At 39.8% G+C, this 60948-nt stretch overlaps 1 protein-coding gene across 4 annotated transcripts; it reads left to right on the forward strand.

Moving 5' to 3' along the window:
• The first annotated feature begins 48719 nt into the window (after positions 1-48719).
• Positions 48720-59477, forward strand: LOC121967104. Of its 4 annotated transcripts, none has more exons than XM_042517133.1 (9): positions 48722-49214; positions 49300-49475; positions 50001-50135; positions 51070-51156; positions 54016-54150; positions 54230-54319; positions 55282-55431; positions 56533-58157; positions 58245-59477. In XM_042517133.1, exons 3-9 carry the CDS (start codon positions 50049-50051, stop codon positions 59164-59166), a joined length of 3096 nt encoding a protein of 1031 aa, XP_042373067.1. In that variant the 5' UTR covers positions 48722-49214; positions 49300-49475; positions 50001-50048; the 3' UTR covers positions 59167-59477. The 4 variants fall into 4 exon arrangements, with proteins under 4 accessions (XP_042373068.1, XP_042373067.1, XP_042373066.1 ...); XM_042517132.1 differs by having other exon boundaries at positions 49300-49351; XM_042517134.1 differs by lacking the exon at positions 55282-55431 and having other exon boundaries at positions 48720-49214; positions 49300-50135.
• Positions 59478-60948: the final 1471 nt, after the last annotated feature.

Here is a 60948-nt window from a genome sequence, read left to right on the forward strand (position 1 = left end):
AATCAATTAAGCTGAGAATTCTTCTACTGCTGGTCTTGCTGCTCGACGTTCAGTGCGACGCCAACAAAGCTCCGACACTACGCTCCATTCTTTTCCCTTCTTGTCGGTATTTGTTTTCAGTTTTCATTAGCATTCACTGTACGGTTCTTTTGTAATCATCATTTCGAATTGCTAGTGATTGCCCAACGAAAGTGGTCAAGGACCACGGGCCTTCGAGTAGGAGTCGTCACAGGCTCCGAACGAAGTAAAACATTTGTGTCTATTTTACTTTTCCGCTGCGTTTACACTCTAAATTTTCAAAGCGATATTCACCCCCCCCCCTTTATCGAATCTAACGGTCCTACAGGGTCGTCGTGTCGGGTTCATTTTTGACACCCCTATTGGAAGGTGCCTCCAGCGAGGCGCAATGGATAAAAGGTTATCCACTACTGACGGCGCAATTTGCCTGGTCGAAGGCGCCTTCCATGGCTGGTTGAAGGCGCCTCTAGCAGCTCCATAACTCCATTTTGGCTCTTCTATTGCTCTGATCGCCTGGGCGATTTGGGCCAATCGAAATAGGGCTCACCTGAACCCAATTTCCGGCCTTCTCCTCGAGCAAACTTCCGCTTCGACTTCTCATCCCTTGAACATTGGGCACATCCTTCTTGTCCACCTGTGTATTTTTCCACAGCACCTCATCTCTCAGATGCACCGAGCCCGTCGGCTCCCTTTCCATGTCATCCTTCTCGCTAGCTGCGTCTTTCACTCAACTTCTTGTATTCCTAAGCTCCTGTACACTTAGACACAAGGGTTAAACACTAACAGGACCTAACCTGACTTGGTTGATCACATCAAAATTACCATGGGGTATCAATAATCTCCCCCTTTTTGATATGGTCAAACCCAAGTTAAGTTAGGGTAAAGCATAAATAAAAAATAGTTATAAAAATTTTCCAAGTAAAATTTTACAAGAACAGTTATAAAAATTTTGCAAGTAAAATTTTACAAGTACAAAAATTAAAATTTATAATTTGTTGTACTACTCTTCCCCTAGACTTAATCTCTTACTACTCCTCCTTTAGATCACATTAAAAACGGGGTACTTTTAAAAGTCTAAGAGTAAAAAAGAAAAAAAAAATCTAATTGTTAAAAATGTTGGACTCCGCAGGTGTTTTGATGTGATCAACCAAGTTGGTTAGGTCATGCTTTGTGTTTGACCCCTGTATCTGAGTATGCAGGAGCTTAGGAGTGCAGGAAGTCGAGAGGAAGATGCAGCTAGCGAGAAGAACGACACGGGAAGGGAGCCGACGGGCTCGGTGTGTCCGAAGGACGAGAGAGCTACGGAAGAGTACACCGGTGGGCGAGAAGAACATGCATGACGTTCGAGGGATGTTAAGCCGGGAGGAAGGCTGCTCGAGGAGAAGGCCGAAAATTGGATTCGGGTGAACCCTATTTCGGTTGGCCAGAATCACCCAAAAGAACGGGACTTCGGAAGACGAAGTAAAGAAGCAAGCAAGCTGGAAAAAGCTGCCAGCCAGCTTAGAGGCGCCTCCATCAGGCTTGGAGGCGCCTCCAACTTGAAGGCGCCTTCAATGCCTGTTGGAGGCGCCTCGGACCTGGCAGAAGTGAACGTTGGGCTATTGGATAAAGTTTTATCCACTCTCTCGATGGAGGCGCCTTGGACCCCTATTGGAGGCGCCTCGGACATCCGAGATAGGATTTCCAGAGGCTATATAAAGGCCTCTGGAACTAGGAATTAGACATCAATTGTTCCATCAACTCTGTAATCAATTCCTAGCAATAGTTCTGAGCTGTTAGAGTGTAAAAGGCTTCTCCGCCTTCAGAGAAGGAGATTCTTCTAGTTTGCGCTTTTCATCGCCCTGGATTAATAACTTTCTTGGTTGTAACCAGGTTAACTCCCGAGTCTCTAGCTTTATTGTTTTAATTTTATTATTATTGCTATTGCACTTTCGAGTTGAAAAATCTGAGGATGGTAGTTTTAATTTGTGCAGGCAATTCACCCCCCTCTTGCCGGCCTCCGCTGCACCTACAAAAAAGATAAGAATTAATTAAAAAACACATTTAATTAATTTTTTAACAAAAAATTAAGGCATTTTTCTAACTTCTAAATGCTTAACAGTTAGTCAACTAAATACTTATTTCAATAATTAGCTTCCAGGTTGTGGCGAAACACTAGGTCTTTTTTGATATTGGAACAACAACCACTTTCTAAATAAAGCCTCTTAAAGAAATTAAATATTTAATTTTCTTTGAAAGCCTTAAGTCAAAAAGCAATTAATCTAAATATGATTTTGGGATCCAAAATAGATTCCTTCCAACTGGGTTAACTAGGAATCTCTTACGTACGTATTTCTTTAAAAAATTTCTAATTTGGTCCTTATGGTATTTAAGGTACCAATTCAATCCATTATATTTTCTACTATGTTAAATATTTGAGCATGTGTGATTTTTCAAAGTTTCTATCTCTTTATGCAATTTTTTATTCTCAATTTTAACTTTATTAAAGTCTTCTAATCGACAAGATTCATCTAGTATTGATTTTAATTCCTTAACTTATTTTTCTAATTCATAATAACTTTTTGTTAATAATTTAATAAATCAAAATAATTTGTCAGGAAGAAAAGATCGTACCTGACTTACCTCATTGATCCTGTGATCCGAAGCTCCTCCTGAAGTACTGTTTTCTTCCGATGTCGCTCCCCCTTCATCGATCCTTTCGATGCTCATTTCAGACGGGCTTGCTTCATCTCCTTCTTCTTTGTGACTTTCCACTAGCGCAAGTCCGGCGATGATTTCAATTTCTGATTCGGATGACTTTTTGTCCCACGTCACCTTCATATTTGTGTACTTGTTCGCTTGGGTTGACTTCTTGTTCTTGTTCTTGCTCTTATCCTTGTCCTTCAATTTAAGGCAGTTATTTTTCACATGCCCTTCTTCATTGCAGTGGTAGCATCTTATCCTTCTTTTTCTACCCTCCACTTGATTAAATCTTTTAGTTTTAAATAAATTTTTAAATTTACATACCATCAATATTGTTTCACTATCATCGAGTGAACATTCTGAATCTTGTTCGTCCGCCTTTGCCTTCAAGGCAATGTTATACTCTTTCTTCGGATCTGCACATATCATTTCATGGACTTCAAAAGTTGAAAATAATTCTTCTAAAGTAGTTGAATCTAGATCCTTGGATATATAATAAGCATCTACTAATGATGCTTATTCAGTATTTCTAGGGAATACGTTAAGAGCGTACCTTAGCGAATCTCAGTTACTTATCTTTTCTCCGAGATTCGTGAGCCCAGTGATGAGCTCCTTGATCCTTGAGTGAAGGTGTGCAACGGTTTCACCTACTTCTAGTTTAATGTTGCTGATATGGTTTCTGAGCATATCCCATCTCACGAGTTTCACCTCCGAGGTTCCTTCGTGTAGTTCTAGAAATTTCTCCGAGAGCTCTTTTGCAGACTCATAGGCCCCGATCTGGTTAACTTCTTGTGAAGGTAAGACGCTTAGCAAATGGAACTTTACTTTGCCGTTTGCTACGAAATCAGTCTGCTCCTTTTTGGTCCAGTGGTATTTTTCTTTGCCTTCGGGTGCTACAAAACCAAATTCCATTATTAAAAGCAAATCAAAATCAATTTTGGAAAATACTTCCATCTTCTTCTTCCAATTGGCTAAATCCCCCTCAAACTTCGATGGGTAGATGCTTGATCCGGCTATCTCGTATGCTTCGTTCGAGGGTTAGTCCTTCTGAAGCGAACTTGGTTCTGATACCACTTGTTGGTCCAAGGTAGGCCGGAGGGAGGGGAGGTGAAATGACTATTAAGAAAAACCTTCCTCGACTTTTAACTCAGATTAAAAAAATAGAATAAATGAACAACAAAAAAAATGAGGCCAAAAGAGTTACTTGGTTATAACTGGAGAGATTGTTAATCCAAGGGAAGTAAAAGCACTAAAGATCTCCTTCTTTGAAGGCGAAGAAGCCTTTTACACTCGTTGGAAGCTTAGAAAGTAACTAGGAAATGATACAACAATTGTTACCTATTTTCTAGGTCCAGGGGTCTTTTTATAGTTCCTGAAAAATCTTATCCGTGGCTAGAAAGCGCCTTCCACAAAGATGGAAGGCGCCTTCCACAGAGCTGGAAGACGCCTCTAGCAAGGCACAGTGGATAAAAGTTTATCCATTACCAACGGTGCAATCTACTTGGTCGAAGACACCTTCCATGGCTGGTTGAAAGCACCTTCAGCCTAAAGGTCACAGAGGCGCCTTCAACTCCTGTTGAAGGCGCCTCCAGCAACTCCATAACTCCATTTTAGCTTTTCCACTGCTCTGATCACTTGGGTGATTTCGGCCAATCGAAATAGGGCGCACCCGAACTCAATTTCCGACCTTCTCCTTGAGCATGCTTCTGCTCCGGCTTCTCGTCTCTCGAACATCGTGCACACCCTTCTCGTCCACCTGTGTACTCTTCCGCAGTACCTCGTCCCTCGGATGCACAGAGCTCGTCGACTCCCTTCTCGTGTCATCCTTCTCTCTAGCTAAGTCTTTCGCTCGACTTCTTGTGTTCCTAAGCTCCTGTACACTTAGACACAAGGGTTAAACACTAATAGGACCTAACCTGACTTGGTTGATCACATCAAAACTACCATGGGATACTAATAGTTAATGCTCCAATGACCAAGAAGGTCTAGTGCCTCACCGCAACCTGAAAGCCAATTACTAAATTGAATGTTTAATTAACTTACTGTGAAACATTTAACTAATGCTTTAAATTTTTGTTAGAAAAAATTAATTCTAATCATTAAAATTTGTTTAAGTTTTTTTTAAAAAGATTAATCTGAATAATCTTTTAAAATTTTTATGAACTAGTGATCAAAATATAAATTTTTTTAAAACTTTTAAAGTTTTTATGAACTTTCTGTGAAATTCTTTTTCCCGACCCTTACTAAAGTTTTTAAAGTTTTTTTTAATCAAAATTTTTTAAACTTAACTTTTCATATTTTTGTGTTTTTCTCTTAAGACATTTTAGACCTTCCAAGTAATATGTTTAACGTACCCTACTTTTAATGTGATCAAAAGGGGGAGTAGTAAAGATTAAGTGTAGAGGGAGGGTAGTACAATTTTATTTTTTTGTACTTAATTTAATTTTTGTACTTGCAATTTATGCAAAAACTATAACTGCTATTTGTTTATCATTGACTCTAACTTAACTTGGGTTTAATCACATCAAAAAGAGGGAAATTGCTAGTACCCCAAGGTAGTTTTGATGTGATAAACCAAGTCAGGATTGTGTTGTTGATTTTTAACCCTGTGTCTAAGTGTACAGGAACTTAGGAGCATAGGAAGTCGAGCGAAAGATGCAGCTAGCGAGTAGGACGGCACGGGAGAGAGCCGACGGGCCCGGTGCGTCCGAGGGATGAGGTGTTGCGGAAGAGTACGCGGGCGAACGAGAAGGAGGCGCGCGACGTTTCCGAGAGACGAGAAGCCAGAGTGGAAGATTGCTCGAAGGTCAGATGTTAGGTTTGGGTGAGCCCTATTCTGGAAGGGCGAGATCACCCAAGTGAAGTCAGAGCTATAGCGGAAGACCTGAACCTAAGCAAGCGGAGCCGGAGCAAGAACCCGGACCAAACAAGTTAACAAGCTGTTAACTTGGGTCCAGGTGCCCGGACTTGGTGTGGGTGCCCAAACCAGGATTATTATTCGGATTGCGTCAAATGCAATCCGTTGCGACGAGGATAGAGTTTTATGCCCCTCTAGGCACCTGGAACCATTCTAGACGCCCCGACCAGAGCTATAAATATAGCCCTGGTCCCAGAAGGCTATATAAAACACTTGTAAACAATTTCTTTTGTCTAGCTTCGTATTTTTAGTACTTCAACTGTTGTAAAGAGGCTTCTCCACCTAAAAGAGAGTTTAATATGCTTTTCATCTTCCTTAGATTAACAACCTCCCTAGTTGTAACCAAGTAAATTTGTTGTGCCTCTTCTTTTTAGTTTCTTAATTTTTTTGTTTATGCAAGTGTTAATTTTAATTAAGTTATAAAAGTTCGAGGAAGGTTCTTTTCCTTTGCAGGGGTATTCACCCCCCTCTAGCCTATCGCCAATGGTCCTAACAAGTGGTATCAGAGCCAGGATGCCTCAGAAGGACTAACCATCGATTGAAGCAACGAAAACATGGCTGGTGCAAGCATTCATCCATCAAAAATCAAGGGAGACTTCGTGCAATGGAAACGTCGGATGTGTTGGTGCAACCTTAGGTCAAGGTTGACCTGACTCGAGTTGTATTTTGATGTTTGACGAGAATAGAAAAGTTGTATCTTGATGTTTGACAAGAATACAAACTTGGGAGATTGTGGGTGCAACCTTTGGTCAAGGTTGACCTGGTTGACCCGACTTGAGTTGACCTGATTCGGAAAAGTCCAAGTATGGAGACTTGGCACGGAAAAGTCCAAGCAGGGAGCTTGGCACGGGAAAAGTCCAAGTATGGAGACGTGGCACGGGAAAAGTCCAAGTATGGAGACTTGGCACGGAAAAGTCCAAGCAGGGAGCTTGGCACGGGAAAAGTCCAAGTATGGAGGCTTGGCACGGGAGAAGTCCAAGTATGGAAGCTTGGCATGACGAAGTCGGAGAGGGCTCGGCAGCTCGTTCTCCGGACTAGGTCAGAGAGGGCTCAGTAGCTCGTTCTCTGGACCGGACGAAGTCGGAGAGGGCTCGGTAGCTTGTTCTCCGGACTAGGTCAGAGAGGGCTCGGTAGCTCGTTCTCTGGACCGGACGAAGTCGGAGAGGGCTCGGTAGCTCGTTCTCCGGACTAGATCAGAGAGGGTTCGGTAGCTCGTTCTCTGGACTGGACGAAGTCGGAGAGGGCTCGGTAGCTCGTTCTCCGGACTAGGTCAGAGAGGGCTCGGGAGCTCGTTCTCTGGACCGGACGAAGTCGGAGAGGGCTCGGTAGCTCGTTCTCCGGACTAGGTCAGAGAGGGCTCGGGAGCTCGTTCTCTGGACCGGATGGAGTCGGAGAGGGCTCGGTAGCTCGTTCTCTGGACCGAACGTGGAAGTCAGAGAGGGCTCGGTAGCTCGTTCTCCGGACTAGGTCAGAGATGGCTCGGTAGCTCGTTCTCTAGACCGGGAAGGCTTTAGGATTTAGGGCTGGGAAGCTCTAAGGCATTGGATCGGTCTGGTGACCGATCCAGTGATACTCTGATTGTCTGGATCGGTCTGGTGACCGATCAGTAACCAAACAGAATGTTTCTGTGGGTTAACTGATCGGTCTGTAGACCGATCAGGAAGCGATAGACTTCAGAGAGCGATAGGAGGGGATCGGTCTATGGACCGATCCACCTATAGTCTGATCGGTCCACAGACCGATCAGACTTCGAAGCCAACTCTCTGTGAGAGTTGGTTGATCGGTCTGGGGACCGATCAGCCTAGGGCCCGATCAGGAGTCTCCCAGACCGATCAGGTTGGAGCCTGATCGGTCCAGGCCTAGCCGTTGCGACACAACGGCTAGATTTCTGTGTTGCTCTTTGTCTTCTTCACAGGTGCAGCAGGTGCAGGATATATATTGAGGTCGAGGGCCCCTACAGTAACTATCTTTCTTGTTCCTCACTCTTGCGATCTGAGCTTTGCTGAGCTCTGTGTTTCTGAAGCTTCGTGTGAGCTTCCCTCGGCTAGTTTGCTAATCAGTTGCTGCTGGCATCGTGAAGTTGTTGCTTCATCGAACTCCAGTCGACAAGAAGGCAAGCAAAGTGTTGTTATATTCATATTCTTCTTGTTTTCTTGCTCTATCTTGTACTCCTTTATTGCTGTTGCAAAAGAGTTTGTGGCGAGGTTTCTCCACCCAGAAGGAGTTGTTGTTAGCCGGTTTTCTGGGGTCTCATCCACCGACGGATTGATAGGCTTCGTCCACCTTACGGACACGCCGAGGAGTAGGAGTATCATCTCCGAACCTCGTTACATCATCGTGTTTGAGGTTTGATCTTCTCCACTTTCGTTTCTACATTGTATTTCCGCTGCGCTAACCTAAATTGTAGGAAGAAACGATAATTTGAGGTCGGCTATTCACACCCCCCCTCTCTAGCCGCTATCCGAAGGTCCTAACAAGTGGTATCAGAGCAAGGTTGCTCTTCGTCGGATTAACACCCGGGGGAGCACAAGCTAGAGAATGGATCGACTTGGAGAAGACATCACGATTCCACCCTTCTACGATCGCGACGACTTCACGTATTGGAAGGTAAGAATGAAGTATTTTCTTATGACTAACCTAGTAAATTGGAATTGTGTACAAGTAGGTTTTATTCCTCTGGTGGATAAAGAAGGAGAACCTCTTGAGAAGAAGAAGTGGACGAAGGAACAAATCCACCGATCCATGATCAACGACGAGATAACGAAAATCTTTGAATTTTCATTACCTAATGATGTCTTGCGTAAGATAGGTGGATACAACGATGCCAAGGAGTTGTGGAACAACTTGGCTAAGTTCCATGAGGAGAGCTCCAATTCAAGTCATGAAGAGGAGTCAAGTGAGCCAAGTAGCTCACATCATGGAGGTATGAAATTAGAAGTTGAGGGCTACTCAACATCTAAGGAAGAAGAGGAGGAGAGTTCTTCATCAAGATTGGTGCAAGAAGAAGCCTCTACCTCTGGAAGGGATGAAGAAGAGAGCGTATATCCATCCTCAACCCTAGGTAACTCAAGCAACTTAATTTCAAATAAATTACATATAATGTGCTTTGAGTGTAGGGAATATGGGCATTACAAGAGTAAATGTCCAAAGAGGATTAGGAAGACTCCACCGGCGCCAAAGGTCAAGGAAGCCGGAGTCCCGACACGCAAGGGCAAGGAGCACGTGGTGTGCTTCCAATGCAAGCAAAGGGGACATTATAGGAGCCAATGTCCGAGGGGGAGGCAACCTCACAAGGACAAGGGATGCACATCGATAGGGGGAGCTAAGGCAAACCCTAATGTACCTTTTAAGGCACATTATTGCAATTCTAATAAGAAACATGCTAGTAGCTTTATTGCAATTGCCAATGATGATAAGCATGATAACCATAGAAACCGATACATGTGCTTAGGTGCCAAACATGTTAGTCTAGGTAAGGATAATACTAGAAATGCCAACCCTAGAATTAACTCATCTAAGGTTAAGGAAAACCTAGATAGGAATCCCAAAACAACTAGACATATGCCTAGGAATACCTCAAAGAAAAATGACAAATTAAAACTTGAGGTATTAGAGAAGGAAAATCAAGTCTTGAGGTCAAGACTTGACACCTTAGAAAAGACTCTTAAGAATTTGGAGAAGTCAACTCTAGGGTCTAGGGGTCAAAAGCAAAAGCCCAAGGACATGAGAGGTTTGAGTCACAAACCTAAGTCTCAAGTGGTCAAGCCCACTTACCATAATGTTCCATTCGATTATGGAACAAGACCTAGGGCTAGGAAGACCATCACCAAGGTCACAAGGGGAGTCACCCCTAGAGTTGATCTTGATGAGTCCCAAATGACCAAGGCTTTAAAGCCTAAGAGGGTCATTAGGAGGGTTGCTAGGGAAGTCATCCCTAGTGAATATTTAGTGAACCCAATGAGCTCAAATAGGTTTTGGGTTCCTAGGAGCGTGATTTCATCACGCTAGATGGTTTAGGGTGTGCCCACCTTATCTGGATAGGTAGTTAACCTAATCATGGCAAAAGGTGGCATTTTAGGAAGTTTCAAGGTATAACCAAGCCTTGAAAATGAAATTAAAAATTATTCCTAAGGTGATTAGGATGTGTCAACCGCATTTGAGGAGTTTTCTAGGATCAATCTAATTGGCACATAGTGATCTAAAAATCTTTAATATATGATTTTAGGTCTATTACACTTAGGAATATAGAATTTGTGGCAAAATGATCAAAATTATCAAAAATGGCAACTAAGGCTAGAATTAGGTATTTTTTATACCTTTATATGTTATTTGCCATATATTGTTTGCCATATGCCATGTCATGACATCATATTTATTTTATTATCATTTGAATGTCATGATAATGCTTAGGTTAGTTATATGTCATGCCTTATTTAAGTTTCATACTTTATGACATGACATCATGACATTGGCACATGTTTTCACTTATGATATTATTTTATGCCATGTCATCATCTCTTGCATTTATGATCAATTAAATTGATTTAAGGATAAAAACTCAATTTGATATGGAAATTAAATTGTTGTCTAGAAAATGCATGAGAACTTAGCTTAAGATGACCTAAACCCATATCTCACATCAAAATTGACTTGGATGTGTTTGATACACCTTAGATGTGTGTGAGATATTAGGATTATGAGTTAGGATCAAGGTGCATAGCTCTTGTACCTAGATGAGCCTAATTCTAAATTGAGGATCATAGGGAAAGCTTGTGTACAAGTCATGTACATTTAACCCTAAGATTGTGATCCTAAATTGAATGGTTTAAAATCATTTCAAAATTGATTTGAAAAACCTTGATGAAACTTTTCTAGTGATAGCATTCATCATTGAGCAAGTTGATACAAAGATAGATTAATCTTGAACTATTTCAAAGTCTTTCGAACTTTGTATCAAGATTTAAAAATGGAAGTTATTTTCATAGAAAACTATTTTCCCATGATAATATATGTTATGAGGAATGTATCCTAAAATTTTTACAATTTTTGGAATTTTCTGTGATTTTTTTTAGGGGTTTCTGAATTTCGGGAGAAAAATCAGAAATTCCTATCAGAGCTTTGTGGACCGATCAGAGGGGATGCTGATCAGTCCAGAGAGGTCTGGATCGGTCACTGGACCGATCCAGGGAAGTGTGGATCAGTCTGGTGACCGATCCAGTAAAGGGCTGAGCGTGCCAAAATGCTGATTTTCGACTGATTGTCTGAAATTTCAGTTGGAAGTTGGTATTTTAGATTTCTAAAGGGTTGAAACTCTCCAAGACATTGTTGGTGCAATGGTCAAGGAGGAGTTGACCTTTAGGGGGAGTTTTACCTAATGGTCAAGGGGGAGTTGACTTTTAGGGGGAGTTTTTACTCGATTTCTGAAGATGAGTGATATGGGATTATCACTAAGTTGATTGTTGATTTTAGTATCAAGGGGGAAATTAAGGGTTTCAATGAAAGGTATGGGACTTTCATTAGAAAGAAACTCTTGATCTTGATTCACTCTTTTTGATGTGTGTCAAAAAGGGGGAGAATGTTTGGAGAATGTCTAGAGAATGTTCAAGGAAGAACATTGGAGTTTGGGGAGAAGAACTATTGAAAAACCTAAGTTAGGTTATCGGGTTAACCTAACTTGATTATGGTTTTTGTCAAACAACAAAAAGGGGGAGATTGTTGGTGCGACCTTAGGTCAAGGTTGACCTGGTTGACCTGACTCGAGTTGACCTGACTCGAGTTGTATTTTGATGTTTGACGAGAATAGAAAAGTTGTATCTTGATGTTTGACAAGAATACAAACTTGGGAGATTGTGGGTGCAACCTTTGGTCAAGGTTGACCTGGTTGACCCGACTTGAGTTGACCTGATTTGGAAAAGTCCAAGTATGGAGACTTGGCACGGAGAAGTCCAAGTATGGAGACTTCGCACGGAAAAGTCCAAGCAGGGAGCTTGGCACGGGAAAAGTCCAAGTATGGAGACGTGGCACGGGAAAAGTCCAAGTATGGAGACTTGGCACGGAAAAGTCCAAGCGGGAAGCTTGGCACGGGAAAAGTCCAAGTATGGAGGCTTGGCATGGGAGAAGTCCAAGTATGGAAGCTTGGCATGACGAAGTTGGAGAGGGCTCGGCAGCTCGTTCTCCGGACTAGGTCAGAGAGGGCTCGGTAGCTCGTTCTCTGGACCGGACGAAGTCGGAGAGGGCTCGGTAGCTCGTTCTCCGGACTAGGTCAGAGAGGGCTCGGTAGCTCGTTCTCTGGACCGGACGAAGTCGGAGAGGGCTCGGTAGCTCGTTCTCCGTACTAGGTCGGAGAGGGCTCGGGAGCTCGTTCTCTGGACCGGATGGAGTCGGAGAGGGCTCGGTAGCTCGTTCTCCGGACTAGGTCAGAGAGGGCTCGGTAGCTCGTTCTCTGGACCGAACGTGGAAGTCGGAGAGGGCTCGGTAGCTCGTTCTCCGGACTAGGTCAGAGAGGGCTCGGTAGCTCGTTCTCTAGACCGGGAAGGCTTTAGGGTTTAGGGCTGGGAAGCTCTAAGGCATTGGATCGGTCTGGTGTCCGATCCAGTGATAATCTGATTGTCTGGATCGGTCTGGTGACCGATCAGTAACCAAACAGAATGTTTCTGTGGGTTAACTGATCGGTCTGTAGACCGATCAGGAAGCGATGGACTTTAGAGAGCGATAGGAGGGGATCGGTCTGTGGACCGATCCACCTATAGTCTGATCGGTTCACAGACCGATCAGACTTCGAAGCCAACTCTCTGTGAGAGTTAGTTGATCGGTCTGGGGACCGATCAGCCTAGGGCCTGATCGGTCCACAGACCGATCAGGAGTCTCCCAGACCGATCAGGTTGGAGCCTGATCGGTCCAGGCCTAGCCATTGCGACACAACGGCTAGATTTCTGTGTTGCTCTTTGTCTTCTTCACAGGTGCAGCAGGTGCAGGATATATATCGAGGTCGAGGACCTCTACAGTAACTATCCTTCTTGTTCCTCACTCTTGCGATCTGAGCTTTGCTGAGCTCTGTGTTTCTGAAGCTTCGTGTGAGCTTCCCTCGGCTGGTTTGCTGATCAGTTGCTGCTGGCATCGTGAAGTTGTTGCTTCATCAAACTCCAGTCGACAAGAAGGCAAGCAAAGTGTTGTTACATTCATATTCTTCTTGTTTTCTTGCTCTATCTTGTACTCCTTTATTGCTGTTGCAAAAGAGTTTGTGGCGAGGTTTCTCCACCCAGAAGGAGTTGTTGTTAGCCGGTTTTCCGGGGTCTCATCCACCGACGGATTGATAGGCTTCGTCCACCTTACGGACACGCCGAGGAGTAGGAGTATCATCTCCGAACCTCGTTACATCATCGTGTTTGAGGTTTGATCTTCTCCACTTTCGTTTCTACATTGTATTTCTGCTGCGCTAACCTAAATTGTAGGAAGAAATGATAATTTGAGGTCGGCTATTCACACCCCCCCCCTCTCTAGCCACTATCCGAAGGTCCTAACAAGATGGAGGTATTTTTTAAAACGAATTTTGAGATTCTAATAATCATGAAATATGGTTTTATAGCTCCCAAGGACTAACATAGAGATGGAAAGGAAGAGTGTTTATGGACGAAGAAAGAACAAGTCGATTTCGTGGCGAATGGTAAAGCAGAGTTCCATCTGCTGAGTGTTCTTCTGCCTCAAGAGGTCAATTGAATCGGCAGCTATGACTCCGCTAAATAGCTTTGGGAGAAGTTCCTGGAACTCCATGAAGACACTTCAGAAGCAAAGTTTGCAAGACGAGACATCCTCCGAACCCAGGTAACAAACCTGTGGATGAACAATGGAGAAAAGGTAGTGCAACTCCAAGCACGGATCAAAGTGTTGGAACCCCAAGGTTGTTTTGGTGTGATCAACAAGTTAAGTTAGGTCCTGTGTGTTTCTAACCTTGTGTCTAAGTGTGCAGGAGTTTAGGAGCACAGGTACTCGAGCGGAAGACACAGCTAGCGAGAAGGACGGCATGCGGTGCGTCCGAGGGACGAGGTGCTGCGGAAGAGTACCCTGGTGGACGAGAAGGAAGCGTGCGGTGGTTCCGAGGGGCGAAAGCCGGAGCGGAAGATTGCTCGGGGAACAAGAGACGCAGCTAGCGAGAAGGTCGGCACGGGGTGCGACTGAGGGACGAAGACTGCGGATGACTACGCTGGTGGACGAGAAGGATACACGCAGTGATTCCGAGGGACGAGAAGCCGGAGCGGAAGGCTGCTCGAGAAGACCGGAAGTTGGGTTCGGGTGAACCCTTTTCCGGATGGCAGAGATCACCCAAGCGAGCGGATCCGGAGGAGAAGAACAGGACCGAGGCGGGACTGAACCAGAGAAAAGGTCCCGGACGAAAAAGTCAACATCATTGACTTTGGGCTCCAGGGCGCCCGGAGCTGCCCGGGGCGCCCGGAGCTGCCCGGGGCGCTCGGAATGGCTCCGAGCGCCCGGACTAGGATAGTTGACCAGATCGCGTCAAACGCGATATGAACGCTGGGGATAAAGTTTTATCCCCCCCAGGGCGCCCGAAACCCCTTCGGGGCGCCCGGAACCCCTTCAGGGCGCCCCGACCAAGACTATAAATATAGCCTTGGTCCAGAAGCTTTTCAACTAACTCCTGTAATTCATTTCCAACGCTTGTGCACTTTAGTTTAGAGTTAAGCTTCTGTTTCTGCGCTTTATTGTTGTACGAGGCTTCTCCGCCTGAAGGAGATTGATAGTGGGCTTTATCTTCCTTGGATTAACAACCACATCGGTTGTAACCAAGTAAATACTAGTGCCTCATCTTTTTAATGTTTGATTTACTTTCTGCTTATTATTTATGCAAGTGTTAACTTAAAGAGTTCGAGGAAGGTTGTTTGTTTTATTTTGCAGGACTATCCAACAACCCCCTTCCAGCAGGCCGCAACGGTCCTACACAAAGAACTCATCACTCAGCTCAACAATCTCGGAGAATCGATAGCGATTATAGATTCAATCTGGTATGCGCTCAACGTCTTCCCAAGAACTCTAGAATGATCATCCTTAGTATATGCATACTACATCTCTAAGGACTTCGAGGTAAGTACACTAGAGAATTTATTTTCTAGTTTTGAACTTCACAAAATTCGATGTGCATATTCTAAAGAAATTGAAAAGTCGAACAATAATCTTGCCTTGAAGGCCAAGAAGGAAGACCTTGACTCCGAAGCGTCGATCAACAAAGATGAAGTAACGCTACTAGTAAGAAAGTTTAATAAATTTATTAAAACCAATAAATTTAAATCGCAGGTGAGAAAGCATTATCGGAAATAAAGGAAGGTCCAATGCTACAACTGCAACGAAGAAGGACATATCAAGGATGACTGCCAAAAATTGAAGAACAAGGACAACGAAAAGAACAAGAAGCTAGCTCGGCCCAAACATAATCTAAAAGTCACATGGGATGAATCGTCGTCCTCCGAATCCGAAATCGAAGTCGACGCCAGACTAGTCCTAATGGTAGACCATCAAAAGGAAGACGAAACTAGCTCAGAGATGAGCATTGACGAAGGGGCAGGATCATCATAGGAAAGCTACGATGAAGGGAGAGCATCAGAATATGAGGTAAGTCATGTACGTGTCTTATCTCCTGAAAAGTCGTTCAAATTTATTAAGATTTTTTCCAAGGATTTAGTAAAATTAGAAAAAAAAAATATATACTTGAAAAGATAATTAGCAAATGCATGCCCCTTAGATTTGTTTGATAATTTAAAATTAGAAAATGACAAATTGAAAACAGAAATAGAACATTAGAAAAAAATCGTGCATGCTTAAATACTCAAAATATTAGGAGATATAATAGTTTAAACTGGTATTTTAAATACCATAAGGATCAAATTAGGAAAATATCACATAAATACATTCCCTAAGAAATTCTTGATAAATCCAGTAGGTAGGAACCTGTACTGGGTTCCAAAATCATATTTATGTTAACTATTTTTCTGGACTTAGGGCTTTCAGAAAGAAAATTAAATGTTAAATTCTTTAAGAGACTTTGTCTAGAAGTAGTTAATGTTGGTCCAAGGTAGGCCGAAGGGAGGAGAGGTGAACTGACTGTTAAGAAAAACCTTCCTAAACTTTTAACTCAGATTAAAAAAATAGAATAAATGAACAACAACAAAAATGAGGGTAAAAGAGTTACTTGATTACAACTGGGGAGGTTGTTAATCCAAGACAAGCAAACGTACTAAAGATCTCCTTTTTTGAAGGTGGAGAAGCCTCTTATACTCGTTGGAAGCTCAGAAAGTAGCTAGAAAATGAATACAATAGTTGTTACATATTTTCTAGGTCCAGGGGTCTTTTTATAACCCCTGAAAAATCTTATCTGTGGTTGGAAGGAGCCTTCCACAGAGTTGGAAGGTGCCTCCAGCTAGGCGCAGTGGATAAAAGGTTATCCACTACCAACGACGCAATTTGCCTGGTCGAAGGCACCTTCCATGGGCTGGAAGGCACCTTCCATGGCTGGTTGAAGGCGCCTCTAGCAGCTCCATAACTCCATTTTGGCTCTTCCGTTGCTTCGATCGCCTGGGTCATTTCGACCAATCGAAATAGGGCTCACCTGAACCCAATTTCCGGTCTTCTCCTTGAGCAGGCTTCCGCTTCGGCTTCTTATCCCTCAAACATTGGGCACATCCTTCTCGTCCACCTGTGTACACTTCCGCAGCACCTCATCCCTCAGATGTACCGAGCCCGTCGGCTCTCTTCCCATGTCATCCTTCTCGCTAGCTGCGTCTTTCGCTCAACTTCTTGTATTCCTAAGCTCCTGTACACTTAGACACAAGGGTTAAACACTAACAGGACCTAATTTGACTTAGTTGATCACATCAAAATTACCACGGGATACCAACAATCTCTCCCTTTTTGATGTGATCAAACCCAAGTTAAGTTAGGGTAAAGCATAAATAAAAAATAGTTATAAAAATTTTACAAGAAATTTTTTACAAAAACAGTTATAAAAATTTTGCAAGTAAAATTTTACAAGTACAAAAATTAAAATTTATAATTTGTTGTACTACTCTCCCCCTAGACTTAACTCTCACTACTCCCCCTTTAGATCACATTAAAAACGGGGTACTTTTAAAAGTCTAAGAGTAAAAAAGAAAAAAAAGTTCTAATTGTTAAAAAGATAAGAATTAATTAAAAAACATATTTAATTAATTTTTTATCAAAAAATTAAGGTATTTTTATAACTTCTAAATGCTTAACAATTAGTCAATTAAATACTTATTTCAATAATTAGCTTTCAAGTTGTGGCGAAGCACTAGGTCTTCTTTAATATTGGAACAATAATCACTTTCTAGATAAAGTCTCTTAAAGAAATTAAATATTTTTTTTTTTGAAAGCCTTAAGTCAAAAAGCAATTAATCTAAATATGATTTTGGGATCCAAAATAGATTTCTTCCAATTAGGTTAACTAGGAATCTCTTAGGTACGTATTTCTTTGAAAATTTTCTAATTTGACCCTTATGGTATTTAAGGTACCAATTCAATCCACTATATTTTCTACTATGTTGAATATTTGAGCATGCGTGATTTTTCAAAGTTTCTATTGTTGGTGCAACCTTAGGTCAAGGTTGACCTGGTTGACCCGACTCGAGTTGACCTGACTCGAGTTGTATTTTGATGTTTGACGAGAATAGAAAAGTTATATCTTGATGTTTGACAAGAATACAAACTTGGGAGATTGTGGGTGCAACCTTCGGTCAAGGTTGACCTGGTTGACCCGACTTGAGTTGACTTGATTCGAAAAAGTCCAAGTATGGAGACTTGGCACGGAAAAGTCCAAGCAGGGAGCTTGGCACGGGAAAAGTCCAAGTATGAAGATTTGGCACGGAAAAGTCCAAGCAGGGAGCTTGGCACGGGAGAAGTCCAAGTATGGAAGCTTGGCATGGGAAGTCGGAGAGGGCTCGGCAGCTCGTTCTCCGGACTATGTCAGAGAGGGCTCGGGAGCTCGTTCTCTGGACCGGATGAAGTCGGAGAGGGCTCGGTAGCTCGTTCTCCGGACTAGGTCAGAGAGGGCTTGGTAGCTCGTTCTCTGGAGCAGATGAAGTCGGAGAGGGCTCGGTAGCTCGTTCTCCAGACTATGTCAGAGAGGGCTCGGTAGCTCGTTCTCTGGACCGGACGTGGAAGTCAGAGAGGGCTCGGTAGCTCGTTCTCCAGACTAGGTCAGAGAGGGCTCGGTAGCTCATTCTCTGGACCAGACATGGAAGTCGGAGAGGGCTTGGTAGCTCGTTTCTCCAGACTAGGTCAGAGAGGGCTCGGTAGCTCGTTCTCTAGACCGGGAAGGCTTTAGGATTTAGGGCTGGAAAGCTCTAAGGCATTAGATCGGTCTGGTGACCGATCAGTGATACTCAGGTTTATCTGATCGGTCTGGTGACCAATCAGTAACCAAACAGTGGTTTGCTGTAGGTTATCTGATCGGTCCACAGACCGATCAGAAAACGATCGTAGTTATCGATCGTTGCCCGATCGGTCCACGACCGATCGGGCTTTAAAGCCAACCTCAGAGATGGCTGACCGGTGCGGGACCGATCGACCTAGGGCCCGATCGGCCGTCGATCGATCGAGCCGCATCGATCGTGGTGGAGCCCGATCGGTCAGCCTGGCCGCGACACAACGGTTAGATTGTGTTGCTCTTTGTCTTCTTCACAGAGTGAGGATATATATCGAGGTTGAGGGCCTCTACAGGAACAGTTCTTGCTCTTCCTCCTTACTGCGATTTGAGCTTTGCTGAGCTCCTCTTTGCTGAAGCTTCGTGTGAGCTTCCCTCGACTGGTTGATCAGCTGCTGTTGGCATCATCCGTGAAGTTGCTGCTTCATCAACAGACTCCAGTCGACAAGAAGAAGGCAAGCAAACTTGGTAGAGTGTATTTACATTCATATTATCCATTGTTTCTTGCTTTATTTCTTGTACTCCTTTATTGCTGTTGCAAAAGAGATTGTGGCGAGGTTTCTCCACCCAGAAGGAGTTCTTATTAGCCGATTTTCCGGGGTCTCATCCACCGACGAATTGATAGGATTCGTCCACCTTACGGACACGCCGAGGAGTAGGAGTATCATCTCCGAACCTCGTTATATCGTCGCGTTTGAGGTTTGATCTTCTCCATTTTCGTTTCTACTTTTTATTTCCGCTGCGCTAACTCAAATTGTAGGAAGAAACGTGAATTTAGGGTCGGCTATTCACACCCCCCCTCTCTAGCCGCCATCCGAAGGTCCTAACATCTATCTCTTTATGTAATTTTTTATTCTCAATTTTAACTTTATCAAAGTCTTCTAATCGACAAGATTCAGCTAGTATTGATTTTAATTCCTTGACTTATTTTTCTAATTCCAGTAATTTTTTGTTAATAATTTAATAAAACAAAATAATTTGTCAGGATGAAGAGATCGTACCTAACTTACCTCATTGATCCTGTGATACGAAGCTCCTCCTGAAGTACTGCTTTCTTCTGATGTCGCTCCCCCTTCATCAATGCTTTCGATGCTCATTTCAGACGAGCTTGCTTCATCTCCTTCTTCTTGGTAACTTTCCACTAGCGCAAGTCCGACTATGACTTCAATTTCTGATTCAAACGACTTTTTGTCCCACGTCGCCTTCATATTTTTGTACTTGTTCGCTTGGGTCGACTTCTTGTTCTTGCTCTTATCCTTGTCTTTCAATTTAGGGCAGTTATTTTTCACATGCCCTTCTTCATTGCAGTGGTAGCATCTTAACCTTCTTTTTCTACCTTGCACTTGATTAAATCTTTTAGTTTTAAATAACTTTTTAAATTTACATACCATCAATGTTGTTTCACTATCGTCGAGTGAAGATTCTGAATCTTGTTCATCCGCCTTTGCCTTTAAGGCAATGTTATACTCCTTCTTCGAATCTGCACATCTCGTTTCATGGACTTCAACAGTTGAAAATAATTCTTCTAAAGTAGTTGAATCTAGATCCTTGGATATATAATAAACATCTACTAATGATGCCCATTCAGTATTTCTAGGGAATACGTTAAGAGCGTACCTTAGCGAATCTCAGTTACTTACCTTTTCTCCAAGATTTGTGAGTCCAGTGATGAGCTCCTTGATCCTTGAGTGAAGGTGTGCAACGGTTTCACCTACTTCTAGTTTGATGTTGCTGATATGGTTTCTGAGCAGATCTCGTCTCGCGAGTTTCTCCTCCGAGGTTTCTTTGTGTAATTCTAGAAATTTCTCCCAGAGCTCTTTTGCAGACTTGTAGGCCCCGATCCGGTTGACTTCTTGTGGAGGTAAGATGCTTAGCAGATGAAACTCTGCTTTGCCATTTACCACGAAATCGGCCTGCTCATTTTTAGTCCAGTGGTATTTTTCTTTGCCTTCGGGTGCAATAAAACCAAATTCCATTATTAAAAGAAAATCAAAATCAATTTTGAAAAATACTTCCATCTTCTTCTTCCAGTTGGCTAAATCCCCCTCGAACTTCGGTGGGTAGATGCTTGATCCGGCCATCTCGTGTGCTTTGTTCGGCGGTTAGTCCTCCTGAAGCGAACTTGGCTCTGATACCACTTGTTGGTCCAAGGTAGACCGGAGGGAGGGGAGGTGAACTGACTATTCAGAAAAACCTTCCTCGACTTTTAACTCAGATTAAAAAAATAGAATAAATGAACAACAAAAAAAAAAAGAGGCCAAAATAGTTACTTGATTATAACTGGGGAGATTGTTAATCCAAGGCAAGTAAAAGTACTAAAGATCTCCTTCTTCGAAGGCAGAGAAGCCTCTTACACTCGTTGGAAGCTCAGAAAGTAGCTAGGAAATGATACAACAGTTGTTACCTATTTTCTAGGTCCAGGGGTGTTTTTATAGTTCCTGAAAAATCTTATCCGTGGCTAGAAAGCACCTTCCACAAAGCTAGAAGGCACCTTCTACAGAGCTGGAAGACGCCTTCCACAGAGCTGGAAGACGCCTCTAGCAAGGCGCAGTGGATAAAAGTTTATCCACTGCCAACGGTGCAATCTACCTGGTCGAAGACACCTTCCATGGGCTAGAAGATGCCTTCCATGGCTGGTTGAAGGCACCTTCAGCCTAAAGGTCACAGAGGTGCCTTCAACTCCTGTTGAAGGCGCCTCCAGCAACTCCATAACTCCATTTCAGCTCTTCCACTGCTCTGATCACTTGGGTGATTTCGGCCAATTGAAATAGGGCACACCCGAACTCAATTTCCGACCTTCTCCTTGAGCATGCTTCTGCTCCGGCTTCTCGTCTCTCGAACATCGTGCACATCCTTCTCGTCTACCTGTGTACTCTTCCGCAGCACCTCATCCCTCGGATACACAGAGTTCGTCGACTCCCTTCTCGTGCCATCCTTCTCTCTAGCTACGTCTTCCGCTCGACTTCTTGTGTTCCTAAGCTCCTGTACACTTAGACACAAAGGTTAAACACTAATAGGACCTAACCTGACTTGGTTGATCACATCAAAACTACCATGGGATACTAACAGTTAATGCTCCAATGACCAAGAAGGCCTAGTGCATCGCCGCAGTCTAAAAGCCAATTACTGAATTGAATGTTTAATTAACTTACTGTGAAGCATTTACCTAATGCTTTAAATTTTTGTTAGAAAAAATTAATTCTAATCATTAAAATTTATTTAAGTTTTTTTTGAAAAGGTTAATCTAAATAATCTTTTAAAATTTTTATGAACTAGTGATCAAAATATAATTTTTTAAAAACTTTTAAAGTTTTTATGAACTTTCTGTGAAATTTTTTTTCCCGACCCTTGCTAAAGTTTTTAAAGTTTTTTTTAATCAAAATTTTTGAAACTTAACTTTTTATATTTTTTTATTTTTCTCTTAAGAATTTTTAGACCTTCTAAGTAATATGTTTAACGTATTCCACTTTTAATGTGATCAAAAGAGGAAGTAGTAAAGATTAAGTGTAGGGGGGGGGGGGGGGGGGGGAGTACAATTTTATTTTTTGCACTTAATTTCATTTTTGTACTTTTTTGTACTTAATTTAACTTTTGAACTTGCAATTTTTGCAAAAACTATAACTGCTATTTGTTTATCATTTACCCTAACTTAACTTGGGTTTGATCACATCAAAAAGGGAGAAATTGCTAGTACCCCAAGGTAGTTTTGATATGATCAACCAAATCAGGTTAGGTCATGTTAGTTTTTAACTCTGTGTCTAAGTGTGCAAGAACTTAGGAGCATAGGAAGTCAAACCAAAGACGCAACTAGCAAGAAGGACGACATGGGAGAGAGCCGATGGGCACGGTGCGTCCGAGGGATGAGGTGCTGTGGAAGAGTAGACGAGCGGACGAGAAAGAGGCGTGCGACATTTCCGAGGGATGAGAAGCCAGAGCGGAAGATTGCTCGAAGGCCGGAAGTTGGGTTCGGATGAACCCTATTCCGGAAGGCCGAGATCACCCAAGTGGAGCCGAAGCCGAAGCCGGAGCGGAAGATTCGGACTTAAGCGAGCGGAGCCTGAGCAAGAACCCGGACCAAACAAGTTAACAAGATATTAACTTGGGTCCGGGAGCCTGGACCAAGATTTTTATCTGGATCGTGTCACACGCGATCCATTGCAACGGGGATAGAGTTTTATCCCCCTCTAGGAGCCTGAAACCCTTCCAGACATCCTGACCAGGGCTATAAATACAATTATGGTCCCAAAAGCCTATATAGAACACTTGTAAATGATTTCTTTTGTCTAGCTTCATATTTTTAGTACTTCAACTGCTGTAAAGAGGCTTCTCCGCCTGAAGAAGAGTTTAGTGCATTTTTCATCTTCCTTGGATTAACAACTTCCCCGGTTGTAACCAAGTAAATCTGTTATACCTCTTCTTTTTAGTTTTTTAATTTTTTGTTTATGCAAGTGTTAATGTTAATTATGTTATAAAAGTTCGAGGAAGGTTCTTTTTCTTTACAGGGCTATTCACCCCCCTCTAGCCGACTGCCAAGGGTCCTAAGATAAACGTCTGAAATCAATCCCAACTCCAGTCCCTTGAAGAAACCACCTCTCAAACCATGACCACTGACAAAAGGAGCCACCTATCTAGACTCCACTATTAGATTGCAATAATTGCAAACAAAGTTCCACATTGAAAATACATGGAAAGGATCGTGAATTTATAAGAGAAAGATATCTCTATTAGTACTAGAGGCAGAAAAGTCCTTGCGGGTCATGAATCAGTTGACATCAATTGAGAGGAAATTGTAGGAAATTGTTGGGATGTGATGGTTGCAAGCAAAGTTCCACGAAAGGATCATGAGGTCTTTTGACTAGAGTGCAAAGATAAAACTATGGTCTAAAGTGGGCAATATTATACCATTATGAAAATATCTAAATTTTTTTAGTCCTAACATCCCCCACTAAATCCAACAACAATTCAACTACCATCTATAACAGTGGCATATCAACTTTGACTCTATTGGCAACAAATCTGACTCGTACGACGGTGCAAACACCCATGGGCAGGCAGAGGGAAAGTCGAAGATAGGGTGTTATTCTAGTGGGTTGAGTCGGGTTGGGATTTTTTTTTTAATTCTCAACCTGAACCTTACTCGAATCTGAATTCAACCTGAAATCCTTAAATTCTGTTAGTAATTAGCCCTAAGAGCTAATTATGAGATGATTAGGATTTTTGGGTTACTCATTGAGTTAGACTCAAAGGAACCCACTCATTGGATTGAGTCCAATCCGAATTAGACACATTGGATTAATGAGTTAGACTCAATGGGTTAAACTTATTGAGTTATTGGATTAATGGTTAATCCAATATAATAATCCAACCCATTAAGAGAAATACAAAGAGACAAAAATCCTTGGTATTCATGGGATGAATATAAATAGGTTTTTGGAATGAATTTTTCATGAGATGAAGATAAGATGAAAGAGAGATGAAAAGTGTGACTCTTAATCTTCCCTCTTCTTCCTCCTTCTTCCTCCTTGGGCGGATTTTGCTCTTGGCCGAACCTCCATGAGTAGCTAACACCATGAAGGTGGTTCTTCTCCAAAGGCTTTGTTCGTGTGACGAACGAAGGATGTGTTCGTGTGGATACCGCAGAGGCGCGGACGCTTGATCGTGCTGAGATCTGCATCTAAAGAAAAAGTTGCTGTCGGGATTTGCGAAAGGCACGCAACAAAGGTATACCCTCTCATGTGAAACTTAGTATATGATTGTTTTCTCCTTCTCATGGATCTTCTAGAGAGGATCTAGTTAATTTTCCGCTGCGCTTACGCGTGTTTAGCGCACTAGATCCCTAAAATCCAACCCGATTAATCTAAATCCGACCCGAATAACCCGAAAACCTAAAAATTTTATTCAAAATGATTTTTAAAAATATTTTTCTTATAATTCTTCGCGTTTATCTCTATACTCCATTATTATTATAGTAATATTGATATTACTATGCATAAAATCATCTTAATTTTCAAAAGAATTTGATTTAACCAAAAAAAACACTCATTAAGTGACTAACCCTAAATTCAGGTTAAATCGGATCATTCCGAATCCAATCCAACCCAAAATATTTTAATCTAAAATCCCTCCAATCTAAACCCAAAAAATTTCAATCTGAACCTAATTTTTTCAGACCAATTAAGATCAGATCATTAGGTTAAATTTATTTTGACATCCCTAATTAGCAAGGATCGGATACACGTGATTGTGTCGAAGCAACACAGGTGGATATATATTCATCGGTGTCTACGATGACTTCAATGGCCTCGTCTGTAAAATATGACACCTAAATATAACCTTAAGGGAATTTTCAGGAATTTTTAAAAATTTTCTGAGAATTTTTCGGAGCTCGTATGACGAGTTTAAGGGGGGTAATTATTGGGCTATGGGAAAGTTTGTTTAAGCTACCTCATTTAAACGAGGAAATGTTGAATTTCTTTAAATAATTGTTATTATTTTCCTTTTCTTTTTCCCTAAATTCCTCTCTATTTCTTCGTCGATCCCTTCTTTCCCTTTGCTCGCGCGACGCCGGTTCTTCTTCCTCTTCCCCAACCGAAGCGCCGACGTCACCGCCGCTCGCGACGCCTCCTCTCCCCCAAGGAGATGAATCCCTTCTCATTTTGCCCCGAGTTTGCCTCACACGATCTGTAAAACGTCGTCGTCGCCACCTGAGGTCGCACCACCGTTTGCTGATTGTCGGTCACCGGGGGGCTTAAGCTCTTCCATCTTCACCATCGAGCTCCTCCCCTCTGCCCTAGATCGTCGACCCCGCTAACCTCGTCATGCCTCCTCGCACTGATGGTCGAACCCTAGATCCGTTGACCCGCGTCATCACCAGCCGAGCCCTAGATCTGTCTAAATCGCGTCATCACCACCGTGTGCTGACAGCCGGCGTCACCGTTCATCCACGCATAGGGATGTAAATGAATCAAACAATTCGCGAGCTATTCGGAGCTCGATTCGGTAAAAAGCTCGTTCGAGTTCGTTCGTTTATCTTATCGAGCCGAGCTCGAGCTCGATTTCAAGCTCGACAGTTTTATCAAGCCGAGCTCGAGCTTAAGGATATTCGGTTCGTGAGCTCGCGAACATGTTCGTTTATAGGCTCGCGAGTCAAAAAAATGAGCCTTAAACTGAGTCAAAAAATGAGCTCTAAAACGAGCCAAAAAATGAGCTCTAAAACGAGCCTTAAAATGAGCTTTAAAATTAGCCAAAAAAATGAGTTCTAAAACGAGCCAAAAACGTGTAACGCCCGCCCTTCCTGCTAGTAGGGCGGGGTTACTGTACGGGGAACATGCATGCATATTAAAATTTCTTTTCTAAAACAGCGGAAGTACTTATTTATATATTCTTGTATACCTCTAAGTGAATGAGGTCATGAAATCAATTTTCTATCATAAACATGAACAAGTGTCAAGTAATCATGCAAATCATTAACATAAGATAGACATGGTTCATATCATGCATAAATTAATATAAGCAGGTCTTTTCCTTAGCCGAGCCACTACCACACACATCTCTTGCCTCTCCTGCTGCTCCCTTAGTTCACCCATCCTTTGCCTTTATCTGCGGTACAAGGAAAGTAACTATAAGCACATAGGCTTAGTGAGATCCTTTCCTACTCACAAAAACCATATATCATAGCATAATCACATAAGCATATAGCATGGAAACATAACCATCTAAATATCATATCATGTAAAAGGGCATCATAACATATCATATCATAAAGTAAAATAGCATCATATCATATCATATCATATCATATCATAAATAAACATCATGCTATATCATCCCATAAAATAAAAGAGCATCATATCATATCATGTCATAAAGAAACATCATGCTATATCATCCCATAAAATAAAAGAGCATCATATCATATCATGTCATAAAGAAGCATCATGCTATATCATCTCATAAAATAAAAGAGCATCATATCATATCATGTCATAAAGAAGCATCATGCTATATCATCTCATAAAATAAAATATCATGTCATAAAGAAGCATCATGCTATATCATCTCATAAAATAAAAGAGCATCATATCATATCATGTCATAAAGAAGCATCATGCTATATCATCTCATAAAATAAAAGAGCATCATATCGTGTAAGTGTATGCAAGATGTCTTTCAAAAACATGCGTCATGTCATGTGCAAGATGTCTTTTAAAGAAAACATATCATATAATACTTAAACATAATCTCAACATGAGGGCCCGACTTGTACCACATACATACATAAATGCGCGCATCCTAAATAGATCCAAGGTAGTAAATCTTGAACCTACTAGGAACTAGGCTCATTTCATAGACCATCGACCTAGGGGCACTTAGGAGCCCATCCCTTTTACTAGACCCATTCATAGACCGTCGGCCTAGGGGCGCTTATGGAGCTCACCCTTGGTACAAGCCATACAAAGTAAAATAGCATGTCATAGTTATTTATCATATCATGAAGAGTGCTCTTAGTCCCAATTAATAGGGAAGCAACTCTTAGGTCTTTACTTATCATATCATGAAGAGTGCTCTTAGTCCCAAAAGAGAAGCATCTCTTAGGCCTTTGCTTGTCATATCATAAAGAGTGTTCTTAGTCCCAACAAAAAGGGAAGCATCTCTTAGGCCTTTACTTGTCATATCATAAAGCATGCATACTTGAGCATATAGCTCATCATAAAAGTCATTATCATACATGATTCATAAGCATAAATAAGTAAGCATAAAACATATCATAGGGAAGCATAATCATGCATGGAAAATATTAACTAGCATCTCTTAATTCATATCATAGCATGTGAAACATATAGTGAATCATAATTGGGTCTATAACCATAATTCCATAGAGTGGCTGAAACATGCAAGGGATTTCCCTAGGTTACAAGCAACATAAAAGCATATAACCCTAAACCAACTTCATAACACTTATCATAAGAACATCATAAGCATGTTTAGTTTAGGTTCTAAGCTTTCTAGGTCTTTTAATCCTATCATGGCCGAAACTTGCCAAGCATGGATCTAGGTTATAAGCAACATAAAAGCATGTAAACCCTAAACCAATTTCATATCATATATCATAAGGAACATCATGAGCATATTTAGTTTAGGTTCTAAGCTTCCTAGGTCCTTTAACTTGTTGTGGTCGAAACTTGTTAAGCGTGTCTCTAGGTTACAAGCAACATAAAAGCATGTAAACCCTAAACCAATTTCATATCATATACCATAAGGAATATCATGAGCATATTTAGTTTAGGTTCTAAGCTTCCTAGGTCCTTTAATTGGTTGTGGCCGAAACTTTAAGGAGCATGAAACTAAGTCTAAGCAACCTACAAGCATAAGAACACCAAGATAACTTCATATCATATCATAAGGAAAATCATGAGCATGTTATATTTGGTTTCAAGCTTTCTTAGGCCCTTAAATTCTATCATGGCCGAAACCCTAAGTGAAGGGCATCTAGGTTTTAAGCAACATGTAAGCATAAGAACTTCATATCATATCATAAAGAAAACCATGAGCATATTAGATTTGGTTTCAAACTTTCCCAAGCCTTTAATCTTATCATGCCCGAAACCCTAAGTGGAGGCATCTAGGTTTTAGCAACATGTAAGCATAAGAACTTCATATCATATCATAAAGAAAAAAAACATGAGCATATTAGATTTGGTTTTAAGCTTTCCCAAGCCTTTAATCTTATCATGGCCGAAACCCTAAGTGGAGGCATCTAGGTTTTAACAACATGTAAGCATAAGAACTTCATATCAAATCATAAAGAAAACCATGAGTATATTAGATTTGGTTTTAAGCTTTCCTAAGCCTTTAATCTTACCATGGCCGAAAGTTTCAAGAAGAACCTTAGGTTTTTATTTTACACAATCTAAGCTCATGGAAGACATATGAACAACTTGTACCACAGGTGAGGGGATACTCACAACTTGTTGCTTAGTTTTTTCTTAAAAGAAAGTACTCTTGTGAAGAGGAAGAAGAAGCTTCTCTTCCTAGTTCTCCCTTTTTCTTCTCTTGCTTGTAAGGAGTAGATCTTGAGGACTCCTTCTTGTGAATTAGTTTTCTTAGGGAGAAAGCTTATCTTGGATTCAAAAATGGGAGAGGGAGGAGCTCTAGGTCTCAGTGGTGGAATAAGGAGAAAGAAGGAGGAGGAAGAAGAAGGAGGAAGAAGTAGCCAACATTTCTTTCCCTTCTCTTCTCTTATTCCTATTTATCCTTAATGAGGAAGTAAAAAGAAAGGAGAATGTCTCAATTCATCCCCTTGACTCCTCTATTCCCTCACTCTTTTCATTCCCACGAAAATGGTAAGAGGAAGAAGAAAAGACAATTTGTCCTTTTGCTTGCTTCTTCTCTTAACTAAGAGGAAGAGGAGGAAAGCTACTTGATTTTCTCTTGCTCCCTTACTTAATCATACTCTTACCTTTAACTACAGTTTCCATTCCTTGCTATTCATATATCATTCATAATTCTATTGGTTATCATACACTAATTTAGCTTTATCTATTGTGAGAGGTTCAAGGTTCAAACCTTAACTTCTCTTTCTTTTTATTTCTTTTTGGTTCTATTTCCATTTCCCTTTTATTCTAAAATAGAATACCCATATGTATAGATTAAATATTTCGTGGGAGTTACAAAACGAGCTTTAAACGAGCCTGAAAACGAGCCTGAGCTCGCTTAACGAGTTAGGCTCGTTAACTTTGATAATCGAGCTAATAACGAGCTGAGCTTGAACTGTTCGCGAGCTTGATAATTCTAAAACGAGCCGAGCTCGAGCCTTGTGATAAAAGCTCGATTCGAGCTCGAGTCCGAATATAACTTAAACGAGCCAAGCTCGAGCCTAATACTGTTCGGCTCGGCTCGGCTCGTTTACATCCCAATCCACGCGAGCAACCAACGCCGAGGGAGTTGTTCCCAACCGGCCCCTTTCTGTGCTACTCCGATCAAGAGTCCTCAGAGAGTCACCTCCTGATCACCTTGGTTCATTACTGCCTTTCCTTTGTGCGAGGTCGAGTTGGTGATGTTGCAGCCACCTGTTGAGTGAGAGTCGCTGATCAAAGTCGCTGCTGGAGCAATGAATAGCCACTAGAGAAGGAGAAGGAAGTAGGGGCAACGAATCACTTAACCTATACTTTGTTGATAAACTGGGATCTGAATTGCAATTACTAGATGTTGTTCTCTATTTACAGAGGGTTGTAGGTTCAATCAGTAGCATTACTGCTCTGCTGAATTCAGGCTGGCAAGTGCTGAGTTGGAGTACTTGACAATGGCCAGTAGTTTTTCCTAATTCCTACCGTAACTTCCAACTTCTCTAATCGAGAGTCAACAGAGGTATTTCTAGATTTGAATGAGTTACTAGAATTGATTTAAGTTTAGCTTAATATGAGTTGTTGGAGGTAAATCCATTATTTTGTTAACGATACAAATTTATTAAAGGATTGGGTTTAGTCCGAATGATGGAACGACTAGAGTTAATGGAAATAACCCTAGTTGATCAATGGATTAGATTTAGTTGGGGATTTGATCTAGCTAATTAATTTATATGTAATTAGCTAAATCTGTATATCATGTATTACAGGACTTTGATTCGAGACGAGCGTCTCGATGTGGGATCTTTCGGATATGATTTCCATTTTTTAGGTGGGTACCATTGACTTGTCTTTTGATATTGTCATTCTGATATGCTTAGTAGGTTATAACTTACAGTAATAGTTATGTTGATTTCTGTTTGGTATGTCACTACATGATACTCGTTGCATGCTTTTTATCTGTTCTGCATTTATGTTTTATACCCTCTTGATTATTGTCATGTGTATTTATGTTCATAGATGTAGTGACATACCATGCCTTATTATGTACTAGACTAGTTATTTGTCATACCATTTACCTTTTTGTACATACTTTATGTATGTGGATATGGTCAGGATTTACATGTTTAGTGTCATACACCATCTTGCATAATTGCATGCTGAGCGATTGGCAGCTCTATTATTGTTGAGCTCATCGCCAGTTACATGGATATGCACACACAACCACTCATGGGTTAGTGGTATATCAGGCAGGGTGTGTGACAGTTTGCTCTGTCAATGCTTCACTGGTCCACTCATGGGTAGCATGACGCAACGTGGTAGCATGACAGAGATCCCTCCTCTAGACTGTCTCAGGGAGATGAGAGCATTGAACTCCCCTACTTATGATTTGGGGTAGGAGGATAGGTGTACTCCGACAGCATCTTGTCTACTCGGTCACTCATCAGGAGCAGTGATGGTAGAGTGCACAGTTGTCATAGCCCTACCCACTTGATCTCACCATCGTGTGTGAGATGGCTGACTGGCGTCAGGGGTGACTATGTCATTTGCATCATATACATGAATTGCATTTATTGTTTATGTTTGCTCCATATTTGATGGATGCATATGATTAACATGCATACATGTGACATTTTGTATCTGGTCTGATGACCCTTATTATCCTGATAGGAGGTCTCGGTGAGTACAACTTCTCCCATTTCCTTTAGTTTTGTATTTTTCATTATTCCAAGAGACTGTACGCAGAACTGTTACTATTAGTTATTTCTACTATGCATGTCAACTTGGCATCCGCTGAGTGTTGGACTCACCCCGTTGATATATTTTCTATTTCAGGTTGAAGCTGTCAGGAGGTTCCAGTCGCTAGTCCCCACTAGGTGTCGAGGTGGTTTTATGTTATCGGACTTGTGTTCCCTTGTTAGTGATCTACATACTTGTGATGTATGTATTTTGCACTTTGGATTTTATATCGTACTTCGGGTATGATGCCCATGCTTCTGCTGCGAAGGTTTTTTTCCGATGTGTTATGTTTTCCGCCTTGTAGTGGAGTAGATATTATTATAAACTGCATGGTTGTGTAGTCAGTCGGAGGCTGAGTTAATATAAACTATGTGGATTGATAGTTATTTTGATTGTTATTGTTCTGGCCGAGATTTGTGTGGCCTTGAGGGCTTTGTAGAGGAGTTTCAGATTGGCATCCATACAGGGGAGGTGTTGTCGAAATTTCCTCGGTAGGAACTCCCCTGGGGCGTGACATCATCGCTTCCGAATACTTCAGGTCACGCGGCCGCCCACCTCCCACGTGAGCCACACCGAGCAGCTGCCTCACAACGCACCACAAGGATGGCCTTGTGTGGTCGCTTGCCTCCCACATGAGCACATTGAGTTTTGTACTTTCCCATCCCCCCCCCTCTTTCCCCTTCTTTCCTATTTCTTTTCTCTTCTTCCTCTCAAGAATTTATTTTTCACATATTCCTTTCCCTCCTCAATCTAAGCCTTGAAGGAAATAGAACAATAGTCTTTGGGCATGTCAATGAAGTTTGATCCAACCATAATTCGAAGTTAGTTCCTAAAAATTTTGACCATAACATTGAAATACAGTTTAGAATTATCAATTTTGATTACATTTACACACTATTTGGGAGGAGGTGAGAGAAGGGGAGTAAAGGGTAAATTGGAAGAAGGGAAACTTGAATCCCTGTTTGGAAGTAAGTGAACTACAAAAAGGAAAGGTAAGGAAGGATAAGCTTTAACCTTCCATACCCATAAAACGAAAAAATTTCTTACATTCCGATTTAGGATGTAAGGAAGGGTAAAAGGAACTAAAAAAAATTGGTATTCTAATTTTAGCACTATTTTATTATATAAATTCTAAAAATTATTATTTTAGATATTCTTTAAGTCACGATGAAAAACACTTGCATCGCCCGACGCTCGCACTTCATCGACGTCGACGTCGACAGTATCTTTTCTAAGCCTGGCAAATGTAAAATGTTATTAGATGTAAGTCTATTTTGACAAACAATTTCTATTTGTCTTTTAACCATAACTAGTGTATCTTATGTTAATGTAACGCCCGAAAAATTCTCAAAACTATTTTAGAAATATTCTGTTATTTTTCTGGAATTTTTAGATATTTTTCCGGAATTTTCCAAGTAACGGAAGTAGCAAAAATAATTAGAACCGCAAAATAGCTTAGGCGGGAATCGAACCCGAGACCTATGGCTTAGGGATAATGTTGGGAACCAGTTGAACCCAGCAGGGCCGTGCTGAAAGGAAAGGGAACCAATAAAATTTATATTGGAGTTGGGCGAATTAAGTCTTTAGTATAAATAGGAAGGTTAAGTGGGAGTTGGGTTATTTTATTTTGGTTCGGCACATTCTTTTCACCGTGACCTATCCCTCTTCCAAAAACCTCACCGCCGCCCACACCTCTTCCTCCTCCTCTCTCGGCGCCCAAACCCAAGGACTCTCGGCTCATCTTCCGGCGACGACTCCAACACGAAAGAGGTTCTTCTCCGCGAGAGGAACGCGAAGACGTGAGCGGGTCGTCGAGAAGGTCATCTCCACCGGAATTCTAGCGAATAGAATTGTAAGGAATTTAGCGTACGAGGTAAGAAACCCCTCACCTGCGATATAATAGCTCCGTTTGGTTTCCTACACATTAGTTTTAGCTATATGCAGGTTTTTCGGCACATAGGGTGTGTTTAAACCCTCCTCGAGGATTAGGGATCTAGTTGAGCACCCCTAGACGGGCCGGACACGTTGTTCTCCTTTAGTTGGAGATTCTAGACGTTGTCGGGTGCCTAGAGGTGATCTCCCTATTAGAGGAGAGAGTTGGAGCACACCAAGTGTTCGGTAAAATGTTAGTGTAGCTAAATACCACCTCAGTTATGTTTAAAAGCTCAGTTAAATGCATTAGAAGCATTTAAAACAGCACATTAGTTTAGTTCAGTTTTATGGGACTACGGTCCAATGGGTGGGCTCCCACAGTCGCCTCTAGGTTCAGATAACCTAGCCCTAGGTTCAAATAACCTAGAAACAGCAAGTTAAAATAGTTAGCTATATTCAGTATTTTATTTTCAGTGGCACTGTACTGGATCAGATATCCATTTGGGTTGGACTCCCACAGTCGTCTCTGGGTTTAGATAACCTAGTTAACCCTACTAAATTCGGGACTTGCAAACCCGGGTCTAGTTAGGGATGCGCGCACAGCAAGTACAGTTGCCGGGCCCAAATAGCATGATTATGTATTTTCACTTACTATGTATTAGTTTTCAAAACTCATAAAAATCAGATATGTTAGTTGAGTTTGAATTCAGTACCAGTTTAGCTTCAGTTTAGCCTTTCCTTGCTTATACATTATGATAGCTCATGTTCAGTTCTTGATTGCCATGCTTGTATGATCATATGCCATGTTTATATGTTTAGCCTAGTCAGTTTATTTCAAATAGCATGCTTTAAAAATCATATTGCATCGTCGCATGTTTTTGTGAGGTAGATGGTTTCTTACTAAGCTTGTTAGCTTACAGATACTACTTTTCTTATACTGCAGATAAAGGTAAAGGAAAAGGGGACTAGCAGTGGAGGCTGGAGGTCAATGCAGATGAGGATGTGTGTGTATGGAACTGGAATCAAAGGTCCTTAGGGGACGTAGCAAATTGAGCATTAGACTCCTTAGCATTTACTTTAGCATGTTATTTATTGGTTTTGGTTTTCATGTTCTAGGCACTTTTAGTTGTGTGTTACCATGAATTCCTAAACTATGCCCTATGTTAAGTTAGATTACTAGTTTATGTCGTTAAAATGTTATTACATGTTGTTAGAATAGTTTATGATGCATTAGTTAGATGTTATGTGGGGTTTTGGCACGCCAAAGTGTTGGAAATCAGATGCCCCGGGTGAAATCAGACTCTGATCGGTCTCCCGACCGATCAGGGCCTGGCTGTGTCACTGGATCGGTCAGCCGACCGATCCATCCAGATACAGTATGCTACTGTATCCTCCTGGATCGGTCGGCCGACCGATCCAGTACAATACAGTAGCGAGACCCCGATTTCCAGGTGCCTGGATCGGTCAGCCGACCGATCCAGACATACCTGGATCGGTCGTGCCGACCGATCAGGACACTCCTGGATCGGTCGGTAGACCGATCCAGCTGGGGACAGAAGCGATGTAGCTTCGGGATCGGACAGCCGACCGATCCAAGGTCTTGTGACCGTACCAGTATCAGCAGATCGGTCTGTGGATCGATCCGGAGGGTGTTACCAGTTGTAAATACCTCCCCTAGAATGTGTACAACTCCAAGGTACACCCGGAATGTTAGTGTCAGAGTTAACATTAATCAGATAATTAGCAAAAACTCAAATTAGATCAGTTTTCCGCGCAGCTTAGCACAGCAAAACCGTAGCGATTCGCCTTACAGCCTAGTAGTAGAAGGCGGGTCGTTACAGAGTGGTATCAGAGCAGTGTTCCATACTTCCTACACACACATCAGCATTGTACCTGCAGCTTCCAAGTAAGAATACCTCTACTCTCCTTATTGTTCTTGCTTTCTAGTTACAGTTCATGTTTATATGCCTACTTCCTGCTAGTATGAGATATTCTTTGAACATGATATCAGTGATTATAGAACTGTGATAGTATTAGTTATACATATGTTCTCTATGTCTTTAGAAATGGCACGAGGACGCCCAGCTAGAAGGGCACTAGCTACTGAGCCCCAGCAAGAGGCAGGCAGTTCAGTGCCTCCTCCAGACCTTACAGCATTAGTGGCTCAATTACTAGCTGAACAACAACAGGAAATAGCTACCTTAAAGGCTAATCACAGTCACCCCGGAACCGAATTTGGCGTCCGGTAGTCTTAGAGGTTCCACCACCTCAAAGACAAAGACCAAGAGTGGCCCAGTGAGCCAAGAAAGGAAGCCTATCGATCCAGTGGCGGTGAGTCAAGCGAGAGAACTTCTCGCGCTAGTGAACCATGGGATGCACAAGCCTGGTTCAAAACACTGGAGAGCACGATGGAGCTTCGGGACTCCGTAACACGAGAAGGTGAAGTGTGCCTCGCCTCGACAGGAGACGCATGTGGTGGAAAGAATCGAGCAAGCGCCCAGGAACCGGATGTCATGGGCGACTTGAGAAGGAGTTCTTCGAGGAGTTCTTTCATATACGGTTACAAACCGCCACTACGACGAGTTCACCGAGTTTTCGTCAGGGCAACCTATCGGTTGAGGAAGCCGTGAAGAAATTCAACAGTTTGGCTCGTCTATGCCCGAGTTAGTCACAGAAAAGGAACGAGTCCGGTTGATGCTCAAGATGCCGAGGCCGGAGATAGCGATGGGCTGGTGGCATCGTAGGCCACAAACCACAGAGGAGTTGGTGAGTAGTGCCGTGACCACGAGCATTACGAGATGAAGCGGCAAGCAAGTCTCCTCGAGTCCAAGGCCAAGGAAACTCCAACACTCAAACAACAAGGCTACTAATCGGAAAGGAACTCCAACAGAAGCGCAAATCGGGAGTGACTCAAAAGGAGTACCATCTAGCAAGCGACCCGGTTATCCAAAGTGTGTCACTTGTGGGAAATTCCACCCGGGGTTTGTCGCAAGGGCACACGAGGATGCTGAATGTGGACAAGAAGGGCACATGGCCAAACGAGTGTCCGAACAAGACCGGTCTTCCTCGGCCACAGCAGATTCGGTATGCGGGCCCTCGATTACATCGATGCGAGCCGCTCTAGAAGGTCCACTTATCAGCCGGGCGATTAGAAGCCCCTCCAGCTATGGCGAATGCGAGGATCTACTCACTCACCGAGAGGACGTAGTAAATGCCTCGACAGTTGGTCAGATTAGCATTTTTCAGTATAGTGCTACTGTTCTATTTGATACTGGGGCAACCCATTCATATATAGCCAGGATGTTCTCCGAGAAATTAGAAATACCCCCAGAGGTACTCAGTGGTCAGTTTCTGACAGCACTACCTTCAGGAGAGGTCATGGCATCAACGCACTGGCTCAGAGCAGTGCCAGTCATTATAGCAGACCGGGAACTCTTTTGTGATCTGATCCTGCTGGAAATGACTGACTACGACGTCATCCTTGGAATGGACTTTCTGATCAGATACGGTGCTTCCATAGAGTGCCGTAAACAGAAAGTCGTATTCCAACCCGAAGCAGAAGCACAGTTCGAGTACATCGGAGAACCAAAGAGAAAAGTCAGAAAATTTCTCTCAGCTATGACGGCACAGAAGTTGATGGATTCGGGATGTACGGGGTACCTAGCACATGTAGTCACTACCAGCCAGGACGAGGACCAATAGCTAGCAGAGGTCCGAGTTGTATGTGACTACCCAGCAGTCTTCCCTGAAGAGTTACCAGGCCTAGCACCAGTCAGGGAGATTGAATTTGAGATAGAACTCTTCCCGGCACCAATCCTATTTCCAAAGCGCCCTACCGCATGACTCCAGCAGAACTGAAGGAACTTCATGAGCAGCTACAGGAGCTACTTGACAAGGGCTTCATACGCCCTAGTCACTCACCATGGGGAGCGCCTGTGCTGTTCGTGAAGAAGAAGGATGGAAGCATGCGGATATGTATAGACTACAGAGCACTGAATCAGGTCACGATCAAGAACAGGTATCCTCTTCCCAGAATAGATGACATGTTCGACCAGTTAAAGGGAGCAGCAGTGTTCTCTAAGATTGACCTCAGATCAGGATATCACCAAGTCAGAGTCAAGGAGGGTGATATACCGAAGACAGCATTCCGGACCAGATACGGACATTACGAGTTCGTAGTCATGCCTTTTGGCGTGACAAATGCTCCAGCTACATTCATGAACAGAGTATTCAGGGAGTATTTAGATCAGTTTGTTATTGTGTTTATCGATGACATTCTTATCTACTCGGGAACTCAGGAAGAACACTGAGCACCGAAACTAGTATTGCAGACCCTTCATACGCCAAATTCACGAAATGTGAATTTTGGCTAGATCAGTGTCCTTCCGGGTCACATCATCTCAAAGGATGGTATTATGGTAGATCCCGGCAAGATAGAAGTAAGTAACTGGAAGAGACCCAAGAACGCCAGTGAGATCAGGAGCTTTCTGGGATTAACAGGATATTACAGGAAGTTTGTAGAGGACTTCTCCAGGATAGCCTCCCCACTGACCGCTCTTACCAGAAAGAACAGAAAATTTCAGTGGACAGAGGACTGTGAGAACAGCTTCAGCGAGCTAAAAAGGAGATTGACCAGTGCTCCCATTTTGGCTCTACCAGACGACACCAGCAGCTTTGACATCTATAGTGATGCCTCTAAGTTGGGATTAGGAGCAGTACTGATGCAAAATGGCAAGGTGATCGCCTATGCCTCCAGACAACTCAAGGATTATGAGAAGAATTACCCTACTCATGACCTTGAACTTGCAGCAGTAGTGTTCGCTCTCAAAATTTGGAGACATTACTTATATGGAGCTCAGTGCAGAGTGTATACAGATCATCAGAGTCTCAAATATTTCTTCACTCAGAAGGATCTGAACATGCGACAGCGCAGGTGGCTTGAGCTGGTCAAGGACTACGATGTAGACATCCTCTACCATCCAGGGAAAGCCAATAAGGTAGCAGATGCCCTTAGCAGAAAATCCAGTGCTACCTTATTATCTCTTACAGCCATGTCACCGCCCCTACAGAAGGAGATCGTAGATTTCGGTCTCGAGCTCATCGTGGGACAGCTCTCTACTATGACCTTAGAGTCCACCTTGTTTGGTGATATTCAGTCAGCTCAGGAGCAGGACCCTGAAATTCAGAAAATCAAGCAAGGGCTAGCAGAATCAGAAAGTAGAGAATTCAGAGTGTCCAATAGCGGGGTGTTGTATTTTGGTGACAGACTCTGTGTTCCAGATCAGGAGGAGCTACGGAGATAGATTTTAGATGAGGCTCACAGGACTCCTTATGCGATGTATCCAGGCTCCACCAAAATGTATCAAGACCTGAAAAACTGCTTTTGGTGGCCCGGGATGAAGCGAGACGTCGCCAGATATGTTAGCATCTGCCTCACCTGTCAGAGGGTCAAGGCGGAACATCAGCGACCAGGTGGAGTTCTGCAGCCTATACAGATTCCAGAATGGAAGTGGGAGGATATCTCTATGGATTTCATAGTGGGCCTACCCAGAACCACGAATGGTTTTGACGCCATCTGGGTAATAGTCGACAGGTTGACTAAATCAACCCACTTCTTAGCTATCAAGATATCCTACTCCATGGAAAAGCTAGCTCAGCTGTATCTCCAGGAGATCGTCAGATTACATGGAGTCCCACGGACCATCATTTCAGACAGAGATAGCAGATTCACATCACACTTCTGGGAGTGTGTACAGTCAGCGTTGGGCACGAAGCTGAAGTTCAGCACAGCATTCCATCCTCAGACAGATGGTCAGACAGAGCGAGTAAATCAGGTACTCGAAGACATGCTCCGAGCGTGTGCCCTAGACTTCAAGGGAAGTTGGTGCAAATATCTGAGCTTAGCAGAATTTGCATACAACAACAGCTATCAGGCCACTATCGGCATGGCACCTTACGAGGCTCTCTATGGGCGGAGGTGTAGATCGCCAATCTGCTGGTATGAGAGTGGTGAACAGAAAGAACTAGAGCTTCAGACAGATCTAGTTGCAGATACCACAGCAGCAATACAGCAGATCCGCCAGAGGATAGAGACAGCCCAGAGCCGCCAGAAGAGTTATGCTGATACACGGCGCAGACCCTTAGAGTTTTCAGTCGGGGATACAGTGTTCCTCAGAGTAGCTCCCATGAAGGGAGTGATGCGTTTTGGGAAGAAGGGCAAGCTTAGTCCCAGATATGTGGGACCATACCTTATTATCAGAAGAGTGGGCAAGGTAGCATATGAGCTAGAGCTACCCCAGGAAATGTCAGCTGTCCACAACGTATTTCATGTCTCCATGCTGAAGAAGCATACCCCAGATGCCACCCAGGTGATTGAGCCCCAGTCGGTACAGATCCGCGAAGACCTCAACTATGATAGTCGGCCTATTCAGATAATAGACCGAGCAGTTAAGAAATTGCGGAACAAGGAAGTACCATTAGTCAAAGTCATTTGGCACAGTCACACAGCAGAAGAGGCAACTTGGGAGACAGAAGCCAGCATGAGACAGAAGTACCCAGAATTGTTCTAAGTTCGAGGACGAACTTTTTATAAGGTATGGGGGATTGTAACGCCCGAAAAATTCTCAAAACTATTTTAGAAATATTCTGTTATTTTTCTGGAATTTTTAGATATTTTTCCGGAATTTTCCAAGTAACGGAAGTAGCAAAAATAATTAGAACCGCAAAATAGCTTAGGCGGGAATCGAACCCGAGACCTATGGCTTAGGGATAATGCTGGGAACCAGTTGAACCCAGCAGGGCCGTGCTGAAAGGAAAGGGAACCAATAAAATTTATATTGGAGTTGGGCGAATTAAGTCTTTAGTATAAATAGGAAGGTTAAGTGGGAGTTGGGTTATTTTGTCTTGGTTCGGCACATTCTTTTCACCGTGACCTATCCCTCTTCCAAAAACCTCACCGCCGCCCACACCTCTTCCTCCTCCTCTCTCGGCGCCCAAACCCAAGGACTCTCGGCTCATCTTCCGGCGACGACTCCAACACGAAAGAGGTTCTTCTCCGCGAGAGGAACGCGAAGACGTGAGCGGGTCGTCGAGAAGGTCATCTCCACCGGAATTCTAGCGAATAGAATTGTAAGGAATTTAGCGTACGAGGTAAGAAACCCCTCACCTGCGGTATAATAGCACCGTTTGGTTTCCTACGCATTAGTTTTAGCTATATGCAGGTTTTTCGGCACATAGGGTGTGTTTAAACCCTCCTCGAGGATTAGGGATCTAGTTGAGCACCCCTAGACGGGCCGGACACGTTGTTCTCCTTTAGTTGGAGATTCTAGACGTTGTCGGGTGCCTAGAGGTGATCTCCCTATTAGAGGAGAGAGTTGGAGCACACCAAGTGTTCAGTAAAATGTTAGTGTAGCTAAATACCACCTCAGTTATGTTTAAAAGCTCAGTTAAATGCATTAGAAGCATTTAAAACAGCACATTAGTTTAGTTCAGTTTTATGGGACTACGGTCCAATGGGTGGGCTCCTACAGTCGCCTCTAGGTTCAGATAACCTAGAAACAGCAAGTTAAAACAGTTAGCTATATTCAGTATTTTATTTTCAGTGGCACTGTACTGGATCAGATATCCATTTGGGTTGGACTCCCACAGTCGTCCCTAGGTTTAGATAACCTAGTTAACCCTACTAAATTCGGGACTTGCAAACCCGTGTCTAGTTAGGGATGCGCGCACAGCAAGTACAGTTACCGGGCCCAAATAGCATGATTATGTATTTTCACTTACTATGTATTAGTTTTCAAAACTCATAAAAATCAGATATGTTAGTTGAGTTTGAATTCAGTACCAGTTTAGCTTCAGTTTAGCCTTTCCTTGCTTATACATTATGATAGCTCATGTTCAGTTCTTGATTGTCATGCTTGTATGATCATATGCCATGTTTATATGTTTAGCCTAGTCAGTTTATTTCAAATAGCATGCTTTAAAAATCATATTGCATCGTCGCATGTTTTTGTGAGGTAGATGGTTTCTTACTAAGCCTGTTAGCTTACAGATACTACTTTTCTTATACTGCAGATAAAGGTAAAGGAAAAGGGGACTAGCAGTGGAGGCTGGAGGTCAATGCAGATGAGGATGTGTGTGTATGGAACTGGAATCAAAGGTCCTTAGGGGACGTAGCAAATTGAGCATTAGACTCCTTAGCATTTACTTTAGCATGTTATTTATTGGTTTTGGTTTTCATGTTCTAGGCACTTTTAGTTGTGTGTTACCATGAATTCCTAAACTATGCCCTATGTTAAGTTAGATTACTAGTTTATGTCGTTAAAATGTTATTACATGTTGTTAGAATAGTTTATGATGCATTAGTTAGATGTTATGTGGGGTTTTGGCACGCCAAAGTGTTGGAAATCAGATGCCCCGGGTGAAATCAGACTCTGATCGGTCTCCCGACCGATCAGGGCCTGGCTGTGTCACTGGATCGGTCCATCCAGTATGCTACTGTATCCTCCTGGATCGGTCGGCCGACCGATCCAGTACAATACAGTAGCGAGACCCCGATTTCCAGGTGCCTGGATCGGTCAGCCGACCGATCCAGACATACCTGGATCGGTCGTGCCGACCGATCAGGACACTCCTGGATCGGTCGGTAGACCGATCCAGCTGGGGACAGAAGCGATGTAGCTTCGGGATCGGACAGCCGACCGATCCAGGGTCTTGTGACCGTACCAGTATCAACAGATCGGTCTGTGGATCGATCCGGAGGGTGTTACCAGTTGTAAATACCTCCCCTAGCATGTGTACAACTCCAAGGTACACCCGGAATGTTAGTGTCCGAGTTAACATTAATCAAATAATTAGCAAAAACTCAAATTAGATCAGTTTTCCGCGCAGCTTAGCACAGCAAAACCGTAGCGATTCGCCTTACAGCCTAGTAGTAGAAGGCGGGTCGTTACAGTTAATTTGCAAGATTGTCAAAATTTCATTTTAAAAGTTCCATGATTGGAAACTTTAACAAATGAGCTACAATTACTTAAATGCGTAAGTCTTAACCAATAAATGTATGCAAGATGCACTATATTCTTAAACGCACAAGTCTTTAGCAAAAGTGAGGATAATTTTGTAACTTTATATATTTAACTTTCGTTATCCTCATTTTCTTCTCAAACACAGTAACACATATTATGTAAATGAACATTTTCTCCCTGTCAAATAAGGAGAATATAAATACTTACTTTTCCTTCCTTTCCCTCCCTTCTCCACTCTTCCCTTTTCGTTAATGAACCTTCGCTCATCCCATCTAAACATAGGATTATAATTGGACCTTTGTATTTTTTAAAAAAAAATATTTACAATTTTTTAAGTAAAAAAAATCAATAAAGCTTCGAACGTATTTAATTTTGCTTATTTACCTCCTTAAGGTTCAGTAAAACCAAAACTTATCCGGGGACTAGCATTAGATGGTAAAAAAATTGAACTGACTCCATGAGGATTAAAATCTTATTCGTGACATATTACATTTAGAGAGTTTAAAAAATTTATGCATCTATAATTTTTAATTTATTTTAATACCTGATGGAAAATTTTAATGGATCAAATTAATTATCTCCAGAATTAATTGAATCGTAAACGCTCAGTACCTTAATTAAAAAAAATTAAAACCAAAACTTATATAATTTGTTTACCTTTTGTTTTTTATTAGGTTAGAAAGTGATATTATTCAATCACTTGTATTTTCTGTCCCTGAGTAATAATTCTTTTGACATTAAAATTTTTTATTTCATTCATAATAGGAATGATAATGGGCCGATTTTGGATCGAATTCAATATCATTCATTTCTATATCTATCGGATATAAGATATTCATCCTCATATTTATATCCATTTAAAAATAAGATATCTTCTATACTAATAATTTTTTCTTCAATCCATCTAACTATCATCATTCAATAAAAATATATGAAAATTAACATCATATTAAAAATATATATAATTAAAAATTAAATTAAATGTATAGATATATATAATAATCGAATATTTGGATAAGATATTAGATATCAATAGTCCTTCCATATTTTATTGTATTTGGATTGGATATGGGATTCTTCATTAGATTAAGATGAAATTATAGTCCCTAATTTAGAATCCTATGAATGTTTACGTTGCTTGTTCCTTGTATTCCTTATGCTCTCGTTCGATTAACGTTTGAGCTTCTAAGAATAGGGAACCAAAGTAGATAATGAAAATATATGTAATTAAGTTTGAGAACTATTGATTTCAAATCGAATCGGATGCTTCTTTCAACATGTCGCTTTAATAACTCATAATCACTACTTAATTAAAAATTATTAGAGAATTAGTGCTGGCAATCCAAATGACAACAAAATCACTGAGCAATGAGAATAGATAGAGAACTCTATGGGGCTTTTAAATTGTTGAAAAGTTATATAACAGACTATTACACTCTTAGAGAAAATCAAAATTATTTATTTTAGTGATAAATTGTATGTTGATAAAAACGTATGTAAATTAATAAACAAGTCTCTTGATAAATTATTTATGGACTTTATTCATATATATTAGCAAACTAAACTTATTAAGTTTAGAACTATATATTCTTTTTTTATTATTATTATCTCGGTATTTTATTTTTTCTTCTTGGCTGACACTAAAAAAAATAGGGGGTGGATCCTCTAGTCCGCAAAGGCTGGATCAATTCATGGTCCAGCCTTTATATTGGTGGGGGCAATGGGCCTCCACCTGTTAACAAATGGGGGGCATTGCCTCCCACCAATCCCCTTGTCCCGGTCCAGGAGCGGACCAGGACAAGGAGACTAGAGGATTCGGTCCCAAAAAAATAGTCATTTTAGGATGATTTTTTTTTTTTAAAAAAAAAGTGTTGCAAAAAATTTTGAGACAAATTATGTGACAAAAAAAATTTCGTCCCAAAATTCTCATTACCGCCCTTTGCAACGAAAAAAATCACATTTATTGTCAAATTTGGCAATGAATTAGAATTTCATCGCCAAAATTTCTATAGGTAACTCTACAAAGAAATTTACATTTAGTCCCAATTTTGACGATGAAAACGATTTTTGTTGGAGATTTGGTAATGAAAATAGATGGCCAAATTTGGTGACGAATAATAATTTTGTTGGTAAATCTGCAATGAATACATATTTCGTCTCATATTTTGGGATGAATTTCTGAATTCGTCCCAGATTCTAGGACGAAATTTGGGATGGTCCCAAATTCTAGAACGAAATTTAGGACTGAATTTATTCATCATAAAATTATTGATACACAGTAATTTACGACAATTTGCCAACGAATTATTTTTAGCGCCAAATTCGTCCTTAAATAAAAAAAATATAAAACAAATTCATTTTTGCAATTTATCATGTTAATACAATCCAATTCAATCCATTACATTCATGATAAACCTGTTTACAACAAATTCAAATAACACGTTATATACATCCTATTTAACATTATCACATCTTATTACACATCATAATTAATATTATCACACATTTTATTAAACATCCTTAACATATATACGCATTCTATTAATATTCAAAATCAAATCTACAATAATACAAGTCCAAAGTTGTCAAAATATATCTGATCGGGAGTCAAGGCAATGGATGCGGGAGACGTGGCGCTCCTGTTGACTGCTGGTGGACTTCTCGCCAATGAAGCCTGCAACCACAGCAATGTGAGTGCATCGCTGAGGAGGGGTTCCTGGTGATGACCCTCCGACGCTAAAGTCAAACACCAACGATGTAGAAGAAAAGAGGAAGCAAAATGACAGAGTAACTGTAGCTATAGTAGAGATTATGTATACCTCCATCAAAGCTTGAAGCTCTTTATATATGGTTCCGGGAAAGCGCGTGCACGCTCCTCAAAGCATATCCTGAAAAGATGGTCAGAAAAGTATCCTTGACACCATACCTTAACGACCCGAGTATATCTCTGACAGGACAGTGGAAGCTTCCGCCGTACGATCCTTTGCCTGTCCATGCCGCCAACCATGTCGTCTGTCGGTGGCGCGAGTCCCTATGAGGATATCGACTGATCCTCCTTTTGTCTGTTAGTGGGCCGAACGGAATGGCCGCTCAGTCAGCTCTTGGTCGTTCGGCGGGTCTTGTCCTTGGGTCGAGCGAAATGACCGCTCGGCCAACATCCCACTATCCTGGCTCCATGTTATGTAAGCCGAAGCTGTGTCTGAATATAGCATGCTCGATCGTCAATGTTTTGTCGATGTACGTCCGAGCGGGCAGGCCGCTCGACGCCTACTTCATCTGTTTTGAGCGTCGGAAGCTCAGTATGGAGCCGAGCTGTACTGGTATCCGCTCGCAATGGCGGAGCCAGGTGTAAGCTTCCCGGGCTGTAGCCCGGGTGGACTTGCTAAAATAGTATATATTTTACCCGTTGATGCCATTAAATTTTGATTTATAAATAAAGAAAATAACCTCTATAGCCCGGGGAGCAATCTGGAGGAGATTTGTAGCCCGGGCGGGCTACAAATCCTGGCTCCGCCAGTGTCCGCTCGGGCCCTCTTCCTCCCGAGCGGGAGAGGGGGTTGCCCAATTCGGACGATGATATCGGGGTGTTGACCAGCTTGACTTTGACCTTCACCATGTTGCTGATCATCCTACTGATTGGGGCCCTTCCTTATCACCAGATCAATATCCATGCAAAAAAAGTCAAGAGAACATATCAAATACATACAAGTCATGATATCTAAAAATATCCAACACTCTAAGAATTAAACAATTTATTTCAAAAGAAAATTACACAACCATCAACTCATCTTCTTCCATAAAACTTTTTTCTCCATCCAATCTTCTTTTTCTACATCAAAACAAACAAATAGAACAAATTAAAGCTAACAAGAAAGATAGTTATAAGAATAACTTTGCTTCTATAGGAATCTAAAAGTTGGAAAGTTCATAAATACTACAAAAACATAACAATATGATACAAAAATGATTATCTAACATGATTTACTACAAGCGAAACCGTTTACTAAAAAGAAAAGTGCAAGCAATATGTCAAAATCTCTAACAAAACTTAATACTTACTTTTTCCTTTGACATAGATTTCGCCTGACCAACCTTGTTAAAAATAAATTAACACTATTAATAAAAAAATAAAAATTAAAGGGTTCATAATTCATGGATTAATATTTAAAAATACTAATTATGAGACAAATAATATTCATACATAATTAAAATAATGAAGAACCATCACCACCATTGTCATCATCATTGCCACCTTCATCATCAAAATAGGGAGGAATCTGACTTTGAACGGAGCTTAACTGAAGATGCCACATTATTAAGTCTTGTTGTCGGCGCAACTCGATAATTTTTTGATCCCTTTACACCATTTGTTGATCCTTTTGCAACCTTAGTTAATCCATTTGTTCCCTTTCTTGTGCCTTCTTCATCCCTTTGTAATAATATTCCCTTCAGATGGCTAACCTTTAGATTCGTTTCAGAATTAAAAAAAATAATCATAAATTCTAAAAATGGACCTAGAGAGCTCGAAATGATATGAAACTAGTTCTTATTAGGTTCATATTATTTTCCTGATTATAAAAATACCCTCAAACATAATTTTAACCCAATATATTGAGTGTAGTAATTTTTTTAATCAATTATATTTATTTATAAAAAATCATATTTGATTATCATGTTTATATGGTAATTTTTAATATTAAGATAATATTTTTTTAATATTAGGTCAAATTGACCATATTAGTGTTGAAAAAATCACCACTTTTAAAAAATTAGATCCAAATGATATATGAGACCAATTATATAACCAGGAGAATAAGATAAACACATGAAAACTTGTTTCATGCCATTCAGAGATTTTGAGGTCAATATTTAGGGTTTTGGACTCATTTTTATTAAATTTTAATTATTTTTCATTCTGGAACGAATTTTAGATTGGTCCCAGAATTGGGGACGAATCCATAATTTGTCCCCAATTCTGGGACAAATTATGTATTCGTTCTAAATTTGACTTCCTTAAAATATTAATCTTCTGTGACAAATTATTAATTCTTCATAGAATATTCAACCAATTATTAATTCATCGCAAAATTTGTAATGAATCTCATTTTCGTTGCAAAAGTGGTAACGAATCTTTTATTTATTTCAGAATTTGGAACTAAAATTAAATTTCATCCCAAAATTGGCAACAAATTTTGTGACAAAATTTTATTTGTTGCTAATTTGTGGTTGCAAATATTGTTGCTAATTTGAGACAATTGATTTTTTTTTGTCGCTAAATTTGTTATAGATTTGGTACAAAAAATATTTATCCCTAAATTTCATTCCTAATTTATAGATTTGTAACTTGATAACTCTCTTTGCTTTGTATAAATAACTCTAAGATAATAATATCTGGATTAAAAAAATATTCTTTGTTATTGGAATAGTTAAAAGGATATATATTATATTTATCATCAAAACAATACTCTATCCTTCTTAACCCAATTTTATCAATAATTTATAATTTTTATAACATGAGCATTTTAATTTTGGTCAACACTAATAATATTATATTGTAGTAGCTATAGTTTATAACGGTTTAAACATAGACACTATAGTTATATAACATAAACACTTTAATTTTTTTTTATAAACACTCATAGTTGGTATAAAAAATATTTAAGAGGGATGGTGTGTAATTTTGATCATAAATAAAAAAAAAATCTTACTTGTCTGATCTTCTCGTGTAAGTATCACTGTGTTAAAATAAATATTTTTCATAATTTATCTATCTATATTTAATTAGGGGTTGATGATATTGGGTAGTCTGGTATGAGTATTATCATCTTTTGGTCTAATAAAAAAATGTTACCTCTAGTAATGATGAAACATTAAGATGTCTTTTTAGTTTTTAAAGTATTCGAGTCCCAATTTCAATGAATTAACGAATATTTTTTTTAACAACGGTTGATTTAATATGGTAAAAGATGATTTATTTGTTATATGCTTCCGTCAATTTATTTTTAGAGTAATACGGAGGGGATAATAATGGCTAATTTTAAAATATTAGATTGATAGATTGATTCTAAACTCTGGCTTATTATAAGGTATGTTGGCATTTTCGGGATCAATTGATTTTTTTTTAAAAAATTATTCTTTGGGAAAATTTGCATGCAGTCCCTAATCAGAAACAAAATTTACATGCAGTCCCCATTGATAAAAATATTTTTTTTACTTCCCAGTCAAATATAATAGACACTAATTTACCTAATTACCCCTGATAACTTTAGGTATAAAAGTTCAAAAATAAATATAATTCTTCTTAAATTCAGCACATTAAATTAGAATCTAGTATATTTTCTATCAAATTGAGCACCACTCTTTTTTCACCTCAATTGGATAAAAAATATATTAGATTTTTTTTAAATGATGCTCAATTGAATGGAAAATATACTAGATTTTCTTTAAATGATGCTGAATTTGGGAAGAATTATATTAAGTAGGAAAAAAGTCATGCTCAATTTAATAGAAAATATACTTGATTCTAGTTTAAAGTGCTGAATTTAACAGGAATTATACCCATTTTTAGACTTTTTATACTTAAAAAATATGAGGGGTAATTTTGATAGAAAATATATTCGATTCTAGTTTAAAGTGCTGAATTTAAGAGTAATTATACTTATTTTTATATTTTTATACCTAAAAAATTTGAGGGGCAATTAGAAAGTCATGCTCAATTATAGAAAATATACTCAATTATAATTTAAAGTGTTGAATTTAACAGAAATTATACCTAATTTTGGACTTTTTGTACCTATAAAAATATGAGGGACAATTTTGATAGAAAATATACTTGATTCTAGTTTAAAGTGCTGAATTTAAAAGAAATTATACTCATTTTTAGACTTTTTATACTTAAAAAATATGAGGAGTAATTAGATAATGATATTTGCATGAGAGAGTTGAAGTAAATAAAATTTTATAGATAAAAAATTGAAATAAAATTTTTTAGATATGAAAATTACATGCAAAGTTAAGGATCTTTCTCTAATTTATTGTTATTCTTTTGAATTTTTGTCAAAAACTCCGAATGAAGTGCAGAAGCATATTATATTATTAAATTAGGAATTAAATGCTATTCTAATTAAAAAAAAAAAAAGTGCCCTCAAGTTTGCCATTTAATTATCACCCGACCCCTACGCTTCGAAATCAAATCCCTTTCCCTCGACTCGCGCACCTCCCTCAACCTTCGTAACGCTGCTTCCATCCCACCTTCGCCGTTGCCGACTACCGGCCGGCCTCCTTCGCCTGTAGCGGAAGACCCCTCCACAGTATCCGCACACCTCTTACCCTAGCGACGGGCCACAAGCGGCTCGGTGACCGACCCTGCTGTGGCGTGTCGAAGCCTTGCTGGCGGGAAGAGCAGGCAGAGGGGGAGAGAGAGAGAGAGAGAGAGAGAGAGAGATCTCGATCCCAACTACTTGATGCCTCATCCTTGAGCGCCGACAGCTATGTGCGTTGTCCCTTGCTTTCCCTTGAGCAGATGACCCCGAGACTCGCCGCTTCTTCCCCAAACAATGTGAGGGATAACTTCCCGTAGTATCCGATCCCTACTCCTTCATCACGGGGTTTCGCAGCAGCAATTGGTGCTTCGATTATGCTTGTGTGTGACCGACAAGCATCGCAGAAGCCTGGTATAGCATGATTTCTGACTTATTGTTCTTTTCCCATATCACTTTTTGGAAATGCTCTCACCCTTTTACCCTTTGACACTGGCAGCAACTGGTGTGCCGTCATCGGTAGGGAACAAGTAGAGTCAAGGATATTTGAGGTTTGATCCTCACCTTTGTTTATGTTGTGTTGCCTTTGAGGCAATGAGCTTACGGGGTTCTCTGATATGCGGTTGTGTGAATATATTGTGATGACAATTGAGGCCGTGTGGTGTTATGTTTGAGGTGAGGTAATGTGTTATCTATATGGAACCTGTCTTACCATCAAGTTGTGGTCTTAGGGTGGGATTATGCAACATAATATGGAGAGATTACTGTGCTCATGCAATCTATGTGCAGTTCATATTGCACCCGTTGTGGAGAATTATGAAAGATTTGCACTGAGTTGAGAACTGACTACATGTACACGTTGTGTTTGATCTATTCTAAGCATTGAATTAGAGCGATCTACTATATGGGATCGTGACATTAGAATGGACCTGAATAGAAGCTTTGGTTATTAAAGCTTGGCGAAGTGGTCAAGGTTAAGCACAAGCAATTTCGTGGCCATGGAGATTATTTAATTGATTAATTATAGATGGCAAAATTAAAAGTTTTTAATTTTCATTTAGTTTGGTGGTTACTCATAGACAATGATGATGTAGCAACTACAAGTTGATGCCTACAAACTGGAATTGAAGAATAACAACAATTGTTCCTGCAGGTCGATTCATTTATGATTTCCCACTAACATAAACATATATGAGGCAGGAAACAGAGTACAATGCAGTGTGCAGTGATTGAGGGTGAGAATAAGGGATGAGTGAGCCAACAATGAGGCAGATGGAAGGCGAGACGAAGAGGAATGACTTGGACAGCTTAATCAAAGCCATTAAATCTTCAAATGTAAGGGATTTTATCTCCCTTTTTCATTTTATCTGATCTTGCTTTCTTTTGTTGATCTTATAAACTATTTCAAGAAAAAAAACAGTAGAATTTTCGATCAAATTATCAAATGTACTTTGAATGAGGCTGTTTTACTTGCCTGCTATGACTTGAGTCAATTAGTTTGAATGAGGCAGAATTTTATCTGATTTTTAGGGTTTGAAATTGAAGGCTACCCTCACACACACACATTTCCCTTACTTGATAATATTTCAGTTTGTTATTTTATATTTTGATGTTTGAATAAATCTTAAACTGAAGGTTGAAAGACTGTCTTCTCCATTTGGGAGATATATAATAGTGACAGCTAAAGAAGAGTTGTATGCCCCTTAAATATGTGCAATGTGCATCTAATTATGAAAGGATTTTGGAATTGGTTTGACCCTTAGTCTTGTAGAATGAACATTTAATTATGAAAGAACTTTCAAATTAGTTTGTACCTATATGATTGCTTTGTCAATTTTTTTGAATCAATCACTAAGGTTTATTGAATTAGTTTGCACCAACATGTCATTCTTTTGTTGTGCCTACATGCCATTTTTGTATTGGTGCAAAGGTGGGTAATTTATTCTGTAACAGAGACATTTCAATTCTTAGGGTTCTATTTAATTAGTTTTAAAGCAACAGGAGCCTGTTGATATATGTATCTCTCATCCATATGCTTTGTATGTTTCATATCAAGGTAAAAAGATCAAGCAATAATTAGAAAATCACAATTGAGTTGGCATCGTCCTACAATTTTTTTCTTGCATAATAATTAGAAATTCTAGGATGGACGAACCATATATGATGTTCTTGTTTTTTCTTTCCTTCTTATTAGTATTCATTCTCTGAAGTTATAAAACTCCTATATTGTAAATACCACATATATATTTACTCGATAACTTTGTTACAGGCTTTGGAGTGCCAAATCTCACTGCTCAGCCAACTTGGAAATTTCGACCAATCTGCAGACCAGACTATTTTACTTCAATATCTTTCAGTATCCTATTGCACTTCTTTCTTGTGTGCTTTCAATTTAATGTGATTTAACTAGTTATCAGCCTCTATATTAAAGATTTTTTAGTTGATTTTTTTTTCTAAATTAAATTCCATAATACACATGGAATATTATTTTGGTTAGGAGCTAGAAGCAGTTGGTCCGCAATAATGACTTGTAAGGACCATAGTTGTTGATTTAAACTTATTGCACTCATCCATTCTCTTCTTCTATATGTTTAACAAATCTTTTTTGCTTGCTTGACATTTTTTTTTTGAGGAAAATATTCTGCCTTTGATAATGTTGAATGATATTAAGTTTGTATTAGCAACATATTCGAGTCAAGTTTTGAACATCCAGCTTTAAATTTTCAATGCCATTGAAGTTTCTAATATAAGACCAAAGATAGCTGAATATTTGCTATTATTTTATGGTGATATATTGATGGAAAAAGCTTTTTTTATCCTTCCTTTTAGAAACCACCTCAAGATGCTAAATGCTACTTCATCCTTTTATGCCTATAACCTTAAAAAATATAATAGGATGATATTATACTTGAGATATCCTACAAGATTTACATGTTTTTGACCTTTGAGCACTGGGCTACTGTTAATTTATAGTGGCCCAGACTCCAGCTTCTAGCATTGGGCAATTTATTGGATTGAATACCCCTTCCTTGGTATCCAAAGTCAAATGTGCCTTGTGCAACATGTAACCCGACAAGTCTCCTAACCCAGATGAATTTCCTTTTGAACTTTACATAACATTTTAGGGCCCCCTTAGATCTATGTAATTATGGAGCTTCAAACCGATCTTTAAGGGGATCTTAGATATTTGCACATTAAGCAACTTCTTCTCTACCTTGATGCCTAGAAGTCAACTAGGGTAATAATAGGTTTTGACGCTCAATTTACTTTATTCCTATACTGGTCTTGAAGGCCTTTGATTGAGGATTGTGGAATAGTCTTCAAATAGTCAACTTTCTTGTTGGTCCAATACATCAAGGGCATCATCATGCTGACCCACAAAATTCTCCACCACTATGCATCACATCCTCACCTATTGTTGGCTAAAAACAATGGAGATGTACAAAATTGTGAATTATAGGAGCATGAAGCTAATGAGCCACACCATGAAACATTAGAAAAGAGTGGTAGAAAAAAGATTAAGGAGACCAAAGTGATTGAAAATCAATTTATATTCATGCTTAAAAGATCGACAATATAAATTATATATTTTCTTAGATAACTGATTGAAATGTATCAAGGAAAAGAAGCTATATATTTTCTTACACATAGTATTCATTGACTAAAAAAAAGTTTATGATAGAGGCCTGAAGGAAATTATATGGAGAATTATAGAAAAAAAGTGTTAACATAATGTTTATTAAAATAATTAAGGATATATATGAGGATATAATGACTAGAGTAAAAACTTCAGACGGATTAACTAAAGCGTTTTTTTTATAAAAATAGAATTACATAAATGATTAACTCTAAGTCTATACATTTTTATACTAGTCACTAATGAACTTATTGGATACATTCACCACACATTACCATGGTACATGTTGTTTGCAGATGATATTGTTTTGATCGATGAGACACGTGAAGAGTAAACGTTAAGCTCGAATCTTAGCAGGAAACACTAGAATAAAAGGTTTTAGGCCTTATGAAATTTAAGTTTAGTAGTGTTAGATGACACAAGATAAATGTTAAGATTATAGATGATGAATTATAGAGCTTTATGTATCTAGGATCATTTTCATGAAAGAATGGAGAAGTTGATAGAGATGTTTTACATAGGGTACAAGTAGGATAGTTAAAATGGGGGTTCTTTGTGATTGTAAGGTACCTTGAAAGCTTAAAGGGAAGTTCTACAAAAGGGTAGTAAGATTAGTTATGTTATATGGAGCTGAATGTTAGACTATGAAGTAAGTGCATGGGTAGAAGATAAGAGTCACAAAAACTTTGAGAGGCCTGTATAAAATGATGTATATGTATTTAGACGTCCAATAAATACCTTAGCTAGGTGATGCTAGATCATGACAAATACATACATTAATAAAGGATGAGGGAGATAAAAAAATTTGGTTAGCAATGATAAAAGAGGATAAAATTCATTTTTCATATAAATGATGATATATTAGGAGATCGAGTTTAATGGCGCAGGAGGATCTATATAGCCGAATCCACATAGTGGGATGAAGGCTAAGTTGTTGTTGATTAATATATTGGCAAACCTTTAACCTAACTTTTCCTTAAAAAACATATAATAGGATGAAGTGCTGAGGGAATCTTACCATAATTAATTTTCTAGTGTACATTCTTTTTCATGAAGGGGAGCCTTGGAGCAACGGTAAAGTTATTGCTTTGTGATCAAAAGGTCACGTGTTCGAATCTTGGAAACAACTCTTGCAAAAAGCATGGTAAGGCTGCGTACAATGGATCCTTCCCCAGGACCCCGCATAGTGGGAGCTTCGTGCATCGAGTTGCCCTTTATATTCTTTTTCATAGCTTGGTTGGTTAGAGCGCCCGTTTAGTAAGCAATCGGTCTTGAGTTCAAATCTCAAGAAGGGAAGTTTTGGCACAACGGTAAAGTTGTTGTGGTGTGACTTTGTGGTCACGGATTTGAATTGTGAAAATAGCCTCTTGTAATGCAAGATAAGACTGCATACAATAAATCTAATGTGGTCTGACCCTTCCCTGGGATCCCACATTGATGGGAACTTGCATTGATGGGAGCTTCATGCACGGGGCTGCCTTTTTAGTGTATTCTTTTCAGCCACATCACCGATAAATTCTGGAAGCACATTTATGAATTTTGATTCATTCTTATGTGGTCAACTTAACAAATGTGTAGGAATTGTGGGATGACTCTACATGCTTGAGTCAGTCTCAGTGTGTGTTAAACAAAACAATTTTGAGCATAGTTTCAAAGTACCTGGAAGCAGATATATCTGGTTGTGCCAGCCAATTTATTGTTCTTGGCACAAAGGTAATTTCTATATTTAAGGCTAATATGCTACTAGTAATCAGTTGGTGACAACAATAACTTATTGTGAATCATTTATTAGGCAAATAAATGGTGTGAAAGGCATCTCAATTTAATACTTCATTCAAATGGTGCATCTCAAGATGAAAATCTCTCTGTCATGTTTTCTCAGGTATGGAACTTTACATGTCAGGCTTTCAGTGTTTTATTGGAAGGCACAATTTCTCAGATATATACAAAAATAGCAATGCTCGTCTATAGTTGATTAATAAGCATTTATTAGAATTATTGCCTTAGGTTAACTCTAATAACATGTTAGATGGGGAAAATTATCAGAATCGTTGCCTTAGGTTCTCCAAATTTCCTATTTATATTATCTTATAGCATTTTTTACATTTACATTCATGTAATTGAAATGCCTACAAATAAACCATCATTTGTTTACGCTTAGGTTCCTAAATATTTACAATTTGAGGGGAAAGTCTTGATACGGCCTAAAGAAATCTCCTAGAGTATGGTTTGCTAAATTTAGTTTTGCTTTCCTCCAATTTGGTGTGAGTAGGAATGTATTAGTTCATTCAGTAAAACAAGCTCTAAGAATACTTCATAACCACAAGAATGCCTCTAGAAAGGGTCTCTCAAATTGTTATTGTGGGCATCTTAGATAACAGGGTCCATAGATGTTGATTGAGCCTGTTCTCACCCATGATGTCTTTGTTAATCTGATAGTCAATCTGATATCTGGGAAAACACTAAGCAAACTATAGTGGCCAAATCCTGCAGAGGTATAATAGAGGGCTATGGCTCTGACCACGTGTATTGATAATTGAGTTAGGTAGTGCTTCTGTAGAGAAGATAAAATTGTATGTGATAACAAGGTTGCCTTGAACATAACCTCCAGTCTTATGAAAAGACAAATACAAAATAGATATACAAGTAACACAAGCATTTTTGTTTATTCCAGGAAATTCATAGTTTAAAAAACCTTATGCCATTTGAATTGAACAATCTAATGTATCTCCAGTTTTGTTTATGTCAAATATGACTATTTAGAAATAATTCACTCAATGTTCATCCATGTACTTGTTGAAAATACCAAATTCTGAACTTACTTCCATATTTGATCCTTTGCAGATAATTTTAGATTCCTTAAATCTCTCTTCTACTTTTATCTTTGCTTGGACAAAATCCCCTATATTAGAGGAGAGGATGCTGATCATCATTATTCAAGAATATGTTTCAGACTTATTAAATTTGACAAAAACTTCAATAATGGAGATTAAGGTGACTATCTTGCTAAATTTGCAGCTGTCATGTTAAATTTGCAATGATCAGTGCCTGTCATTTTAACTGAATTGTTACAATTGATAACTTGCTGTACCAATAAATTTTAAAGGGAAGTTGTTAAGAATTAATGATGAACCATTTGGGATCCATATGAATGACATGAAACCTTTCAGTCAATATTAATCTGTAGGAAAATCAAGGATTCATTGTCAGTTTACATGCGTACTGGTCATATGCTGTCCCTCCTTTCCTCTTTGTTTCTCTCTCCTAGATTTTTAGGCTGATTGCTTTTCTCTATTTTACATATTTACTATTTATTTGGCTTTTGTGATATGGCATGTCTCTGCTTAAGTATATTGAAAAGATTATAGTATGTAATTTGTAAACATCCATAACCCTTATCTAGTGTCTACGTATAATATCATTGGATGATAGTTTTGCCTAGCTGGCATCTGGCTGATTAAGTCAAGTGTCATATTGAAAGATCAATTGCATGCACACTACTTTTTTTTTCTGCAAGGTTGCCTAACTAAAACAATTTTCTAATGGATTATATCAACTATAAACAGTTAATATTACAAAACTGAGTAAGATTGGGTAACTTAGATGGTTGTGTGAAATCATTATAATTATTCAGCTGCAGAAATGTCTAGATAGCATGATATTGACATTGCTAATTCTATAAACTTGTTTTAATGTCAATAATAAGAAGGAAAATCCTTTAAATTTCACTCTTGTTGGCAAAAGGCGACTGCGCTCGTCCCAAGCGCCCCCGCCAATCCATCCTAGGATCAACACGGAGGAGGTAAATCACGGGTGCCTACTAGCCCTTGGCATAGTGACTAGCTCACGAGGGAGACATTTACTTTTAAATTTCACTCTTGATAGCAGGCCATGATGTTTTCAGAAGCACACAGATTCATATTCCATATCCTCTAATATATCATATTTTACCCTTTTGTATGACTATTCTCTATGCTTTTCCTTATCATTTTTCTAAATATATAATTGGTACCTTTAATATAAACAGGTTACCCCACCCATGTCAATTATTGCCTCTACTTATTCTGCTTATTGACAGAACATTCTTTCGAACAGAAAATTCCCGCAATTGCTTCAGAGGTACTTAAGCTGTCCCAAGTCATATCAGATGCTGCAGTAAAGCTTTGCAGGACTTATTTTCAAGCCATTAAATTGGAAACTTGTGGAATAAAAAATTGCAAAAACAATGGAAGCGCTGAGGAAGAATTAGATATTGCTAGCCATGTAATTGACATGGTAGTAAGCACTATAAAGTACTTGTATGATCTGGGATTGTTTGCTGCTTCTGGTGGAGGAAGTCTGGTTACTCTACTCAATGTGTCATGGAAAGGTGTTGTTTCTTTGCTGCAGCTTGCCAAAGGGTATTTATCTGGAAAGATAGATGTAGCTGATATTATTTTGAACCTTGTTTCTATGGCCATTGAATCTTTGAGATGTGCTGCTGAAGCATGGTCCTTGACGTTAAATGAAAAGATTGCAAGTGCTGATGCTAAAAGAACCTTTCTCCCAATAAAATTTTACCTGATAAATGCTGTACGGATTTCATCTGACTATCCACATGAGGCCCTTGCGGTACACAGGGATTTAATTAGTTGTTCTTTGCTCATTTTATCTCTAGGCATTTCATTTAGCAAAGACGCCAAATTCAGGGCTGCAAGTGAAACTCTAGCAGAGTTTCTGGAACCGACATCATTACTTCTCCTGCATACACTTCTAAATACAAGCAATATAAAATTGGAGTCAAGACTCCTAATTTTGGATGCACTTTTCTGTGCTGAAAATGATCCTACATCTACTTCTGTGGAAGATGTTTACAGTTCTGCTAGATCAGATATGCTAGGGAGCATATTTCTTGTAAACTGTGATAATATTTTCACTGCTGAAGCTGTAAAAATAGGACGACTTGTGCTTTTTCTGAATCTTTTTAAGACTTCTGCAGTTCTAAAAGAGGAAATAGTAGTTGCAATCTCTGGGAAGCTAGAACTACTTCTAGATATGTTGATGCATGAAGAAGTGTACTCCCTAGCTCTTGGTCTTGAGATCCCCCTCTTTTGTGGTTTGGCACAAGGCTCTGGAGTAACTTGGCAGCCAATGTTCTCTTTCATCTTGCTATCCTTGAAGACTTTTATGATTATTTCAGCTTCTTATTCTACAGCTTGGATGAAGGTTGAAGCCTTCCTATTTGAGAATATTTTTCACCCTCACTTTCTCTGTCTAGAAATTATCACAGAAATGTGGTGCTTCCTTTTGAGTCATGCTGAAACAAGTATGTCTGATTTCATTCTTGATAGGGTTGGTTCAATACTAAAGCTTGTAGCATCATCAGATCCCAATCTTGGACCTCTAAGTGTTCTGAGAAAGATATCACGGCTCGTATGCATCCTGCTTTCTTATGTGTCTCCCGCTTCCATTGACAGATTTTACAATAAGTTTTTTTTCAGTGAAGATAACTCTAATTTGACAAAGATTGTATCTGTAGCATTACTCATGGAGGGTTTCCCTCTGGATTTATTAGTTGATGATAGCAAATTGATTGCCATCCAAAAGTTAGTTACTTCATTTTATCATTTCATAGAGAGCAAAACCAATGAACAGGCACTGCTACGGAATGAGTCAGATGTATATGATTCCAGTAACCTTGGACTACCTGTGCATGCACTATCCTCTGCCTTACAGTGTAGGTAAGCGACTCGCGCATAAACAAAAAAAAATATTTGCATTAATTTTTTGTAATTGGAATATATGTAACTCTTTTTGGCATTCTGCAGTCAGGTTAAGGATTCTGATATTGCTGATGACGAGAATATGCCAAAGATCGTAAACTTTGCAGTTTTAGTCATTCACGAGTATAGAAGCACAACCAATGTGAACAAGTACCCTTTGGCTAAACTTCTTAGTGCAATTTTGTTTATCATCTCAAGCATGAGGAATCATTATGGTTCTCTGGAACTTGAAAAACTAATTGTAGAGTTACGCAACCTTGTGGGATGTCCTACAGATGTTGATGATGCATTGCATCACTGCATGGGATCCATTTCTTCTTTCATAGCTAGTCTTAGCTACATGGAAATAGCAGAAGATGAAAGTCAGACACTTTGTCGTTCAATATGGGATCTGTATCATATGTTACTAAGGGAACGCCATTGGGCAATTGCTCATCTTGCTCTAGTAGCTTTCAGTTATTTTGCTGCTCACACTTCCTGTGCGCAGCTTTGGAGATTTGTTCCTCGTGAAGCGACTCTTTCATTTGATACCTGCACAGGCACTGAAGCAAGTGAAGATAGGTTTATGTCTGAGTTGAAATGTGTTCTTGAAAAATCTGCAGCTTTACACGAGGTTGTTCCAGCCAAAGAACTATTAGTTCTTGTGCAAGAAGGGACCGAGTTGAGAAGAGTAGTAGCCAAACTAATTGTCACTAATCCACAGGTTTCTTTCTCGAAACAAAGTGTGAACCATGACAAAAACAAGAAAAGGAAGCTTGTGGATAGAATTTCTGAAGGAATTGGGCTACTCCAGAATGGACTGAAGGTTATGAACAATGCACTTGATCAATCTGATGCCACAGATTTGAAAAATACATTCTCGCCACATGTCTCGTCCCTTGAGGATATGCTGTCTCATTTAACAGGTCTAACGAATCGGATTGAGTACAATTCAGATAATGCCTGGGAAAAGAATGACATAACTTAGACCAGAATATTGCTGCAAGGATATTGACTGCTGATGATTCTGTTGTCAACTTTGCGATAACCTACATCATACTGTGAACTTAGTTGATACTCAGAAAGCAAAGACAAATTTAATCCATTTCGGTATGTTTTTCAGCATCTTCCTTCACTCGGTAGAGAACTGTGAACTTGGAATGCACTGTGGTCGAACTGTAGCTAATCCTTGATTGGAGCAAAATTAGATGAAACCTATATTAGTTAAATTTTAGTCGATTGTATCTTTGGTCTAAATCTCTTTGAACAAAGGTAGCTCGCTTGATTTATTACTCACTACCTTGCTTTACCACCAATGTGTACTGTTTGTTTGATTAATTCCTCAACAACAACCAATGGCCAAGAGCTGAAAGTGACAATGAAGTCTATTTAATTTCATCAACCAACCCTTGTTTAGTTTACCCAGGTTTGAATCTGGATGATTAATTTTACTAGGTTGGACTGAGATTTTGCGGCCGGTCCCTGCCTCCTGATCGTGATTTCATGGCTGGTTTCGGTCATTTGAACTTAGTTAGGAGTGTCAATTCGGGTAGGTCGGATCGGGTTGAGTTTTTTTTTTAACCCAACCCGAATCCGATCCGAACCCGAGTTCAACCCAAAACACCTCAACCCGAATCCGAACCCGACTAACCTGATCAATCCGCACCCGACCTATATAACCCGAAAATCCGATTCAAAATGACTTTTTTGGATTATTTTCTCTATAATTTTTCACTTTTATCTCAATACTCCATCATTATCATACAAACATGATATTAATATAGATAAAAACATCTAAATTTTTAAAATAAAATTTAATTTAATCTCAAAAAACCCACAAAACCCTATATTTAAGCTAACCCGGGTCAACCTGAATCCGACTCAATCCGAAATTTTTTTGCTCTCCAATCCTCCAACTCGAACCCGACCCGAACTCGAAAATATCTAATCCGAACCTGATTTTTTTTGGGTCGATTCGGATTGAGTCGTCGAGTCAGGTTCATTTTTGACACTCCTAAACCTAGCTGTGATTTTGCGGCTGGTTGTGGCTACCTAGCTGCCGGGCAGTGGCAAAATTGCCACTAGGAGGCCATGATTTAACAGCTACCATAAGCTCCGCCATGAGTTTGTATCTGTGAATGCTCTTGGTGTCGTTGGAGTTTTCTTTTTTGTTTGTTATGGTTTTATATATATATATTTTTTGATATTTTTTAAAGTTAGGTATAAGATAAATTGCCCTTTAACTCTTAAACTTTCACCTGATTTAGAATTTTAATTCTTTAAAAAAATAGGTTTAACTCTCGTAGTTTCTTCTTCTTTAAAAGCTTTCTCATTTTCAATTTTAATACAATCTTTGATTGGACCTCTTTCTTATTTTGACATTTCATTTCTAAACTTTTTAAAACGCTACTTAAAAAACTGTCACGATTTCAAGCCCCGCTCGCTATCCCCCTGAAGCCTTCACATGATTAACTATTGTGATAAGTACTTTTCTTTCCTATTAGGATATCCACAACACTACATTATTATAATATCCGCTTTCTCATACAAAAATATGAGGTTAATTGTAATATATTCATTATAACAATATTTTTTTTTATTTATATTCATTTTAACATTAACATTTATTATTTATCGATCTCACAATCCACTCAATCATCATAAAATTATATCATATTCAATAAATACATTTTAAATATGTTTTAAAATATTTAAATTATTATTATTATTTTTAATAATAATCTTACTTTTAAAAATATAATTTTATTAT

This window comes from Zingiber officinale, chromosome 3B (genome assembly GCF_018446385.1).
Source record: "Zingiber officinale cultivar Zhangliang chromosome 3B, Zo_v1.1, whole genome shotgun sequence".
Taxonomy (NCBI): domain Eukaryota; kingdom Viridiplantae; phylum Streptophyta; class Magnoliopsida; order Zingiberales; family Zingiberaceae; genus Zingiber; species Zingiber officinale.

Coding starts and splice junctions, on each gene's coding strand:
- LOC121967104 (XM_042517133.1), top strand. CDS start 50,049: ATGAGTGAGCCAACAATGAGGCAGATGGAAGGCGAGACGAAGAGGAAT. Junction 54,320..55,281: donor TCTCTGTCATGTTTTCTCAG/GTATGGAACTTT, acceptor GATCCTTTGCAG/ATAATTTTAGATTCCTTAAA. Junction 55,432..56,532: donor CTTCAATAATGGAGATTAAG/GTGACTATCTTG, acceptor TCTTTCGAACAG/AAAATTCCCGCAATTGCTTC.